The sequence below is a fragment of the Sycon ciliatum genome, chromosome 3 (genome assembly GCF_964019385.1).
Source record: "Sycon ciliatum chromosome 3, ocSycCili1.1, whole genome shotgun sequence".
Classification (NCBI taxonomy): Eukaryota; Metazoa; Porifera; class Calcarea; order Leucosolenida; family Sycettidae; genus Sycon; species Sycon ciliatum.
The window spans coordinates 23751791-23823685 of record NC_088645.1 but is presented as its reverse complement, the minus strand read 5'-3'; the positions used below and the strand labels follow the sequence as shown (position 1 = coordinate 23823685).

At 47.6% G+C, this 71895-nt stretch overlaps 4 protein-coding genes and 1 long non-coding RNA gene across 5 annotated transcripts in view; 2 read left to right on the top strand and 3 right to left on the bottom strand.

Moving 5' to 3' along the window:
• Window positions 1-8160, top strand: part of LOC135811814 (uncharacterized) — a 9020-nt gene extending 860 nt beyond the window's left edge. Inside the window, exons 3-7 of the mRNA XM_065325059.1 lie at window positions 69-360; window positions 585-985; window positions 1324-2022; window positions 2272-3510; window positions 3744-8160. Coding sequence (XP_065181131.1) covers window positions 69-360; window positions 585-985; window positions 1324-2022; window positions 2272-3510; window positions 3744-7490 — 6378 coding nt within the window. The 3' untranslated portion in view covers window positions 7491-8160. The remainder of the gene's footprint in view (window positions 1-68; window positions 361-584; window positions 986-1323; window positions 2023-2271; window positions 3511-3743) is intronic.
• A 3259-nt stretch (window positions 8161-11419) lies between these two features.
• On the top strand, window positions 11420-24624 carry LOC135811824 (ephrin type-A receptor 3-like). Its single transcript, XM_065325070.1, has 14 exons — window positions 11420-11735; window positions 12821-13064; window positions 13639-13749; window positions 14548-14721; window positions 15243-15477; window positions 16834-16870; window positions 17858-18019; window positions 19439-19506; window positions 20290-20395; window positions 20620-20667; window positions 21619-21711; window positions 22246-22359; window positions 23205-23290; window positions 23779-24624. The coding sequence occupies exons 2-14, from the start codon at window positions 12878-12880 to the stop codon at window positions 24002-24004; spliced, it is 1647 nt and encodes a 548-aa protein (XP_065181142.1). The 5' UTR covers window positions 11420-11735; window positions 12821-12877; the 3' UTR covers window positions 24005-24624.
• Window positions 24625-27838: 3214 nt separating this feature from the next.
• On the bottom strand, window positions 27839-35621 carry LOC135811825 (uncharacterized). The gene is made up of 4 exons (XM_065325072.1): window positions 35058-35621; window positions 33913-34305; window positions 30328-30477; window positions 27839-29671 (listed from the first exon to the last, which is right to left on the bottom strand). Exons 1-4 carry the CDS (start codon window positions 35361-35363, stop codon window positions 29009-29011), a joined length of 1512 nt encoding a protein of 503 aa, XP_065181144.1. The 5' UTR covers window positions 35364-35621; the 3' UTR covers window positions 27839-29008.
• Window positions 35622-45879: 10258 nt separating this feature from the next.
• Window positions 45880-65939, bottom strand: LOC135811831 (uncharacterized). The gene is made up of 4 exons (XR_010552698.1): window positions 65626-65939; window positions 57952-58092; window positions 48085-48181; window positions 45880-46547 (listed from the first exon to the last, which is right to left on the bottom strand). It is a non-coding gene; the product is annotated as an uncharacterized LOC135811831 (long non-coding RNA).
• A 2768-nt stretch (window positions 65940-68707) lies between these two features.
• Window positions 68708-71895, bottom strand: part of LOC135811826 (serum response factor-like) — a 3284-nt gene continuing 96 nt past the window's right edge. Inside the window, exons 1-3 of the mRNA XM_065325073.1 lie at window positions 71559-71895; window positions 70433-70723; window positions 68708-69689 (exon numbers count right to left, since the gene is read on the bottom strand). The exon at window positions 71559-71895 is cut by the window's right edge and continues 96 nt beyond it. Of these exons, the coding sequence (XP_065181145.1) occupies window positions 69063-69689; window positions 70433-70723; window positions 71559-71891 (1251 nt within the window). The 5' untranslated portion in view covers window positions 71892-71895 and the 3' untranslated portion in view covers window positions 68708-69062. The remainder of the gene's footprint in view (window positions 69690-70432; window positions 70724-71558) is intronic.

The following is a 71895-nucleotide window of genomic DNA, read 5'->3' as shown; positions in this document are numbered from 1 at the left end:
TTCATGATCTTCTCTTGCACAGCTCGTGTTTTAAACTTGGAATGAAATGCTTGTTTTCATGTGTACAGAAGCGAAATACTGAGGCTGATCCAAGCCGTTTCCATATCAACATTTATGTGGCACGTGATAGGCTGGCAGCTGGTTCGACAATTCACATGTCAGGACGTCACAGCAAGGTTGAGCATGACTCGAAATGCAGCACTGAGGCACACATCTCCCTGACCCACTCCAGCCACGATGAAGAAGACCTATGCTCCGAGCGCTCGGAGACCTGTGAACACCTCTGTGACCCAGCTACCGGATCATGCGCTTGCACAGAGGGTTACATCGTCGACACGAAAAATCCTTCCAAGTGTTTGGGTGAGTGAACTACTTGATCTTAAAATCCATCATGTTGTAATGCCAAAGGTACTACAAAGTCGATTTACCAGTGAATGAGTTTAGTGCAATGTTGCACCATAGCATCTGCGGTCTCGCTCTGTATGCTAATTCTCAAATCATAGGAATTATCGAAGCATATTCGTTATTCAATATGCTTCAAACTAACTTTGGACGAATTGCATGCTTTCGGTCTTCTTCTGTAGAAACCCACCTAGTTTCCATGACAATTCCAGGACTTCAAAAGTCCGCAGAGCAGTTTCACCTTCTCCCCGCTGGTCTCGAAATGTACCTGGTGTCCCGATTCAGTAACATCGCACAGAACGGAATTCACAACGTTACCGTCAATCACGATAATGTTGACGTCACAACCGTCGACAGCGGCAGCGCTTCAGCACAGGATCATGCACATCGTCTCGTCCGCGCTCTGAGTGACGCTGACGAAACATTCACCACAGGCCTTGCCCTGAGCGCTCCAGTGGACGTCCGCTCATCATCCCCAGTTGGAGTCAGTGCAGCACGTAGCAAGCGTCAAGTCCCTATCTGTACAAACCTTCAAGTAGTAGTGAATAGGGTTGTCCAAGGACTTGATCTCAATAGTTTGAAGGTAAGCTTGAGTTCTGAAAATCCAACCAGGACTGACTGCAGAATGTTGTTTTTCCAATGGGATACGATAGCAACTGAAAAAAGAATTATGCTGTGAAGACTGTATGAAGCGCAATTCCGTATTTGATATTTGAAAGCATCATGAGTGCATTTCATCAATTCTGTTAACGTTACTAGTACTTATGGAGAATTCCTGGTTGTGACAGTCAAAGTTTTTCTTCAAACGTTGCCCCTTTCCAATCTCTCAGCTTATGAATATATGGAGAATTTCTTAGAATATTGTACGTTTCCTAACTTACGCTCCTTTTTATTCCTTGTTCTCTTTCCTCTTGCTTACAGCTACCCACGGACTTCGACCTGATGGCTCTCTGCACCGATGTGACTAAAATCGTCCGTACTAAGCGGGAAATCGTAATCCCCATTCCAGTTCCCGATGCTCTGGCCAGCACCTTACTCCCTGGTAGCAGCACCCTGAAGGATACCACACTCTCACTGACTGTGTCCATAAATCCTGTTCGTGTGTTATCACTCAGTGCCCAGACTACCCTGGTGGCAGGTGCCAGCAACGTCGAGGTCAGCATATCGTTCAACGTCGAGACTGGTGTTGCTACCATGAGCGGCCAGGTCAATGGCCTTAGCGTCAGTGACATACTCTCAGTGTTCTCCCCTGGTCTGGCTAGTTCAAGCGGCTTGGAAGGTGTCTCTGCTGACGAGGTTGAGCTGAGCGTAGAATTCGGTAAGAAAACAGCAACTCGATTCTACTTCCGTCTGCTGATCTCCTCTGCCCGTAATGTGGCGAGTAGTTTGATCGGTGCAGCTGGACTGCCTGCTGACGGTCTGCAGGACGCACTGGCTGCTGCGAATCTGGATTCATTCGACATCAGAGACGTTGAGGTTCTTGCAAGCAACGAGGGTGGACGATTGTTCATGAAGGTCAATGGGCGACCACAGTTGCCCCAGTTTGATGTGCCAATCTTCGTCGAGATCAGTGCTATTGACGTGGGAACTCCTCAGCGATCCGTCTCCTATATTTTCGATGTAAGTAACCAGTTTACGCAGTGCAAATCATTTTGCAGATCCCACATACAATTGTGTAAATTCCGTGCATAGAGAGAGGCATGATGTAGAATCTGGAGGCATTCCTTGTGTTTATCATGTTTTCTCCTATATGGTTCGCTGATCTAAAACAACGTCAATGTTCACTTGGTTCAAGTGTGTGTACACCTTCTAATCTTAGCAGTACATTGCCCCTGATCCTTGTCCGTGTATTTACGCTTGCTCATGCAGGTTGCAGGAAGTATCGACTTGGCTGCAGCGCTGAAGGGTTTCATCCCAACACTGGATCTCACCAGCATTCCTGGATTCGGCGATCTCCAACTTCCAGGCTTCGGTTTGAGCATTCGCAAGCCACGCATAGGTCTTCCTGCTCTTCCCACTCTTCCAGATTTCTCAGCTAAGCTACCCAAGGTTCGATCGCCCCTACGCGGAGTCAACCTACCTCGCTTTCAGTTGCCCGGTGTCAATTTCAATGCCGTATTTTCACCTAGTATTGGAAATCCTCTCTCCATCGGTGGCGGACTCGGCGTTGGCCCATTGTGTTTGAATATGAAGGATAACGTCGATCAGTCTCCTGCCAGCCTCAACGCTATCGTTCAGTCCCTCTTCTCCTCATTGGATATCCAAAGTTTGAATCTTCCAGAGGCCTTTGAGGACTTGCTGGACATCAGCGTGAGTGAGTTGTGCTACAACAGGACCAATAAGACATTCACCGCTGACGTCAGCTGGCCTAATACCATTGAACTGATTCCCAGCAAGCCAGGATATCTATCACTGACGAATACCAACGTTAGAGTGGTCATTGATGCAAGCAGAAAGCCAGTACAGTTTGATTTCTCAGCCGAATCTACCACCACGCTCGCTACATTCCCTCTTCAAGTCGCCTTCACTCGTGAGAGATCTGGAGCCTTCATGTTCACAGCCACACCAACTCGGGACGAGATCACAACTGGAGATGTTGCAAAGTCATTCGGATCTGCTGGTGCAGAGCTTCAACAGGCGCTGGATGCAATTCAACTGTCAGACGTCACACTCTCCAATCTGAAGATCGAAATCTTCAAGACACCAGATCTCACCATGCGCATGGCAGCAACAGTCTCCTACAGAGATTTGCCATCGGTTTCATTTGAAATGGTTGTCCACAAGCCATTCCAGGCTGGTTCTTATCTTGCCTTGGGCATTCGTACCACCTCAACAACATTCGCTAAGGTCGTAGGCTCCGTCCTGCCCTCAATTGATATCAGCGACGTACCATTGGTCGGGGATCTAACGGTTCCAGCTACAGCTGTTCTGGTCCGTAGCACAGGAGCTCTGTCAGCTGTCAACATGCCATTCGACGACACTGATATCAAATCTCTGGCAAGTAAGGTCACCACCACGAAGATTTCCCTGCTCTTCCCCGTCAACTTCCCTCGTGTTGGAAAGAAGAACTTTATCGCCGCCTTCAAGGGCATCAGCTTTGACTTCAAGGTGAGGCGATGTGCAGTATTGCGTTGGTGTGCTTTACCTTTCTTAAAACTTGCATATACCGCACACTACCGAAGAAAGAGAAATGAGCAGCAAATTTCACCATGAATATTGTATTACCTGCTACATAAACGTAATACATAACAATTGACAGTGTAAATATTAAAAAAACGCCTTATGAGTTTTGAGGGCAACCCACTCAAAGCTGTTCTTGCTTTTTTTATGTTCCTCTACAGGCTCCGGATGCTGACACTAGCCTCCTGGATATGCTTCAGCTGGCGGCTCCTGCCGTACCCATGAGCGACTTGCAAGTGCCAGACGGCCTACCTGGTCTTGAAAATGTCTACATTCAGCGTCTGAGAGTGGATGTGGCTAAGAAGTCCATGTGCGTGCAGGCCCGACTGGAGGGACAGACGTTCGACATCGTGCCCAGCTATCTCTCCATGGATAGCATCGCCTTCAACCTGTGCATGATGAAGAAGCGAGGAGCAACTGATTTAAACTTCAATGTGGCTGGTTCAATCACCCTGGGTACCGTCCAAGCAGAGGCTATGATCACAAAGAAAGGCAACATGATCGAAATGGCCACTTCCATCCCTCAGCGTATGGGTGTTGCTGATGTTCTCACCGCATTCGGATCTACAATTATTCCAGATGGTGATGCGCTAACTGCTGTTCTCACCCAGAACGGATTCGACTCGTTTGGACTGACTCAAACCTCGCTCAACGTCAATACGACAACGGCCAGTAACGGAAAACGGACCAGTAACGTTGTCATGACAAGTACGGCCGATGTTGCTGGTCTCCAAGCTGGTATCGAGATCTTGATCTCGGGTTTGGGCACAACGCAGAAGCGTACCGTAGCTGTCTTCAGTATCAACAGAATCAAGTTGGCAACGCTAGTCAAGAAGGTTAGTGGACTGGATATTGATGGTCTTCCAGTTCTGGGAGACCTCGCAATTCCTGCATCCAGTATCACCATTTCCAGCAAAAACATTGCATCCCTACCGAGCGGCTTCAACTTCTACAATCCGCTGGTGACTGGTGCCAGAATAACGCAAGGCGTCTCTCTCAACTACCTGCAGAGCATTGGTGGATCATTGAAGAACTTCAAGATGAGCCTGCGCCCTGGCAGCTTTGACCTGGATCTCGCTGAACTGCCATCGCTTGAAGAGGCCCTGGCCATGCTCATTCCTGACATTGCATCCTACGACATCTACAGTGCGCTGCCGAATGTTGTTCCTGGAGTGTTCGGTCTCCGAATCAATCGCATCGCCTATGACAACAGCATTGGCAAGATGTCCGTTGAAGCGGCACTCGACTCATTCACTCTCATTCCAAACCTGCTGGAAATCTCCACGTCCACCGTCAAGGCCACACTCACTAAGACGCCACGTGGAGTCCGCACTGCCAACAACAGAGCCCAGATCACACTTGAAATCAACGGTGACGTCATCCTATTCGGCATGGACCTCCGCATCCAGATTGCGTATCAGCAGACGAAGAAGGCATTTGGCATTCGCATAACGTCGCCGTCCGGGGAGATCAAATTCGCCAAGCTTTTCGACTTGCTAGGCTCAGCCAGCAACGATTTGACAAACCCAGCCGTGGCCGCGCTACAACTGCAGTCCTCGGCTATCCGTAATCCAGTCTTCGCAGTCAACAAACAGTCCGGATCTTTGGCCTTCCGCATCAAGGGCACTCCAACCATCTCTGGATTTGGCTTATTTACTGCCGAAGCTTTGGCAAATACGGCACCGCGACAGTTCATCCTGACACTCAACGCTCGAGAATTCAGCATGGCCAAAATGATAGAGACTCTGACTGGCTTGGATTTGAGCGGCATACCCTTCCTGGGACTTCTCAACGGCCCGTCGAACATCGGTGTGACGCTCAGCGCAACCAATGTCCCGCGCATTCCCTTCCCAGTGTCTTCATATCCTCTCAATGAGACAACAAGCATTGATCGTGGTCTCGGATTTACTGTGGCCTTCCGCATGCCAGATGACTGCAGCGGTGATCCCATCTGCAACTTCTGCCAGCTCATGCTGGGGTCCCAGAGTATCATCTTCCGTGTGACGGGAATAAACGGACCCCAAGCCACAGTGTCCTACCGCCTGCCGACTCAACTTGTGCTGGGACCACTGAAGCTGTACAATGTCGACTTCGGCTTCTCTCTCAGCGCCACAAGACCACCCACAGTTGGACTGACCAACATTGAACTGGACGTACCTGTACCGTTCCCATCTGAAGGACAAGAACCACTGAAATTCAAGGGCAGCATGTTGATCGACCCGACAACCAACGTCGAGGCATCACTCGCTATGATTGGTATCTATGAGAATGCATTCGGCATCCCAGTGTTCTCGTTCGGTAACGTCGACCTTGGATTCAGGACGAACATTGCGTGTCCCGTCTGTGTCTCTCAGCTCAGGTTTGGCGGCGAAGTAGCTCTCGGCCAGCGCTGCTACAGAGGAAACGCAGCAAACTGCGTTATTGCCCAATCCATTTTCAATGTGGATGCTGTTGACGTCAAGAATAGCTATTTCTACTTCGCTGTCAACCAGCTGAGCTACCGTAAGATCTTGACGGCCGTCGGTGTCCCTGACAATCCTGCTCTGGTACTTCTTGATGCAGTGAACATGCGTAATGTGGAGGCATCGTACTCTTCCATTGATCGTAACATCCCGTCAGGAATCATCCCCGGTGGCAAGACAATCAAGGCTGGACTCACCATGAAGGGTATTTTCAATGTCCTCTTCCTGGTCAATGTCCAAGTGGACGTCACGGTGGAACTATTGTTCGGCGTTCCAAAATCAGTCAACGCCCTGGTGGCAGTCAACCCAATCACACTTGGGCCACTCAGCATGACAGCTGCCAGCGATAGTAGTAAGGGACCAAAGTTCGAGATGGTCGCCAAGGTCCTGCCGCCAACATTCTACATGAGCATGGATGGTAAGATCTCCATTCCCGCCTTGCAGTACACTGCATCAGTTCTCGCCAAGATCGATAACAATGGCTTGAATGTAGAGGCTAACGGCCCCATCTATGGATTCCCTGCATCATTCCTGCTCAAGGCTCAGTTCCGAAATCTGAGACAACCTGATTCTTTCGAGCAATTCCGTGTTGCCGGTAGCTTCAGCACGTTGGGTGCCCAGCTTGTGGATGGCGTCAAGGACCAGTTGGAAGCGGCTAGCCGTGCTACCAAAGCACAGCTAGATGCGGCCGTGGCGGAATTCGAGAAGGCTGACCGTGCTGTGGCAGCTGCAGTGGGCAACCTTGACCTGAAGAAAGTGGCCGAAGGTAACGCTAAACGAGCTTTTGACTCTGCAAATAATGCACTCCGTAGTGCTGAGGACACCATCAGAGGCCTCTGTAGCATCCGTGACTGCAATGGTTGCCAGAATGTACCCAAGCCATGCACCAAGCAACACTGTAGCTGCAGCATTCCATCAGTATGTTGCTCTGGCTGGAGTTGTAAGCCATGTTGTAAGACAGCCTGTGTACCCTATCCCACATTCTGTGGTACCCACTGTGTCCCATATGTCGACCCAGCCTGTGTGACTGCTAACGGAGTGTGTGAAGGTATTCGTAGTTCAGCCTTCGCAGCACGCGTAGCAGCCCAAACTACCCTGTCCGGTGCACAGGCAACCTTCAATGCTGCCGCTGAAGCAACTCGTGTAGCCACGCAAGCTGTGGCCAATGCTCGTCTTCTCTCCAGAACAGCGGCTGGTGTTCGTGATGGATTCCAGGCAAGCTTCAATGCCGTCAACAGCGCCATTTCTGGACTACTAAGTGCTTTCCGCATCAACCACATTGGCTTTGACGTCCTCGTGGATACGGTGAATGGTGGACGCATGCAAGTGTCACTTGATGTTGTCGCCGCCGGTCAGGCACAGACATTGTCGACCACTATCGACTTGAACAACATTGCTGCGTACGCCGCTGAGCTGGCCAAGAAGTTCTACGGAAACTTCGTGTAAACAACTGTCGATCGTTGCAGGTCTTATTTTTATATGCATCACACATCAAGCACTTTAGCTTCATTCCAATAGTTTTTTTACGATTATAACTCAAATTTCCATCCAAATTCAACGACAATTTTATACTTCACCTCCAACCCTGATTATGGGAACATAGTTTATACCCACCCTTATTTTAATTTTGAAGTAACAGAATTTTAAACATAGCAGTTATCTGTGATACATTTTGACTCATCTCAATAATCACTACTGATCTACTTCCATGTACATGTACTTAACCGTTTTAATTCAATCGAACGAGTGCTCCAGTTCTACCCACAACCCATGTGAACGTTGGCTGATCATGCTGAGCCCAGGCAGTGTACTGGTGCATGGCTGAATACGTGCCAAGATGTGGAGGTACAGGAAGTCGAGTAGGAGCATACATTGATAGTGCTAGATATTGTTATACCTCACAATGTTAAGTACCTGTTGAAAAACCCCCTTTTTTCGATGCCAGGTTGCAACGCTAACGCCGAGACCCCTGGTCGGTCGAGTTGCTCCCTGCACATCGGCACGTCGTCCCTACATCCCCTGTGTCTTGTCTTGTGTTTGTCTCCACATGTCTCTTTGTAGGGCTGTGTTCCCAATAAAAAATAAAATAAAACAATTATCGAGAGGATAAACCCCATTTACACTGAGCCTTTGCGAATGACGAACCTTGCTTTATGCTGAATTGAGATCAGAAGTGCACATTCCAACAGAGACCGTAATTAGAAGACAGACAGAGAGACGGAGAGAAATAGAGAAGGAGAGAAAGAGAGAAAGAGAGAGAGAGAGAGACAGAGACAGAGACAGAGAGAGAGAAAGAAAAAGAGAGAGGGAGAGGGAGAGGGAGAGAGGGAGAGGGAGAGAGAGAGAGAGAGAGAGAGAGAGAGAGAGAGAGAGAGAGAGAGAGAGAGAGAGAGAGAGAGAGAGAGGGAGAGAGAGAGGGAGGGAGGGAGAGAGAGAGAGAGAGAGAGAGAGAGAGAGAGAGAGAGAGAGAGACGGAGAGAGAGACCTTTGCACGCTTATCACGTTTGCTAAGATACTGCGGAAGGTTGAGCCTATAAGCTGTTATTACTCTGTACTGTATTTACACTGACAGAGAATGAGTGAATCTGCCAATCATTTTTCAGCACCACAGACACTATCATAGACCATGACACGTCAATCAAGATCATAAGTCCACGTGAGCGCTCGGCGAGTCTATGCGACACCACAAGGCTCATTACGGAGGATTAGCAAGACGAAATTCGCGTTCGCGTTCGCAAACATTTTTCAGTTAGCGAACTGGATTGCGAACTTTCGCATTTTTCGTTCGGAAAAGTAGTCGGAACACGAATCGCGGATTCGTGTAAGGACAGTCATAAATTTACTACGCTATACTGTCTGCAGACTCTGACGACGTGTCAACGTCATGCATGTGCGAAGTCTGTTTGCTAATCCTTCTCATAACGCGAATTCCGTCACTGAGTTCGACTTCCCTTGGAGAGCGAACGCGAACGCGAATTTCGTCTTGCTAATCCTCCGTATTGTCTGTGCAGTACGTCAAGAATGCGACAACGGCATAATTGTTATAATAATAATTATGTAAGTTATCTAAGCCAAATGCTTGTTGTATCTGTCTACGGTCACGTGGTGTTGTATGCGTTACAGTCACGTGCTTGACTGCTAAATAATTATCGTTGTCAACTTTCAAGAATGCCGGTGCTGAAAAGGCCTTCGGCTATCGGTAAGAGGGCCAGGGGTACGTCGCCATTGCCGAGCCACCGTGCTCACCGCGGAGACTACTCTGTGGGTGTTATTGTTGTGAAAGTGGACCACAAAGACCCTAGGCTAACGGGGAGTGGGAGAGGGGTACTGTACTTGCGCGATCAGTGCTCCTGGGTAATATTATTTTCAAAGTCCATCAAAAATGGGGAATTATTCACTACATTTTTCAATGCAGGAAATTGCCTGCCATAGGCTCTGTATTGTTCTGCAAATGTCAAGCACGGCCGCAACCCAGACAGCTCCAATCATTCAAGGAAAAATGCAACAAGTATCTGCTGCACCTGAACTGGCAAGCAGCCACCGACGCCCTATGGAACGGTTTAGACCAGTGCCTCACTAGCATCCTCCCCCCCCCCTTACCACAATGTGACGTTATCTTTCACTCTGCTTCTCTCACGACCATCTGCCCATTGTCCTTGTTTCACACTATTATTCATTTCCCCTCTTCCTCCCCTCTTCATGGTTTTACTGCATTATGGCGCGCTTTGTCTGCGTAGACGCCGAGACCTTTGAGGTCGGCAGAGCAGCCTGGCCCCGCCACCACTTCTCGCACATATTCGGGAATATAGTGGACTTTCGTATAAAATAAAATAATTTTTTTTTTTTTTTTTTTAATGCTTTTCGAGCAGAATGTGCCAATTGTTGAAGCATTATCCGCAAAGCCAAAGGGCTAAACAGTCTGCATCCTTCGCTACTTCAGTTAGTGGCTACCCGCAAGTGCATGCTACATATACAATGTATGTTGGCGTTGTTGGTGCACTGTACTCCGTCTGACCTGTCAACGACTAGACACCAACAACAATAATCACGAGACTATCCTAGGCCTTGCCATTCAGACGGGTGGCATTACCGACAATGTCATGTACTTACTCCCTGTTGGTTGTTGTGCCCTGTTCAGGCTGTTGTTTCACTTTCTGACTGTATAATGAAGTGATGCCTTTGGTGAACAGTTTATCAGAACTCGTAGCAGTCATAGCGTATCATTGGTTTGAGGAATAATGCAAACGAGAAACGTCTGAAGAAAAGTTGACCGTCATCACCAGGACTCGAACCAGGGACTTTCACTGGAGGCCAGCGATGCTCTAACCACTGAGCTGCGGTGTAGCTGTCATTATAGTTCTTACTCTTTTCTTTTTTTAAATACGTGTTGTAACTTTTGATGCATTTGATATTTTGAGACCTTGTATATAGAATATCACCCATCACGTTATCGCCCTAACCCAGCGCTGCAGTCAACTGTGTGGTGAGCACAAGTCGTTGCGAGGCTTTCCCTACCTTTGTCAGTGTCTGTAAGGACGTGCACATCAGCACAAGAACACAATGAGTTCACTTTACAAGCTTTCATGTATTTACATGTCTTGTAGATCTACACACACAGTGGGACCTCCCAAGCTAACTCGCTAAATACAGCGGAGCCTCAGTCTCCGACCACTTTCCCAAACCGACCAATTGTTCTCGGCGATCGGGACCGGTATGTATATATTTGGCTGGAGCTCTAAACCGTCACATGTTGCCAAAGTCAAGGCAGCTAGCTTACTCAAAAATCGTTTGCGCAATTACCTAGTTGGTGGCCACAGAATCAGATAAAAAGTATTTATATAGACTTCAGGAGATATCAGATGCACACGAATCGGCATTCCTTACTGAACCTGGTCCATGCCTCAAGGACGGATCGAAGAATTGCGCGCTCCATCGCCTCGCCATATCGGCGAGTAGACCGTGAAAAGGCTGAGCGCACTGCAACAGTGCCCGAACTGTCCGTGTCAGTTTGCGAGCGATATGAACTGCCAGCGCAGAGTCAAGCCTATGGCACCGCACAAGCAGGTAAGCACTCACCGGCGTGCGCGGCGTGGCCTCAGCCGTTGGCATCCTGAGTGGTATGCTCAGGTGACACAGATCCACAGCACGGAGCCAGCAAGCAGAGTGGTTGAGTCTACCATGGATATGTGGATGGACCACCTCCTATCAGTATCCAAGGACTTAGGTATCACTACATCAGTATCATTGGCGTTGGGATGCGACCATAGACTACACCGTAGACGCACAGCAGGGCGCGAATCTACGGGTTTCACAACTCCATGACCCTGAATGGGCCTAGTACATGGTGCACACCTGGCGCACTGCACGGGCATTTTGTGCCTGCCTTGGCTTCACCGAAGCCGAAGGCGTCATGAACTGCCCGCGATTCCACGGTAAAGCGTAAACTCGTTGCAAAATTCCAATCCGTCAAAAACACACACCTGGGAACGCTCACTCCTCGGTTAGTTAGTACTTAGTAAGTTAGTGGTTCAGAGCAGTGCAACTGCAAGGATTCCGAATGGGCGAGCGAGAAGAGAGAGAGACGTGGACGCTATTTGGTCATTCAAAGGTAGTCGCTAGCCAGCGCTTGTTGTGCGTGTGGTGTGGGTTAGCACGACGCATCCGGTGTGGAGTTTCGTGGAAAGGAACAAGGTTAGGCGAGTGATTCCATATGGGAATTAATTTGAGCATGCACCGCAATGTTGATTGATTGATGTCTGCGTGGGCCGAGTGAGACAGGCAATAGCGATGCCCAGTACACGGTGGGAGAATAGGGGTGCAACCTATCCACAATACAATGTGCTGTCAGGCAACATGTTATACTGTGCAATACCATGAATACGGGCTTGTGATCATCCAATGAGCCACTTGTGCCAGGCCAACCCCCTAATCTGTTTTTTTACTGCGGACGCATTGGTGATCTGAACTGTCTTTAAAATAAAGTGAGAGATTCTCGTTGTTTGTACGCAGTCAATTTGCTCTTTCACCAAAAGTGATTTGACCACCCGCTATATAACTCATCAATACAAATTGGCTGAGCCCTCCCCCCCCCCCCCCCCACACACACACACCATCACCACACAGGCAGACACACGCGCACACACACACACACACACACACACACACACACACGCGCACGCACACACACACACACACACACACCATCACCACACAGGCAGACACACACACACACACACACACACCATCACCACACAGGCAGACACACACACACACACACACACACACACACACACACACACACACACACACACACACACACAGTGACACACACATAAACACGCACTGACGAAGGCAGGGAAAGCCTCGATGATAGCGAACAGCTATGTTAGACATAGTAACTTGTGCTTGGATTAACTAAATTACTTACACCATTCAACAGCTTGCAAGGCTGATGAATTGACCACCACTAATTTTAGCCTGGTATCCACCACACAGCTGATCGAAGTAGCCTCACTGGCCGGACACACGCACACACACACACACACACACATAAACACACACGCACACACACACACACACATAAGCACACATGCACACAGACACACACACACACACACACACACACACACGCACGCACACACACACATTATAACATATCTACGTGGATCTTCAATACGCACAGTTGTGTGACGTACAGCACAACTCCTGGTATGTTAAAGTTCTGTGCAACCTAAGATACACAATCTCTGTTCCTACTTTTTATCCATCCTGGACAGGCTCCACCAGTAGGCACACGAACACCTGTGCAATCCCAGCGCCGCATTGGCATCAAGATGGTGTCCCTGGGCTTGACGGATTACATTGTGCTAGCTATCGGCGTCGTAGTGTTGCTCTTTGCCATAGCAACAGTCATCCTGATTATCTACTGTGGCTACTGCAAGGAGGTCTGCGGAGGCTGCTGCTCGAGCAACGATGAAGAAACCGCACGACCAATGACCAGGCCTCAAAGCCATCGAGCAGGTATGGGTTCTACGTTCACACGCCGTCATACTTCATGTGAAGTCAGGTTGTATGTACACAGATACTGATACGCAGACACACGCGCAGATGGGCAAACACACACACACACACACACACACACACACACACACACACACACACACACACACACACACACACACACACACACACACACACACACACACACACACACACACACACACACACACACACACACACACACACACATGGGAAACAACCCCATGCACATTTCAGCTCAATGCTGTACTCACAAAGCACATGTCGTCTGACGGAATACCTCCAACTGAATTCCTTATAATTATAGCTATGCGAACATCAACAGGAACCAGGAACAGCAGAAATATGCTTTGGGAGAGAGTCATGACATGGTATCCAAAAGAATGGACAAAAGAAAACGTTTGTAGGTTAGATTTTCATCACATGTGCTTCATAGGTGCATTGAAATCAAAACGTCAACTTTCCTGTAGTGTTCTTGCTCGAAATCATGTTTCTGGCCCTTTTAGAATGTTGTTGTTTTCACATTATATTCCGGTTCTGTGTTCTTCTGCAACAGGCATGCCGCGGGGTTACAACATGAAGGCCAGGTCGTCTCTAACACCGCTCGCTGCAAATGACGCTCTGGAGCAGTTTTCTTCAGGGCAGCTGGAGCGCCTGCGACGAGACGGTAAGCGAGGAGCTCTTCCGGTAGAACAAGTGCGGATTGCCACTGCCATCCTTGCACCACATGCCGTACAATGTTGCTACAAATCAGTGAGCCCGCAGAGTTGGATATTTTGAATTTCTGACCCGGCGTCCGGTTCAGATCATAGCCATCCAGATGTGCTGTAGGTAAAGCAGGTATGGGGTTGGAAAAGCTGTCTACATGTCACTAGCTCACTGGACGTCGTCTAAGGCCCTTGGTTCACTGCGGGTAGGAACTGTGGTACCGTTAGTAAGATCACTATCTTTAATGATCATGCTAGGGTACGCCGGAAACAGCCCTAGACCTGTGGGACTCCCCTATTCAAAATTTAATATAAAGCAAGAGTAATGGCTGTACTATAGCTTTTGTTCAATGCCGTAGTCTGTGTCCCCGACACCCTACACAAGCACTTGGGTATTGCTGCGTAGCCTACTGTATGGTGTTGCACAGTGCATTCGAGATTTTTTTTACTAAGGCCACAGCTTCCAATCATGACATGCAAAGCAGCGGTGCAGCATCGCAGGCATAAATCGTGGACGTGGTGACGGGGTCTGATGTGCTCCACCGACCTAGGGTCTCGGCTTCACTGCACAGCAAACGCGTCGAAAGATGCCAGCCTACTCACATGCATTGCCCATACATTACATATTTGGCACTAGGCAATGCACTTGTATGTGAGCGATGCAGTTCAATTTGCCAACTACTAGTACGTTTTTAAGGCTGGATTTGAATACACGCCGACATCTCACCTGCTGCTTCTCTGCTTTACCTCCCCTCCAGATATATTCCTACCGGCCGGTATTGACACCAGACCGGCACCGCCAGGTCAAGACGAGCCCGAGCCGATCGAGCCGATGGAGGACGAGTTTGAGGATAAGGCCATGGACATGGGGCTTGTGTTTGTACCCGGACAGGCGCTGAGCGATTTGCCCGACGGAGGGTACAGCTTCCCAGGTACGTTGAGACAGCAGTGATCGGTCATCTGACTTGAAGATTCTCCGCTGATGAGACCTAACAAGTTCAAAGCAGCTAGCTGTCCGGAAACTGAGTAGCTTAAAGATTATCGTATTACAATGTTGCTTTGTTTGCATCTGAAACAATCACCAAATCAACCTGATTCGCACCTGTAATTGTGCGAACCGGAACTGATAGGTTTCTCGGAGTGCAGACTCCGGGTTGTGGGGTCATTGGCTTTGATTCTGAAATCGATAGTTGATAATGGTCAGCAGCACCCAGCAGTCTGAAGCTCGGTGATTATGTCGCCTTGTAACAACCTGTCCGCCAGTGCCAACAACTTTTCCCTCTCTAATGGGACACATGCATCACCTTCCAGTATTTTGGATTTGCGGGAGCAAAGGACCCCTGAGACTCGCATTTTCAGCTGTACCATACCTTGCACTTCTCGAGAATGGATTATCGATTTTAACTTTGCTGATTCTCCTTTTGTTTTGCTCTCCTTTTCCGTGCACTCTTAGACGATGAAATCATACAGAATGACGAAGAGGCACCTCCACTGCAGCCACGGATGTCCGGCAACTGGAACATTGTGAAGCAGAGCATGCTGCCGCGCACCAAGCAGATAGTGATGGAGGAGGAGGAGGTGAGTGGCTGCGACGCGGACCACGACGAGCTCTACTACGCGTCGGCTCGCAACTGTTTCCGATACATTGCGCCGAAGCGAGTCAGCACCCTGGAAGAAATCGGCCATGGGTAAGGTGATCATCTGGGGATCTCCCCCGGAGAGGTCTGGGAATTACATAGCCAGCAATCGCATGTCATCTCGTACATTGAAAATCAACATAATTTTGCGAATCGACCTTTTTTTCAGGATCACTTTTCAACGAGGACGAAGCAAAGTCGGCCGAACGAAGCCTAGAGGAAGAAAATCACCCTCTCCACTTCACCATCACGATACTGACATAGATACGAGATGAAACAACTAAAAAATTCACAAGAAAACTGTACGACCATCATCGCGCTGACTTTGGTCTGACTTTGGTCTGAGAATTTCTATCACGATCAAAAATGTACGAGGAGCACTCAAAAATCAGCCACAGACGTACCTTTATCGCTCTCTACTCCTTTTTCAAGGCACAAAAGTCGACTCTCCACTTTCAAACCAGGAACCAGACATACCAGTGGTCCTTTTCAGCTGCTCCACGAGCGCAGGAAATGTTCACCAAGGGGCGCAGAGCAGCATCCATTCCAGAAAAATAGCTAAAATACGAGTGAGACTGCATGCCTGAGTACATGAGTACATGTATGAGTACATGCAGAAAATAGTCAATTTCAGCGTTTCTGCTCCAAACAGCAACTAGCTTCGACTAGAAACAAAGATCACACCAAAGGATCAAACAACAACCATTTTCTGCAGTTTTTTTGCAGATGGCTTCCTTGTGCTTGGCCCAGCACGCCAAAAATCACACCTCGGAGGAGTACAAAAATTACAACTCTCAGATGTCCTTGATTGCTGGCCATGGTGTAATTTTTGTTATGGTGGGTTAAGGGGGTACTAGGAAGTCTCACCGCTACTGGTGAAAGGACCACTTCCTTTTCATTATGATAGTACGACATGGTCACCAATCTCACCATGCATGATGTTGACTGAGCATTAGCCCCAACAATTCATGCACTACCAGTGTGTTGTAGCATCTAGAGAAACGACACAGGCAAAATAGTATGTGAAGCGATGTTGGTCTCACTCTCGAGGTGCACTCCCTTTCCAGGTGTCCCTGGGGCAGGGCCAGTTTGTGTAGGCTAGTGTAGTCAGTCTTGGTGGAGGGGTGGGGGGTCAGGATGGGGTCACAATCATGGATGTGAACACATTTTTCATAGAAGATCACGTAGACCCTCCAAGTCAGAAGTTGAAAAGCACATCACTTCCGATGCTAGTGTCTCGTGTATTCTCTCTAGGTGCTCCGACTCCCTGTTGCACGGTGAGTGCATATGAACTGTGCCAGCACAACATCACGCATTCATACCTGTCTATCAGAACAGCTTTGAGTTACGGGGCAGGGAAACTGATTTCAATCAAGTTCTTTGTTTGATTCCTCCCTTTGTGTTCAGTGAATTTGGATCCGTGTTCCGTGGAGTCTGGCAGTCGGTGAGTGGCCACTGCAACTACCGTGCTGTGATCCTTAACTTAGCCGTAATTACTGAGTAGGGGGGGGGGGGGGCTACAAATATTGATATGCACCATATTTCTATTAAGTAAACAGTTCAATCAAGTTTGCAGTTTGCTGCCTGGCAAACGTAAATTCGATAACTGTTCCATGGCTGTGGTAACAATGTGACGTCCACGAATAAAAATTGTAATGGAATCAAGTGCACGATTCTTTGCTGACATTGACCTGTTCTTTTGGAAGTTCATCTACGGGTTGGAAAATCTTGATTGATTGATTGATTGATTGTTCAATTTACGGATTGACCAAAGGCTGTGGGAGCCTGTCAGGGGGGTGGGGGTGGGGGGGGGGGGGGGGGAGGGAGGGCTCTCCAGTGGAACAGAAGATGAGGGAGAAAGGAAAGGGAAATGAGTGACATGTATGGCTTTTCATCAACCAGCACACCATGACTGCGCTCTCCAGCCGACTTCGACACATTGCCACAGCGCACCACCAGCAAAGCGACTGGAGATCGCAGTTATGGTGTGGTGGTCGATGAAATATCTATACAGAGCCAAATGCACGGTTTACTTAGTCAATACCGAAGAAAAAAGGACCAAGAAACTACAAGTTACGCTATAATATCCACGAACACCACCAGTTACTAAACAATCCGCTCATGCGATAACATTGCACGACACTGACCGACGGTACTGACGTTCTACAACTAACTGGCAAGTTGGAAGGCTGTTGGAGTGCGCATCCAAGATGTGCGAGAGCTGTTAGCCAGTTAGTTGTAGAACGTCAGTACCGTCGGTCAGTGTCGTGCAATGTTATCGCATGAGCTGATTGTTTAGTAACTGGTGGTGTCAGTGGACATGATAGCGTCACTTGTAGTTTCTTGGTCCTTTTCTTTTCTAAAAATTTATCCTTGGCTCTCCATTCGAGTCCATTAATCAATACCGTATTTATTTCTCCTCGCATTGCAGAGCACACATGGAGAAGTGACCGTGGCTTTAAAGACGCTGAAGGAGGACAGCTCCAACAGTGCTCTGGGTGAAAAGAAACTGCTCGCCGAAGGACTGACTCTGGGCGGCTTTCACCATCAGAACGTCTTGACACTCTACGGAGTGGTCGTCTATGATCGCAATGTATGTTACACAGCAATGCCATGTGGTTATTTCTTGTTGTGATGTGGGTAGAGGACATACTGGAACATATTGGGACATACTGGAACATACTGGAACATTCTGGAACATACTGGAACATACCGGAACATGCTGGAACATTCTGGAACATACCGGAACATACTGGAACACACTGGAACATACTGGAACATACTGGAACATACCGGAACATACTGGAACACACTGGAACATACTGGAACACACTGGAACATACTGGAACATACCGGAACATACCGGAACATACTGGAACATACGGGAACATACGGGAACATACGGGAACATACTGGAACATACCGGAACATACTGGAACATACTGGAACATACGGGAACATACTGGAACATACCGGAACATACCGGAACATACCGGAACATACTGGAACATACGGGAACATACTGGAACATACCGGAACATACTGGAACATACGGGAACGTACTGGAACTTACTGGACTGCGATCTGGCTTCTGCCTGAAGATACGGTCAACCTGGCGAGTAACAACCTTGCATAGAGGAACACTACATGTCTCTTAAGACCAAGTAACCACTTGACTGCATACTATAGTAGCAAGAGTACATAACCCCCAAGAGTGTACAACTGTCTGCACAACCTCTGTGCAGTGCTGCGACGGCAGAACTTCACATCACGTGACATGGTTCAAAAGGTTACACTGGCAAACAGTGCCAAGTGATCACAAGAGAGTTGTGCCCAAAGCTGGGTTGCGTACAACCCTGTATCAATCATGCACAGAGTGCAAATAATGTGTACGGGTTCATCACGTGATGTGAAGCTCTGCCGTCGCAGACCCCATGGCTGGAGTTGCACACTCTTGGGGGTTATGTACTCTTGCTATTACCCTTGCACAGGCCCGTCAGAACCGGTCAGATTATTTCCGGACCGACCTCTTGGCCACAAACACGTGTTTCCTACTGTGGAGGGCATGTGTACCCACCACCATATGGATACGCCAAGTATGGAAGGCCACGATACTACCGGACCAGTCGAAAACTGCTTCCGGCGGTCCTGTCGCAAACAATAACGACTCAGGAAGAACAACACTTTTCTCCTGCACGATTGATGGTCGTGATTTGCAAGGTTGACTGTACTTCAAAACTCATCATAATGTGTCAGTCAATTCATTGGCAGTGTAATGAACAGGAGGGCGAGCTCAAAGGACCTCCATCTTATTTATCTGAGTCAATAATTTGTTGTGGCTTGATTAAGTTAGGCATTATCACTGGAGACGAGGAATGTACCACTTTCTATGATATTGGTGTTACTGTGAATGCGTGTGTGTGCGCTCGTGCTCGCGCGCGCGCGCGCGCGTGTGTGTATATATGTATGTATGTTTATGTGTGTGTGTGTACTTGTTCATGTATTCCACTAGATATCACTGGTAACCGAGTTACTGAGCGGAGGATCATTACTTAACCACTTGTCCAGACTACGTCCCGTGTAAGTAGTGCACTATGCAAGCCAGGCTGAGCTAGGAGCATTACGCCATCCGCCTTGCAAGGCCAGAAGCCATCTTCTTCACAGCATACACTGTTGAAATATCAATCTCAGATGGGTGTAGCAATACTTATCCTTTCAACCCAACCTTGTTTTCCTGCATCGTGAGCACGTTGCGAGCGCATTGCTAGTGCGTTGTTAGTGCCTTACGAGCTTCTCAAGATCAAGGGCCACCACCTCCGCTTGGGTCCAGTCTGTTGTGCCCTACTCCTCTTTCCCAATAGCTTACTCTTCCTATGAAAGGTAGATGCCCAGGAAAATGCTTCCTCTGTCCAAACAGTACTTAATACCACAATGAGCAGAACTTACACTAAAACCTGTAACTGAAGACCATCGTGACTAGCCTGGTACTACCGACCACTTTGCCAAGCACGGACGGTCTCACATTCATGTATCGTTGTGAGGTGCAAACCTTTAACTACTAAAGACCACCTGCCACTAAAGGCCGCTTTCTCTGGCCCCAAGGGGTGGTCGTTAGAGACGGCTTTATTTTTTCACTGGCTCTTAGAGACTGGGGCACTATTCGATATAGGGCACTATTCAAGAGAGGGCTAGTACGGAAACTCAATTCTAACTAAACTAACTAAATTATACAGTGAAATCTTTCAAGATGATGTTGTTGAAGATCCTGGAGTATGTCGTTCTTCTCAGTATCATTGCATTATTGTTTCCAAGGAAACTGAGCAATTCTAACTCTTTCTCAAATTCCCTCTTTTTGGTCCATAGAGCCGGCGACGAGATGGATCCGAAGCTACCCGAGAAACTTCTGACTGTTGCCCAGGATGTAGCCCGCGGGATGGTGTACCTGGCCGAGAAGAACTTCGTCCATAGGGTAAGGTGGGACGTCTTGTGACAAGCCGATATGGGCGGCTTATGAAACGTTATGCAATTGGTTCGGGAACAAAGTTGCGGGACTGGTCACACACACACACACATACATACACACGGCTCTTTGTTTCACCTACTCGGCAGGCTCATCACCTGAGCTTACAGTTTTCCAAATTTCACAGCTTGTTTCATCACCGAGGTACTGTTCTGTTTTCTCCCCCTGTCCAGGACCTTGCCGCGCGGAATATTCTGCTCAGCGAGAATTCAACAGCCAAGGTAAAACATACTGCTCATGTACTGTATGGTCCATTGCCCATGTGCATTTGAAATCTGCAGATCTCGGCTAATAGACACGGTGCACGTCACCTCACCAGCACAGTTCGTGTAGCGCACACACATACATACACACACACACACACACACACACACACACGCACACACGCATGCACACACACACACTACTACTACTACTATAGCATGACTGCCCATTGGGCAATGTCACCCCCACATACGCACACGCACACACACACACACACACACACACACACACACACACACACACACACACACGCACATACACACACATACACACACACACACACACGCACGCACACACACACACACATTGCTGTACGTGTGTTTTGTTTCCGTTTTATTTCCGCTCTTTCTGTAGGTATGTACACTGTGATGGGCAAAAATACTTCTCAGTGTGGCAAACAGCTTGATGTGATTGCATGCAGATGCTGTACATGTACTGGACTGAGTGGCAAATAGTGGGAAGAAAGATGTGGGGAAGTTCCTTCCTGTCGCCTCCCGAAACACCCCCCCCCCCCCCACACACACACATACTCCTCCATCAGCCAAGATATGAACAATGACACATGTTCCCATACTGATGAAATCCTTCATTAGGATGGGTGAAGAAGCCCAACGGATGGCTTACGAAGGACACTAACACTTCCACCTCCACCCCGACCCACCCCACCTCATACCCATCCCACACCATCGCCCATAACACACATGCGTGCACAAACACGAACACACACACACACATACATACACGCACACACAAAAACACAAACATACTCACACAAATACACACACACACACACACACACACGCATAATTATGTGCACATGCACACCCGATCTGTATCATCATGGCGTCGCACTAACACCACAAACATACCAATCCCTGGAATCATGCGTTGTGCTGCCATCACTGCAGATTGGTGACTTTGGATTGAGCAAGCTGCTATCGGATGATGACTACTATGTCTCGCATGGTGGCAAGTTACCATACAAATGGTGCCCTCCAGAGGTGAGTTGGTTCAATCTTCGCAGAGTAGAGGCTGCTTTGTACAGCCAACAAACTTGCCAACACCGACCCTGGATCGGGCACAAGAAAGGGTTTTTTTCACAACTTGTCATTGTTCATGTTAAATGTGTGCCATCGAATGGTTACATAATCTGAAGATCATTACCGATGCCCGTGTGCTGTGATTAACGTTACACCGGCCCGAGGTTGCTATTTACGAGGATGACTGCACACCTGACACGGTAGGAGGTGGGCACCTTGTTAACCAGAACTGCAAATATGGCAATGAGCAGCATAAGGAGTAGGCGACAAGAGCAATCCACATTGGGCATTCAGAACTTGGTTTTTGATTTGTAAGTCGAGTCCGACCTGTTAAATCTGGCCTAATTCAACGAAACCTGGTCGAAAATCTAACTCCCCATGATTCACTCCACAGTGCAACCCGGATTTGAGAGGAAACAATTCAAGGTCATTGTCAGAGGGCCTCTACGAAGGTTGTATTCTCATTACCTTCTACATCTCCTGTGTGCGCTGCAGGTGATCAACTACCGCAAGTTCTCATTGGCTAGCGACATATGGAGCTACGGCGTTGTACTGCATGAGATCTGGAGCTTTGGCAGAAAGCCCTACTTCCCTATGGACAACGAAACTGTAAGTTTCAGTCAACACATAGCCATAGCTATCCTACGGACGGATGCGGAAAACTCCGCTTCCAGCCGAGTCTCACGCGAACCGTGAATTTTTTTAGCCATAGCACACAGTGCAATGAAGTTGAAGACACCACTGCAGCTGTATTTATGGCGTGTGTTTACCGCCATATTGCCAGGTGTGTCTTTACCACCATGCTCATCAACCGTAGCACACAGTAGACTATGGAAAGGTGTCTGACATGCAATTAACTAGAAATGTTGATTTGTGTTTTACTGGGACCTACCGGTAGCACAGGCGTGTTGCTTTCTTACAGAGCACCCTGGCCAATCTACCATACAGTACTATATTGTAGTGATGATGTTTGTGAAGTGAGGGTGTGCAACGTAAAAGAACAGTGCTCCTCAATGGAATCTGATCGCATGAGGGAAGTTTGCTCCCTGCACCCGTTCACATCCCATAGGCGGAGGCGAAGGCAGGGGCGGTAGTGAAGGCGGAGGTGGGCGCATATCATGTCGAGAAATGTGTCTAACCAAAGCTTTGCTTTTATGAGACCTGGACGCGTGTGGATGGAAGTGCATGTGTGTGTGTGTGTGTGTGTGTGTGTATTTCTGAGGGTCTGTGTGTATTCTGTGTGTCCATGTGTGTCCGTGTGTGTTTGTGTGTTGTCATCCCATTGCGTGTCTTGTGCTTCCGTACACTCAGCACAGAGATAATAATTGATATCAAACGCAAACCATGCTTGAAGCTTTGAAGTTTGCATTCTGCCTTCGTCAAAACCCCATTCATATCTGTGTTGTCTTTGAAGAAATTCACATTGATCATGTTGCTGCTGCTTTGCTGTACAGGTACTGAAGAAGGTATGTGGAGGCTACCGTATGCACCCACCACCCGGATGCAGCCGCCACCTATACACGCTGATGTCAGACTGCTGGTAAGCTCTCCAGTAATAGAACCCGTGATGACAAGGTTGGATTTCATGATGCAGCAGTGCACACTGCGTGTTTTGGTTTTCTTGTAGCTTGTGTTGACTGAAAGGCTTTGCATGCTTCGTGTGTGCTTTGAAAGTATGGCACTACTCAGCCAACTGTCAGTCAGCTGGCAGTAAGGGCAAGCTGCAACGTACAGAACAGACAACTTTTTCAATTGACAAGTTACATATGGATCTCTCCCTCGTTCAGATGCAGGCAATACAAACACGTGCACACCCATTGGATAAATTTATAGAAAAGAAATAGGATTAAGGAACTGTTACGCTTTAATGTAACTTGTAGTTCCTTGGTCCTGTTTCTTTTCCGTAAATGTATCCTTGGCCCTCCATCTGTGTCCATTCTTACACCCAATGGAGGTGAACTTTATGTGTAGACATTCCCTTACCAGCTAAACACTCTTGTTTGTGCCATTGCCTGCGATGTTCTTCAGGCATCCGGATCGCAGAAAGCGGCCGACGGCCCTGCAGGCGTACGACATGCTGATCAAGAACACTGACAGGCTGCTGCAGCTGGACAGCGCTGCACGGAGGAGACTCAATGGAGTGCCGACCGACGCATACCAGCTCGGCGCGGGTATCGAGACCAGCAAGGAACTCTACCAGGACATCACCGCCAAGTACTCGCACTTCAACCACGACATCGGCGGCATGGACTAGGCCTGTCAGTGGTGAGTAAGTCGGCAGGCAGGGCTGTGCGTCTCTCCGCGCCTGTGCAGGCTACCTGTAGTCGTTTCTGACGTACTTGAGGTACATGACATCATATCAGCATGTGATGACATCATTTTGAGGTAACATGACATCATCTTGAAGTATTACGACATCACCTTGAGGTATCATGTAATCATCTTGAGGTACATACCAGGGCACCATCGTGATGTCCACAATGCTGTCAAGGATTATAATGACAGCATTCCAGTATATCGAATGCGTGCGGAATATGTTTTACGTGCATGCGATATTCCGTTACCCTACAGTCGCTGATATCTACTGCAGCTCATCCTGCTTAGACAACTTCTTAATGAGAACAATCATTTTCGGATTATGAAATATTTTTCGTGTCCGTTCCCAAGGGAGTGGAGGTATCCGTTCCCAAGGGAACGCACGCCTGTCACTGATAAGTGGGTCATTATTCTGCTTGGTAGCAGCGGTTGAGTTCCCTTGGGAACGAATATGATTTTTACTTTTACGGCAAGTATTACCAATGATGACTGGTACGGTGAGGATGGGCATATCATTGCCTGCATCGTCCGCCCTCGAAAGTCGGGTATTGATTTCAAGATGGCCTGAGGCACCAGTTGTTCTAGTTGTGCATGTGTTGTTGCTCTGTCCGACAACAGCCTGTCCGTGCAGCGACTAAGCGAACGGTGTACGGTGAAGTAACGTTAGCTGGACCATGCATGAGATCGATCGGTAGGTGGACATTGCGTTCGTGTTGCGTTGGGTGACCAAGCGTTTTTCTGTGCAACACTGACCTGTGGTCTGCACAGCTCACATATTCAAAACACTAATGATCGAAAAGCTGCGATTAACGAATCATGTAAGGTTCCCTCAAATCAAACACTCAATCACAGTCTCTTCGCTGCAAACATCACAAAAATGGGGAACACCAAATTTTCGGACCTGGGCCGCCCATCAGCAGAGTGAAACAGTATTTTTTTTGTTGCCATGGCTGGCTATAATCGCCCTCACCTCCTCCTTGATTGGCCTTGGCCATGAGTGTGTGCGTAATAATAATAATACGAACTTAGAAGTTGCGACTTCGGCGGTAATAGTCATGAAGTTGATTGTTCCAACTAGGAACACACGCTTCTTGCCGAACTTGACACTTGACTGACTCACGACTGCCATCCGGAGCACACGAGGAGCACGTCGCACCTTCCACTCGGCAAACCTGCAAGAAAGCACCACTCCCTGCTCAATACACGGTGTTTCGGGGAATTCACCCCTCATCAGTTGAGCTTGAGTAGGCTGACGTGCGACTAGTTGTTGGAGGTGACAGCGTTGTGAATAGCTATACTGGCTCTCAACGTCTGTTTATCACAACTCCATGAGCGACTCTGACTCACGCTGCTACCTGGAGCTTCACGAGGTGTTTGTCGCGCTGGAAACAAAGCGTCTCTGTAAGTTTGTATCCCTGGTGATGGTTTGGCCTGGAGAGCAGTATATAAGTGGTGCTTTTCAGGCACAATCTTCCTCAGCCTACTCAAGCTCAACTGATGAGGGGTGAATTCCCCGAAACACCGTGTATTGAACAGGGAGTGGTGCTTTCTTGCAGGTTTGCCGAGTGGAAGGTGCGACGTGCTCCTCGTGTGCTCCGGATGGCAGTCGTGAGTCAGTCAAGTGTCAAGTTCGGCAAGAAGCGTGTGTTCCTAGTTGGAACAATCAACTTCATTAATAATAATAATAATAATAAAAGGTTTGCTCCCCACACCGGAGCTCGCGCTATTCCGCCGACTAGCGGAAATAGCGCGAGCTCCGGTGTGGGGAGCAAACCTTTTCTTACAAATCATCGCCGAAGTCGCAACCACTACTTCGTAATAATAATAATAATAATAAAATGTAAACAGTGACGAACCAGATGCCGATCGGAGTAGAATCAATGCATTCACTGTGCCTGCAAGTAAACATGTATGGTACTGTATGCTACTGTATGATACTGTATGGTTAGGTTTCATCGCCATGCCTGTAAAACGTGGATGACAACGAATGGGCTGCTGGCTTCACTGTGGCAGCGATATCTCGTGGTCATGAATGTGCCGGCAGGGGTGCATGGGTGAGAGAAGAATCCGCTCCCGTTATTAATTTTACTATTAATTATTATTCCCGTAGCTATGCAGAAGACGTTACTTCAGTAACGTCTGGGATGTTACTTCAGTAACGTCTGGCGCTAGCCAGGGTCAACACAGCTTTAATTTGGTATTTGTTTGTGTGTTTGTGTCACGCCTGGCGCTATCCGTATCTGACGGCAAAAAAGCATAGGATGTTATAATTTTTTCAATTCTCCTATTTTTTTCAGGCATATCCTGGGATTCGAACCCGCACTATCGCCCTACATGCATTCCCCCATACACTTCGCATTCATACCCATTCTTCCAAGTTGCTTCACGTTATTATCTTGCGTTTGAAAGCCCTATTTGAATATTGCGGGCAGCTGTATGTGGCCAGCTGTGTTTGATGGTACGGTACGGTACGGGAGACGGTGTCGTATTACCCTCGATCGTACGTGTCCCGTACCTATCCCCTACCATACCGTGCCATCAAAGACGGCTGGCCACAATGCATATTCAAATAGGGCTTTCAAATGCAAGATCACAATGTGAAACAACTTGGAAGAATGGGTATGAATGCGAAGTGTATGGGGGAATGCATGTAGGGCGATGGTGCGGGTTCGAATCCCAGGATATGCCTGAAAAAATAGAAGAATTGAAAAATTTATAACATCCTATGCTTTTTTTGCTGGTAGATACGGATAGTGCCAGGCGTGACACAAACAAACAAATGTATGCGAAGTGTATCGGGGGATGCATGCAGGGCGCGCGATAGTGCGGGTTCGAATCCCAGGTTATGTCTTAAAAAAAAGAGGATTTTTTAAAAGAATTTATAACATCCCTATGCTTTTTTTTGTCTAGGTCATTAAGGCAAAAAAAGCATAGCGTAGGGCCCTGAGCTTCCAAGCTCTCTTGTTATGAAAAAGACCCAAACTGCAAAGGCAACATGCCTATCGAGGGGTTCATTTGATCGGAAGAACACTTATAAAAGCAAACGTGTTGCACTCTGGCAGCCGATCCACATAAGTCTGGTGCCGTAAAAAACCTCCCACCGCTTTTGGAGCTGCATCTCGCCCCTTTCATCCTTAAAGGTGGCGGCATTCCTACGGATGGGGAAGGCTCGGTATAAGTGAGTACAACGTCAACTATGAAATTTCAGCATACATGTGCATTTACGAGTACCGTAGTGATGCGCATTTAAGCGCATGTGCCTATATCCAGGCATAAGCGCACCCTCACAAATAAGCGCATGTGCTTGTAAGTGAACCTACATTGTACGTGCAGTCCATCCCGGGCCGCAACACACGGACACCACGAAAACATAATGTTGACATAGTTCAATGTGCATTGCGGTATCGCACTATTTGCATAATAATATAAGGTACCACCGGTACACTAGCAAATCAAGCGCATGCGCCTATGTGTGAGACAAAACGACCCGCAAAAATCGCCAATAACAACTCAGTCATAAGCGCATGGGCCTTTATGTGCGCCTCGTCACAACGGTAGGTGTGTAGGTAATGATATATTTATGGGTATTTGTGGGAGGCAATTGTCGTTGTTATAACTGTGTACAGGCGTGTGCGACAAGCAGTGGCACTGGGATGACATTGCACTCAGACTCAGACTCACACATGCCCATCACACACACACACACACACACACACACACACACACACACACACACACACACGCACGCACGCATCGAGCATATTCACACAGCTACAAGTAAGAGCTGCAGATGTTAATATATCTACATGAATTCAGATGACAACGGCGGGTTAATAGGGTGAATAATACGGCTGAGGAGAGTATTGTGCAGTGTGAAAAGATCAAGAGTATTGTGATCCGATGGATAAGAATAGTTGAGTAATCGGTAATGGAAGCTTACAATATTTGCCATAATTACGAGTAACCGAATGTTTGGAGATTATAATAATATTATAGGTGCAATAGGTGTATACGTATAGAGAGAGAGAGACCTGCTCGGTTGAGGTCCCGGTCTTGGACGAGGAATTTCTCACGCAGTAAGAACTAGTTTTGATAATAATAATTTCGGGTGCAGACCTGACCGAGCATGCAAATGTATCTGTGTGGACATCGCGGCATGCCTGTGGGCATGTTTGCGAGATAAAATCGGGAAAAAAATTAAGACTAGAATAAGCAACGAAGATGCGCATACGTGCGAAGGAATCGTGGAAAACAAACATAAGAACACACGCGCACACGCTCACATACACGCGCACGCACACACACACATGCATAGAATCATGCCGACACACATCACACAGATGAGGACTTGATTATAAAGAGCAGCGCCGTTGGAGGGGATAGGGGGATGGGGCATGGGTAGGGGGGGGGGGGGGGAGGACGCTCTATAAATAAGAATACAAGATCAGAAAGTACAACGTAAGACGGAGCACGATGCTAAAAAACAGGTAGGAAATAAGAGATGGACCTAGTAGCTGTATCGGCATTGAGACGTGTGCCCTGCTATGCGGGCAGTTCGACGTGTTTTGTTTTGTTGGTGGAGTGCGCAGTGTAACTGTGACGATGGAGAGCGGCGGCGGCTACCGGGAGACGATCACTGGCGAGCAGCGACTGTAGCAACGACGACGTCCTAGTACCTAAGTGGGTGGCAGTAGGGCTGGAAGCAGCACGGTGGATAGGTGGCGGTGGCAACAGGGTAGCAACATTGCCACGACGACGACGACGACAGCAATGCTGATAATGGTGACGTCGTGGCAACTATGGACCATGCACGAGCTAGTGTGACGGCCTGTAGTTAGCCAGGGCTTCGCTGCTGCTGCTGGTGTCGTTGCTGACACGTGCTTGATAGTGGAGGGCTGGGGAAGGGAGGGGAGGGGAGCGGAGTTGTACTTAGTCTTCTTGTTTACTTCGTGGGCCTCAGGTCGCGGGCGGCCGTTGCTGCATGTTGCTGCTGCAGATGCTGCTGCTGTTGCTGCTGTTGCCACTGCTGCTGCTGCTGATGCTGCGGCGGCATGCAGATGTAGTGCACGTTTGCTGGCGGCTGATAGGTCTGGTACACTGGAATGCCGTTGGGCATGGTGGCTGCTTTCAACATGGGGGGACCAGTGGGTGTGCCTGTGGTTACGCCTGGCGGAACGGACCCACTAGCAACAAGGCTGTAACCGGGCGGGATGTAGAGTGGTAGTGCCGAAGGGCTACCGGCCGCAGTCTGGCCAACCGCCGATGGCATCTGTTGAACAATGGTACCTGTGGTTCGCAGTCCACCATACTGCGACATGTGCTGCTGCTGTTGCTGCTGCTGCTTTTGTTGCTGCTGCTGGTGTTGCTGTTGCTGCTGCTGTTGTTGTTGCTGCTGTTGCCGCTGCTGCTGCAACTGCTGCTGCTGGACAAGAGCTTGCTGCTGCTGCTGCTTTTGCGGCTGCAGTGACTTGTTGTGCTGCGGTGGCTGTTCCTGTTGCTGGTGTTGAGTTGGCTGAGCTGTCAGGTGTGTGGTCACGACCGACTGGCTAACTGATTGACCGATAGGTGGGCTGTTGCCTCTCTCGTTGGCCTTGTGCAGGATGGCCTGGTAAAAGTAACAGGAACGAAAGAACAGAAAAAGACCAATTAACTAACTGTCGTCACAGCTGGAGACGAGTACTATTGGGGCCTCCAGGACACCAGCCAACACGCTACTCATATCTGCAGTAGTGCAGGGGCCCTTTTCAAACCAAAATTCACCAGTGGTGACACTCGTATTTTTGGGGGAAAGGGAGCTGTTGCTGCGAAAAGATATTCACTACGCTTGCAGCGACTGCTTGTGTCACAGCTGCCTACTTCACTGGGGGCTACGTGTTGGTTGGAGTCGATTACCTTTGGTATTGCTTGCCGCGTACAAACAGTATTCCTTCATTCATCGATGCATTCATTCCTACTTTATTCGAAAGGTATACCAGCAGAAATAGAACATGGATATGCATGTCTTTATCACTGCTGCTAACAGGGTCTTCAGTATCAAACTGACGCAGCACTGAACACACCCAATCGCCAGATGTGTAGACTTTGAACTCTGGCAGACACAAAGTTTCACCCAAATCAGCAAATTTCGTTTTGTCTTCAAGAAAAAAATCCTTTTACAATCACCAAAGGCTTGCTTCTGTCACCTTTGTATGTGCAGGATAGCTTGAAGCAGCATTCATTCAAAGGCACACTAAACCTCTGGGTTCCGCTCGCTCTGCTTACCCGAAGTTGTATCTCACGGCTGGTAGCGTGTGGCGATGATGGTCCACTCTTGATTGGTGTGGTTGCACTGTCGCTCTCCGCTGTCAGGTAACCATGATCGACTGTCGACGATGAGTCGTCTCTATCGCAGTCCGACTCAACAAAGTAGAACTGCAAGAGGATAGGAAAGTGGAGAAGCATGCATGCACGTACGCACACGCGTGTACCAGCACACACACATACACATGCAACACACACACACACACAAACACACAGATAATTATTATATTTTTATATACACAAAGGCACACAATGAAAACCTTGGCAAATTTATTCCGTTGTGACTCCGAGTTTCATGGCTGAACCAATCATCAGACAACGATCGTTGTCTGATGATTGGTTCAGCCATGAAACTATTGCCTCTATATTTTTATATATTCACAATCATGGCCAGTCGGTGAAGCTTGAATGGAGTGCTTAATACATGCACATCAGAGGTACAAGCTGCATGGTGATCACTTTTAGAGTACTCAAAAGGTATCCACATTACAACTGGCTTTACACTATTGTGTTGAGAAACACAACCTGGGGAAGTCGCTTGTGCCAGGCCACCACCATGCCTGTGATACCAAGATGGCAGCACTGACGATTGCACAAAGAACGGAACTCGAGTAGTGATGAATCTTCTTCCACTGGATCCTGGGTGAGGGGAAAGTTTAGATGTTTGCGGACCTCTCAGCACTCGCATCGAGCACTCTGACCCGTCTTCAAAGATATCCTAAGATATGATGCCTCTAGATCCGAAAAGGGGGCTTATGTCTCTTACCTCACCTGAAAATTCACTGACTAAGGGGCCATCCGTAATTATCGATCTTTTTCACGAAACGAAAAAGTTTCGTTTATGGGTGGGTGGGTATTGACTGGTTTCGTTTTGAAAAAACATCGAAAGCGGAAAAATCAACGCGCACTGCATGCATTGATGCATGCATACATACTCAACTCATTGTGTACTTCGAAATCTCAGGCACTCTGTACTCAGTGCAGTCGTGAGTTTCTTTCGTGCTCAGATGTCTTCTCCGACGAGGCCCTAGCAGTCATTCGCTCTGGGCCCATGGGACCGACGACAGATATATTATAAATACTTCGTTCCAGCCGCCGATGCAAGAGAATTTCAAATTACGGAGCGGGGCGCACGCCAAGTAAATTCTCACGCAAATATGGGGAGCGCCAGCCGCTGAAGACGATGTCGTCGTAATGTATCTGGAAGAATCTGATCGTGCTTATGGTGGGAAAGCCATGGAGAGTGATCCCCGTGTCGACAGTCTTCCAGAGACGGAAACTTAGGCCATCGACTTTCTTCGTACCTGATTGCCGGCAGCGCAGCGCGGCGTGTGTGCGACCTTACGGAGCTTTCCGACAACGATTCTGGGGCGATGCTGCTCTCATTTGCGAGCGAGGCACGACCACTGAAGTCTGTGATAGCTATGGCGTTTGTTTCCGCTCCGAAGTCGACTTGTTTTGGCAGTATGATATCATGTCAATGTCGGAACTCTGACGATTTGCATGTGTACTATTCCCGTGTTTAGACGTAGAGGTGCCACTTATTAAGCAGCGTATGTGTGTGGTAGGTGAAAATAAATGTTTCCATGGTCAAGAAGTAGTACCAGACTTCCAAGAAAACATAACTGACTTGCACAATCATACAAAATGTGGCCTCGCTGTGAGTTATTGGCATCATTCTAAAATGTTATGGATTTCATAATTATACAAAAGTAACTATTACTTGCCGGTAAAGGGTTAATAGTGCTTGCATGCGAAGGATAATGTGTGTGTTGTAGCAGCCAATCAAGATCATTTTCTGCACAAAGTCTCAAGTCAATTAATTTTTTCGTTTCATGGGGGTGGGTGGGTGGGGGTGGGCCATAACTAAACTTTTTCGTTTCGTGAAAAAGATCGATAATTACGGATGGCCCCTAACGTTGCTCACTGATCAAAGAATAATGCAATCTTTCCTCTGCTGTCTTAAATCCTACTCTATCTTTCCCTTGTCATGTAATCACTGTCACTCACATACAAATACCATCATAAAGTTTAAAACACAACTTTTTCTCATCTTTTTCTATTTCTTGTTTTTCATTAGCTTTAGCATGTTCATTCACATTCTTCATCATTTGTGAGAACTAGACCTGGTCTAGTGAGAAGGCATTCTACTGCCTGTAATTCTGGTGAAGTAAAATAAAGTAACAACAACAACAACAACAACAACAACAACAACAACAACAACAACAACAACAACAACAACAACAACAACAACAACAACAACAACAACAACAACAACAACAACAACAACAACAACAACAACAACAACAACAACAACAACAACAACAACAACAACAACAACAACAACAACTATATCTCGTATTGGCCACTGGCTATTGTGAGAATAAATATTTGAAACTCTATTTTCTATTAATCTTTTCCTTTTTCCTTACATTTGTGTGCCTTAAGTCGATCTCATGTAATACGGCAACACTGCCTGTTTGCTATTCGACATTAAATAAACCAATCCAATCCAATGTCGTTTCGCGCAGTATTGGGGAAATGCATTTGAAAGTTGACTTTGTGAAGGATAAGTATTTTGGACTTAGGTTTTTTACAGAGTGATCTGCTGAGGCACAGCAATGCCATGGTATAGGTAGTGGAAAATGCTCAAAAATGACATAAGCCGCTTTTTGGGATCTAGAGGCTTATATAGGAGATGGATGTTGGAAAGGAAAGCATGGGGAACTATGCCATGCTCTGCTTTGAAGCGTGGTAAGCAAATAGCAATCTGACTACTAGCATACGAGTACACAGCGGTGATCACGGGTAGAACGTCCTCTGATAGGACCTGCATCTGGCTTAGGTGCACACATTGTCTGGAGCACGGATCATGCAGCATTGATCCATATCGCAGTGTGTTGGGATGCGAAGTATCCAAATAGAGTGATTATGTATACATCTGCTGTACGTGCGTGCGTGTATGGTGTCGACAGGGTGCCTTCATAACTATTGTGACCATATACAGACCAGGCACATTACAGATGACCACATAATGGAGTGCCCATGTATGGAGGTCTGTGGCCAAGTTGACATTATATAGAGCAATGATCACATATGGGGGATAACTGGGTTACTTAAGGTAGCTGGAAACTGAATCAGATTTTCACATTGGCACGAAATCTTGGGATGTTAAGTATGCAGTGTCTTCAGTGTGCCATGCGCAGAGATGAAATAGCCAAAAAAAAGTAGCTGGTCACCATCAATTTTATGGAGTAATGAGCACCCAAAATTGGATATTAAAATGCCCCCCAATGAGAGACTGGCCAGAAATATTTTGCTTATTTTTAGAAATCAACTTTACCAAGTGTCAGATACTAGCAAAACCAAGAAAAAGTGACTGTTCACCACAAAAAGTTCTTTTGATTTCCTTTCCAGCTACCTTAAGTGACACACAACATGTTCTATTCCCGGTCGTGGGTCGGTATTTGGTTAGTTGAGTGTACATATGAATTCGTCCATAGATAAACACACCCAGCCTAGTTCAAACACGGTACGCCTGCTCACCTTGTTGCTACCAGAGGATGGTCTGGTTCGACGGCAAGGCTGCTGCTGCTTCATGTCCGAGGCCTTTGTCAGCACTCCCTTGGTGGGCGACAGCGTGACATGCTTCATGATCTTGCCGGAGTTCCATGTGATGGTGTCCTTCAGCGGTGTGGCCTGCTCCAGCTTCTGCTTTCTCACCAGTCCACCGTCGGGTGTCGTCTTGTCTTGCACATCACCGACTTCCGCTGGTGTGTCGACCTCCAGCGTTCCCTTCAGAGCCTTCTGCACCAGGTCCTGGCCTTGCCTCGACACGAGGAACTTCTGCAACTTCTTCGTCGAGTAGGAGAAGATGTTGTTCTCTATCGAAGCCAGAATCATGATTTCCGCTCCAGTCAACATGCTGAGCTCGAAGCCCTGTGGTTGAAACGAACGGACAAAAAATGAATGACGCAGCAGCAGCAGCAGCAGCAGCAACAGCAGCAGATACGGGTAGGAACACAACATAACACAAAACACAAAAAGATATCATTAGACAGATGGTAACACGTACAACTGATATACTGTGCCTGGTATATCTACAGTAATTCTGCAGGTGGAGTCCAGTTTGCTTTAGGCAAGATTGAATGCACCCTACAACACAGACCATACACACGCAGACTAAACTAACGCAGCCACTCCGGCCATCGAACCGTCGAGCCACACCGCATTTACTGTCTCAAAATAGTTTCAAGCGGTACCGGACGCGATCAAAGAGACGCTGGTAATGGGTTCAAGAAGGATAATATTATCCAATATTCTACTGCGATAATTATCTTCACAGTGCAATCTCAAATCTAGTACACAAACTGAACTTCTCGTAAAAAACAAGGGATGCGATGCGATTGAGAGTGCGAGTACACCGTGAAGGGACGATGGCGAGGAGAGCGATTGATGTCTCGAGCATTCGCGAAACAACCAGACAGGGGAACTGGTACGAAATATTCAATCAAATTATCCCGTGGAACAATGTACGGAACCGTACGGATTGCGGATTCATTGATAAATGAGCAAGTACATTGCCAACAAGAACCGAAGTGCTGTCCCAAACCAAGCAAACTATACCACAAGCATAACACGAGTAAAGGCTCACGAAAGAAAATGGGAAGGAAACTGGAAAACGAACTAACCTTCTTCATCAAACCACTTTTGCGTTTGTGAAACGTCGCGTTCCGCTTTTGCCGTTGCTCGATGAGCTTCAGACCAATCTTGCCACGGCCTCGCCGCTTGTTGCTCGTGCTCACAGTAGTCTCCTCGGTATTGTCCACATCCAGCTCAACTTCATCGTCTTCCTGATCATGGCTTACATGGTTATCATCAGGCGAGGAGGAGATCGGCGAACTCGAACCAGAGCTGCAACGGCAAGCCAAGTCGCTGATGATCAATCCAGGACTGATCGGAGTGTCTCGGCCGGTCGAAAGGAAACCCGCCATCATGTAAGATTGAGTTGACAGCAGAGAGTTCGCTTGAAAACCGCCTCCGCAAAGGAAACTCTGTTCTGCCAAGAATCGCGGAAAACACCGCAGTTATTCCCGAGCTCGGGGGCCTCGACTCTTCTTCGGAATGAAAATGGCGATCGTTTTCGCACTCGGTTCGTGCTCAGGTGCCTTTCACAAACCTGGTTCATCCATAAGGGCCATACGTGGACAATACATCCATGCACTGCCTGCAGTATGGAGGAGGACCACTCCCTATCACCGCCTTTTGGAGCGACCATCGTTCGACCTTTGCCTCCGTGTTTGCTCCGCTCACAACGTCAACTGAAACTGTCGATCAGCTCCTTCTTTTTGGCACACAAAGGTTCAGTGCCGGCTGTATCGTCCTGGCTTGGTTTTCGTATTTGGACAGAGGTTCAAGTAGGTTCACGGACGTGCGCGCCGCATCGCAACTCCAGTGGGCCCGCAACGCACATATTGTGGGGCGGGTAGGAGTCCTTGCAGTGCGGGTGGGACAAATCAGTCGCGTCCAAGCCTTTCAACGAAGCGTTATGCACGAAGACAGCCATTGAGTCAGTAGATCAGGGTCGCCATAGTACTCTTTCGTTTTGCGACTGGACTTCTGAGTAACTTGGGTTGTGGGGATTATGCCGTCAGCACGCATTTGCAGCCCAAACTGATCACATCGCGATCGACATGAGTCGAAGGAGCCAATAATAGGGGCGTCCTCCCCACACCCAGCTGTAACGACAACTCCAGATAGAGAGCAGGTGTATAGTACAAGTAGGGAATGCCGGCAAAGTAGCAGTATTATCAAATTTTTAATAGGGCAGCATGAAAGTCACGAAGTCAGTTTTGTGACGTGTCTGCTGCGCTTTGATAAAACAAATGCTGAAGGATGATACCGGTACAAGTAAAACTCGTCTACCTTTTCTTCTACGGGACAAAGCAGCGATCGGACTAAAGAATGGAACAAGCTTCCAGGTCTTCACAAGTATCATTCAGAATTATTTCACTAGCAGTTTCATAACCTTCTCTTCAGGTGGATTTCAAGCAGAAGGGGATTGCCCTATCAAAAATTTGATAATAAATAATTATTAATAATGATATTGAGAAGAAGAAACTGACCGATACAGCTCTTTTAGAGCGGATATGTGATACAAACAGCAGTGGGAAGATTAGCGAGAACAAGCATCGAAAGAGAAGTTTTGGTTCTCGCGCACATAGCAATAACCTAGCAAATCCTACAGTTCTGCACTGATGCATGGTGGAATTTGTGACCTTCCTGTGTGACATTGCCTTCATCGTGGGCTTCACCACCGTGTAGCTGGCGAAGGAAAGCATTGAGTGCATTGTATACGTAATATAATCTTAATTTCAGGATTACCCAAAGGCTGACGCCTATCAGGGAGATCTCCTATTTGTACAATGAACATTGGATTTGGGAAAAGAGAAAGTGTGCCAAATGAGTTCGAACAGTCTTGGACAAGCACGTACAGTCATAAAAAAAATAAAAAAATTCACGGTTCGCGTGAGACTCGGCTGGAAGCCGGGTTTTCCGCATCCGTAGGAACGTACAGTCATGCACATGTTATAATGTTCACGCACTCGTGATAGTAGCTTGCAGTCTACAGGCGTGATACATGTAATAGTCTGAAACCTCCAGTGCAGTTGTTGTTGTTGTTGTTGTTTTTTATTTGAATTCGCAATACCAAACGGGGAATAAGCCCAATTACATGGAAGCGAATAAAAGAATGCTAAGAATGAGGCATTGGGGTGGATATTATTTCAAGTGGAAAATACTGATCCCGGGAGGTACTACAAATAGTGTGCACACTGTGTGTGCAATAACGACCACACAACGCGCTAGAGTTGCCCCAGACATTGTGTCTGTCGTGGTCTCCTCTTGTATTGTATTGTATTGTATTGTATTGTATTTATTTAAAAGGATTCTCCAAAAGCAAATGGATGCTTATCACGGAAGTCTCCCACATAAATATCGCAAGAAAAATGGGGAAATGGGGAGAGGAGAGTGGAAGATGAAGCATGGAAAGAAGGGAAACAAGTACCTAAAATTTAGTATCGAGGTATAAAAGCAGGAAAGAAAAATCTTCGCGTACCTGCCAGTTGGTTGAACACTTTTTGTGGCAAGCTTTGCAAGGCAAGGGCCCGGCAGCTACAAAGCAACTACATAATTATACTAAGAAAAACTAGTAACCAATTTGGGTTTTTTTTGCTACGAAGTCGGAGGAAAATGTTGAACAGTTTCTGCTGGGATGACGACTACACCATAGCTCAGTGGTTTCAGCATCGCTTGCCTCAAGCAAGGGTCCCTGGTACGAGTCCTGGTGGTGATAGTCACTAGTGAGGTTTTGTACTATTTTCTTCAGACTCTTCCCGTTCGCGTCTTCCCCTCAAACCAGTGAACAATAATATGCTTCGTGTAGAATTGCCCCTTACATGCAGCTAGCTAGCAGCCTAGCACTGTAAACACCTCTTTGGAGGCTCTCAAGATATCCCACTGCCTTCGCCTCTTCCACCCGATTCTGACTTGGGCCAGCACGTGGGCGGTTGAGGACGACACTACCTGAATATGGATGCATGGTGTGATTACTGGCACCATATGCAGGTGCCACAGAATTCAGAAAGACACTGTACAAATGAATCAAAGAGCCATGAATTCATGAAGTCAAAACTTGATATCAGTAGGCCAACTACCCTACGTGTGTGAGTTTCTGCAATCGACTAGTTGCCATTTAGACGGTCCTAGAGCAAAATCACCAGGGCTACAAAGGGGACGCTCGGCTTACCAATTATTACATGTATGGCGGCTTCGGCACCCAAATGTAGTGTTTTCCTTCCCAATATGTTGGAAAGGATGCGCCCGTGGCGTGTGTATTGTGACACTTGCAATTGCATGCAAGTACGGTGAAGAGGTGAACAACCCCCCCCCCCCTCCCTACAGATAGGCAGTTTAGCATTGGGGACATCCTAATTAATACAGGTGACTATCACCATCATTTTCGTGAAATGAAAATAATTATTAGAGACAGCATGAACCCAGTAGTCCCCCGTCGAAAGGCAAAAGTTTGAGGGAATGAAATTTAAATCCAAAATATAATCGTATCGAAGAACGAACCGTGTCAAGTTCCACCGAACATGCACCACTCAATGCGCTCATGCGCTGCGCATGATTCTCCCAAGTTCTACAAAATAGCATTTCGGAAGTAATGCAACTTCAAGTGCCCACATACATGTCTAAAATGCCGGTAACTCCGCAATTTGATCCGGTGTGGTAGAGAGAGCCGTAACCTGTATACATTAGCTGCTCTCGAGACGGCAATATGGGGAGCAAGGAAGCTTGTCACACTACGGGTACTTGACCAGGAGCCTTTCCGTAAACTCACGAAGCAACTGTGGATGCCTGCGCTAGCTCGAATGACCGCAGGGCATCGATAGGCATCTCGGCGGTTCGACGGATCGTCCAGGGTGCAAGACGTTGGAGCCGCGCAGATGGCCAAGGGTGACTGGATCTGGTGCACTGGTCGCAGCCATAACGACTGATAATATGATGATAATGGGGTAAATGTTGTGTCCATGAACTTAAATATACAGGTACCAGCAATGTCGTCCTGGGTTTAGGCGCGCAGGCCTTAGCATGCTTTTGGTTCATGACCTTGAGGTGACTGACGTGTGGCGGTGGTGTCTTTGTGGCAGTGGGAGCTCCTGGTGCTGAGTCCACCTTTATCACAAGCATTAAGCAGCTCCTCGCCAGGCAGTGTTACGACTCCCTGTTCCCCCATAATGCCGTTCCGACTACACTTTTTAGCACGTGAATGGCGTCAATAGGTTGCCTAGATTTCTAAATATGGACCCGTGCGTACTGACTAGCAATTCGGCTTGAGTCATTCCTCATTTCTCTCTTGTGCCTTCTTCACTCCACTGGAAGACCACTCCATAGTTCGAACAGTTTTATACATGATGTGCACAGTTGCCTGCAGTGATGATTGCGAAAGCATGAAACTATAAGTAGCAAAAAACAAGCCTTGATTGTCCTTGTTGGTCTGTACATATATGCACATTGTACTTTTTTTTAAGTATGAGTGAGAGACTGAGAGTCAATTCAGGCACATTTGTATTTGGTCATTTTGGAGGTTTGTATTTACCGTTATGGATTCTCCACATGCCTAAGCCTAAATCAAGGGATTCTACACATGCCTGCACAATCTGAATCATCGCGACATTAGATTGGCCCTGCCGCAACTCGTGGCTGATAAAGACCTGTGATAAAACCGGGGCTTCCTCGCTTGTAGGTTGTTTTAGCCAAAAATCTTCGGTCTCAAGTTAACCTTTGTTGTTCTACATGACAGCTGGGAACGACTTCGAATGCTGTTGTTGTTGTTGTTGTTGTTGTTGTTGTTGTTGTTGTTGTTGTTGTTGTTGTTGTTGTTGTTGTTGTTGCTGTTGCTGTTGCTGTTGCTGTTGCTGTTGCTGTTGCTGTTGCTGTTGCTGTTGCTGTTGCTGTTGCTGTTGCTGTTGCTGTTGCTGTTGCTGTTGCTGTTGCTGTTGCTGTTGCTGTTGCTGTTGCTGTTGCTGTTGCTGTTGCTGTTGCTGTTGCTGTTGCTGTTGCTGTTGCTGTTGCTGTTGCTGTTGCTGTTGCTGTTGCTGTTGCTGTTGCTGTTGCTGTTGCTGTTGCTGTTGCTGTTGCTGTTGCTGTTGCTGTTGCTGTTGCTGTTGCTGTTGCTGTTGCTGTTGCTGTTGCTGTTGCTGTTGCTGTTGCTGTTGCTGTTGCTGTTGCTGTTGCTGTTGCTGTTGCTGTTGCTGTTGCTGTTGCTGTTGCTGTTGCTGTTGCTGCTGCTGCTGCTGCTGCTGCTGCTGTTGTTGCTGCTGCTGCTGCTGCTGCTGCTGCTGTTGCTGTTGCTGTTGCTGCTGTTGTTGTTGTTGTTGTTGTTGTTGTTGTTGTTGTTGCTGTTGCTGTTGCTGTTGCTGTTGCTGTTGCTGCTGCTGCTGCTGCTGCTGCTGTTGCTGTTGCTGTTGCTGTTGCTGTTGCTGTTGCTGTTGCTGTTGCTGTTGCTGTTGCTGTTGCTGTTGCTGTTGCTGTTGCTGTTGCTGTTGCTGTTGCTGTTGCTGTTGCTGTTGCTGTTGCTGTTGCTGTTGCTGTTGCTGTTGCTGTTGCTGTTGCTGTTGCTGTTGCTGTTGCTGTTGCTGTTGTTGTTGTTGTTGTTGTTGTTGTTGTTGTTGTTGTTGTTTCAAATCTCTATTCTCACGATGGCCTGTGGCCAAAAAGAGATTGTTGTTGTTGTTATTATTCTATATTTCCACGATGGCCCATGGCCAATAAGGTTGTTGTTGTTGTTGTTGTTGTTGTTGTTGTTATTGCATTTTATTCATTGCCATATCGCAAACGTTACAAGCAGTTCCTGCTTTCTTTGTTACTTCAACTTACTTGAAGACGACATTAAAGAGAAGTGGGAGGAACGAAAGGTGTGGGTGGAGGGAAGAAGAAGAATGAAGTATAATGCTGGAACACTAGAAAAGAGCACAAAGTGCAGGCTCTTCAACACCAACATATAAAATGTCTAGCATTTTTGTCTGCGAGGAAACGTTCTATAATAATAGATGACTCAGATGGCGAGCCAATGGCATTCATGAATAACCTCTGCACTCATTAGAGTCAAGTCGAGCGAGCTGCAACTCCCGGTGCCGAAAGGTGGCTCACGCCCCTACATGGCTAATTCCCCTTGTCTAACCCCCAAGACGAAATGATAGTAGCCGGCTGGCGGGAAAAAATCATGAATTATATTAAGAGGAAGGAGCAAAATGTTACAAGTTTCTTGAAGTGCTTGCATGAATAACAGTCCACCAAGGTAACGAGATTATACAGCCAGATAGTGCGACAATAAGGCACAAAACTGGTGAGGGTACTTAGACATGCGACGACGTGACACCTAGCTCCTACCCATCGGGCCATCGACCAAGCACAAAATTACAGCCTTCCATCTTGGAAGGCTCAGGCGGGGAACGTTCCAATGAAGGAAGGGAAGCAAGCGATGGTCTTCATCATCGACATTCTTTTATTGCCGTGCGACATAGTTCGCGCACATTTTCTTTTCCCTTCCCAAGCTGTGGTACGGATGTTAGTGTTTATGTCGGCAGATACCGTTCAACCACTTCTCCCGGCTTCAAACTCACACTGGAAACTAACAAGCACATCTACGCGCTGTTGTGGTTTGTTCCAATACTGATACTTCAGTACATGTACAGCTAAATTTTGGTTTAGGAAACTGCGAAGAATGTGAATGCTACAGGACCCTCCAGTCATTGCCCGCAAATACCCGGCAAATGCGTGTGACGATGCATTATGATTTACAAGCATTACTTCCATTCTTAGGGTACCCTGAAGGAAGACTTTGAGTCTGTGGAGACTGCCCTAAAAAAATTGAACAAAATAATAATGATAATTTACCCCGAAATCTACTTGTAGTCTTGTACCCTAGCGAATTGCAAGCTGAATGCGAGCGACAATTTGCCTCTCCTGGAGGGAAATGTCGAGGGAGGCGGAGTGCTTTTTTCTGCTGCATGCATGCCCGTGGGTTTGTGTGTGGCTGTTATTCGTGGCAAACCTACCTACTCTTGGTGCTGTCGCTGTTGTGGTACGTCACCTTGGGGACCTTGTAAGAAGAGCTCAGGGTCTGTAGGGAATGCACATTACATTATTATTATTAAGAAAGAGTTTGCTCCCCACACCGGAGCTTGCGCTATTCCGCCGACTTTACTTGACACTTGACTGACTCACGACTGCCATCCAGAGCACACGAGAAGTCCATCTAACCTTCGACTCGGCAAACCTGCAAAAAAGCACCACTCCCTGCTCAATACACAGTGTTTCGAGGAATTCACCCCTCATCAGTTGAGCTTGAGTAGGCTGAGGAAGATTGTGCCTGAAAAGCACCACTTATGTAGTGCTCTCCAGGCACAAACATCACCAGGGATACAAACTTACAGAGACGCTCCGTTTCCAGCACGACAAACACCTTGTGAACACCAGATAGCAGCGTGAGTCATTTGTTTGTGCCTGGTAGGCCTCCACCAAATATGCTAAAAAAAAGAGCATAATTATTATGCTCGTCGCATATCAGGGAAAACGTCCATAATATGCCAAAGGTTTAGCAAGATATGGAAAAAGATATGCCAAAATATGCCAAAATATGCTCGACATAAGCAGAAAGTGTAGATCATTTCAGTAAAATTACAACCTTGGAATATTCTTTGGCTTCACGGCTATCATGCTTTAATATGGTGCAAATCAAAACACATGCGGAATTGTATGGCTGGGGTGTGTCCCCAGCAACAGTAGCGATAGTGTTCATCCATGGGGAAATGTAGCAAACGCCTCAACCATTCCAAATTCATCCATAAAAGGCATTTCTGAACGCATTTTGTCCATAATATGAATGTTTTGTCTTCATTTTCTTCAGAATATTTGAATTATATGCTGGCTATTCCAATATTCCCTTTGTCGCTCAATATGCCATATATGAACTGTCTTACAAAATATGCGGAAATATGCGCAAGCATATTTGGTCGAGGCCTAGTGCCTGGAGAGCACTATATAACTAATTAAGTGGTGCTTTTTAGGCACAATCTTCTTCAGCCTACTCAAGCTCTCAACTGATGAGGGGTGAATTCCCCGAAACACTGTGTATTGAGCAGGGAGTGGTGCTTTCTTGCAGGTTTGCCGAGTCGATGGTTCGATGGACTTCTCGTGTGCTCTGGATGGCAGTCGTGAGTCAGTCAAGTGTCAAGTAAAGTCGGCGGAATAGCGCGAGCTCCGGTGTGGGGAGCAAACCCTTTCTTACAAATCATTGCCGAAGCCGCAACCACTACTTCGTATTATTATTATTATTATTATTATTATTATTATTATTATTATTATTATTATTATTATTATTATTATTATTATTATTATTATTATTATTATTATTATTATTATTACGAAGTAGTGGTTGCGACTTCGGCGATGATTTGTAAGAAAGGGTTTGCTCCCCACACCGGAGCTCGCGCTATTCCGCCGACTTTACTTGACACTTGACTGACTCACGACTGCCATCCAGAGCACACGAGAAGTCCATCGAACCTTCGACTCGGCAAACCTGCAAGAAAGCACCACTCCCTGCTCAATACACAGTGTTTCGGGGAATTCACCCCTCATCAGTTTCTTGCAGGTTTGCCGAGTCGAAGGTTCGATGGACTTCTCGTGTGCTCTGGATGGCAGTCGTGAGTCAGTCAAGTGTCAAGTAAAGTCGGCGGAATAGCGCGAGCTCCGGTGTGGGGAGCAAACCCTTTCTTCTTCTTCTTATTATTATTACAGATAAATTGTGCACTCATAACAACAGCAAAAATGAAGAAATTCAAGTTCCATAACGTTTTCTTGTGACTGTCACACGCACCATTACATTCATTCACACAGTATCACATTCATCTGCCACTACCTTTCTCACATACACTATATTCACACATTGCAAAGGTGCAAACTTCGCTTTTTGTATTTTGTTAGCTGCTGTATTTCTACCTGAAACCATATTAGCTACATGTATATAAGTGTGTGTTTTAGTTATTACATTTTTATGTGACGGCGTTCCACTGATGACAGTCACAAGAAAACGTTATGGAACTTGACTTTCTTCATTTTTGCTGTTGTTATGAGTGCACAATTTATCTTATTTATTGCCATTTTACGACTATTGTCTCCTCGTCGATTGTTTAAATTATTATTATTATTTTTCTAAGCACTCGCAGACTCCATTGCAGCCATTCACACATTATAGGGTACCTCACTTCAAACTCTCCAACTACGGTCTCTTCGCTGCATACGTTCACTTCACTTCCAAAAAAAACAAATAATATTAGATTATTATTATTATACGCACGTCCGCGTTTACGTCAACAGTGAGTCCACGTATTCGCATGTGCCAGAAGACAGGCAGAGTGGGCAGAGAGGAAAGTAAAAAATAAATGTAAGACAGCAGGCGATAGGCACATAACTCATGTTCGATGATAGGTGCTCAATGCAAGGATCTATTCGAAAGATAAAAAAAATAAAACAAGAATAACATTAACAGACACGTAAAAATTAATAAAATTATGAAACAATACAATGCAATAGAGCAATGTCTGACCAAATCCAGTCACCAGCCACCACTTAGTGACGAGTACACGCAGGCGGGAATTTCTCAATTTCTCAAAGCCATGATTGTTGTTTTCTGTTAGAACTGATTGCATAGTTGAGCTCACTTCCCTACTTGCAGGCTCTGGTTTCTTGAGCACTCCTCCTGATTAGTGACAACGTTACCAGCCCTCGTGCAAAGCTCTCCATATGTTTCTCGCGGTTAGAGCAAACTGACTTTGGTACTTTGAGACAATTATTTCGAACCGCTTTGTTGTTGCTCTGTTCGGCCAGTATTAAACGCTGCGTACCGATGAGGAGACCGCACACGGTCGAAACAGCAACAACGAACTGCAACTGTAACTGTTACTGCTATCACCACATATACTTGAGTACATGTGTGTAGTCAATTTATTCCTGTCCATCTCACCGTTTGGTTCTTATTGATCCTGATGATGGTGCCCATGACCAAAAATCTTGGTCGATTTTTCCGTTTCATTTTCAAATGCATCACAGCGGCCATTCGACGAAGCGTTAGTTGCTGTTCTTGGGACTTCATTTTGCTTCGCGATTTCAAAACACTGGTTGACATCATCAGTGATCTGCCTGCAGTGGAGTCTGCACACGCACCCCTACAACTACGCACAACGTGTAGGTAAGTACTGAGCACATGTGATGTCAATAGGGATGTCAATTGGATATTTATCTTATCCACGGCGGGAATTAACCGATGTGCGTGACCGATCCTTTCTATGTTCCTACTTGAAGTATCTTTCCTTTTCCTCTCTCTAGCTCTTCTCTTGTACCTTCTTGCCACTATTCACTTAAAATGCAGCCCCATGATCAACCGCTCCTGAATTCGATTGACGACAGGAACCCTGGCAATCGGACTTGTATGATAATACAGGGAGATTACTCGCCGCATAAAGCGAAGTTCAGGTGACGTCAATTGAGATCTACATGCTTCTGCTGTGCCCTAACCGTAGGGACAACACACAGGTTCTAAATTCTTACTTTCGTGACAGGGTGCTGCGCCAGTAAAGGTAAAGGTTTTGCTGAACTGCTTGTGGAGCGGTTTTAAAAAGGTTTAAATAATTTGTCACGTTTTTCCCTCAAGGCTGGACAGCAAGGAAAGTGGCGCCACTCTGACTGAACCCTGAGTGCATGTAATCCTGTTGCAATGCACACGACACTCCCCTCTCCCAGCATCAGCACGTCATACAGCAACAGACGCAGACACCCCCCCCCCCCACACACACACACGGACCCGTATACGCATACTCATAATATCCATACGCACGCACACGCGCGCTTGCGCGCACACACACACTGCAAGCATAATGTGGCAGTTTTCATATTCAAAGAGTCATTTAAGGGCGCTGGCCACTGCGCAACATGAAGTGAGATTGCCAACAAGAAATTCTGCTTCAACTAGAAGCGAGCAGCCAACTCAGAATGCAGGCATGCGTAACACGCATACTGATTCCCCCACCGTCTGTTCCACGCGGATGAATACAATGCTCCAACCTCACAAGCTGCAAACACGCACAACACTCTCTGTGACACAGCCATACGTCAAACGCAGGGAGTCGTAAAGATACGAGTCCAAAAATAACGTTATGACTCCCTGCAAAACACGACTCCCTGGTCATACGCATGCCATTTTACAACCATTGCAGGAACAGGTGGACTGTTCACACATAACGAGGCCTACACATGCACAAACGCAACAGGCAATGGACAGTGTGGTTTAGGCTACGCAAGAGTCTTGTCGAATGGAATTCCTATGAGGTTATAGACAGGAGATTGCGGCGAGAGCAGCGCAACGCTGCGCCGCTTGGCGGGCCCTGCGTCTCCAGCGAGAGCGGCGAGACTGTCGGCGGTGAGGCACTGCTGGCATCACCGGTTGGCGAGCGACCGGAAACGAAGGCGGACGCAGCTCCTCAGGACATGAGCGGAAAATCCCTCCCACATCATGATCACTTTCATTACCGTGGCCCTTGGTGACGGAGCGATGACTAGGAAAAAAGAAAAAAGAAAAGAAATGAGAAAGACGGAATAAAACCAACAGGGAGTATTCCGTGTGTGGAATATCTATAGACAAACACTATCTTCCCTTCCACTTGAGGTCCAATTGACCCTCCTCAAGGGCAGCATAGCCCCCGGGGGGGGGGGGGGGGGGACCAGAGGACTCTCAGTTTGGGGTCACCAACGGACTACCTGCCAATGAAGGGGAACCTGGGTGGGGGGGGGGGGAGGGATCCGGAGGACTAGGGGCCGGGGTAACTGACGGACTGCCCACCAAGGGAGGAGAACCCTGAGCATCACCAGGGGCACGACTACAAGAGATGGGGGAGGTGTAGGGAGGGAACCAGGGGCTGAACCAACCCTGGGACCGGCGCCACAAGAAGTGGCGCAAATGGGGCCGGCAGAAATAGAGCGGGCCCACCCATGGAGGGAACCGCCGGTCTTTCAGGTGTGGGCCCGGTAGCTGCAACCCCTGGGGGAAAAACTGCCTTTCCCTGCAGCACCCTCAACCGATCCACATGAACAGTCAGGCGCCTAGAATGTCGGGGTGAAGGAGGAGGTCCCACCCGAACAATAGCACACACAACTCCCTTGACTACTTCAACCTGCCACGGGCCAGTCCAGGGGCGGAACAGCTTAGGACTGGACCCAGGGGCGGAACAGCGTGGAGCCAAACATAGTCGCCAGGTTAGACCGTGAGTAGCTTAGTTCGCCGATCATACACTGCCTTAGCCACCCTGCGTGCTACAGCAAGGCGATCGATCACGTACAAATCCAAAAGCCCGACCCAAAGACGACTGAAGATAAGACATGTATACGGACGGGTAAACGGGCTTCCACAGGGGTATTAGGTGGAGGTAAGAATAAGTCCATGGGTATACGCCAGGTTTCCCTTCCAAACAGCACAAAATGGGGAGTAAACCCGGTGGACTGGTGGACCCCGGTATTGTACGCAAATTGCACCAGGGAAAGATGTCTATCCCAGGAGGCTTGGGCACCGTCAACGTATGCACGAAGAGCGATCTGAATGGTGCGATTTGCACGCTCTACCAAGCCATCAGAGTGAGGCCGGTACGGGGTCGTGCTGGACTTACACACCCCCGACAACTTAAAAAGGCATGACAGAAGGCCACTCCCAAAATTAGGGCCTTGGTCAGAGTGCAATTGGCGAGGGACACCAAAATTCATGAATACACGATTGACGAAAAAGCCCGCAACCGTCTCTGCTCTCAAATCCTGAACAGGAATAATCTCGACCCAATTAGAAAAAAATAGTCACCAACCAGTAGAATGGGTTTATGACCACGAGCAGTTAGAGGTAGGGGTCCCTTAATATCCATGGCCATGACTTCAAATGGCAAGAAACAAGAATGCGTACAGTGCCTGCATGCACGCTGTGGCGCAACCTGCACAGTCCGCACGCACTCCGCGTGGACACAGAATAATTGCACCGAAAAAGGGGACCACATAGAGGTCGCCGTTAACACACCAATCACAGACCAGTGACCGCGTAGACATGTCACCTACCTCCCCGCATCCCGGCCACGTTCGTGGCCACAAACCGCCTCTGAGCTGACTTCACACCGCACTTGCCACCTTTCCCACTTCCAGTAAGTGCATGTACCTGTGGCAAGAAAGAGGAAGAGCACACGCGAAGGTGAAGCACAGAAGAACCACAGACGACCGAGTGCACCACAGTCGAGTGCACCACAGAAGACCGAGTGCACCACAGACGACCGAGTGCACCATAATTATCAACAAAGGCACACATTTAATGGTTTCTGCCAACATGTCACTGAAGCACCGGTATGGCTCGTTGAAACCTGTGAAGCGTTCCTAAAGGGCAACCTTGCCACCATGCCATTCATAGCAGTAAGAAAGTGATCCGCATTGGAAGTGGAAAGCTTGTGGGGCATAGCTCACCAGTGTCGAAGACTTGACCATCCACATATGCTTTAAGGAGGCTCCCACCTAAAGAAGTAAAAATAAAAGGTCCATGGACACCCTGTTTTTTATGCATAGAATGGTGGAGTGATGTCTCTTCTTCAATTTGGTATGGTTTTTAGGTAGGGTCACCAGGCATAATAAGAGGTATTCTGGTGTATTTAGTGAGTGTACAATTTCTTTATTTTCGGCAAAAAAATGGTAAAAAAAATTGGTTTTTGACCCGAAGAAGCCTCCTGGAAGGAGGATACTAAGTATTTTCTTCATCATGTGTTTAAGAACCACATTTGGAGGTATCTTGGGTACACAAGATAGACTGTGTCTTGGTTTTGCCCTTGGTGAGCCACTTTCTCAAAATTACGGGTACCGAAATTTTCATCGGGAGCTGAATTGTGAAATGGTTCAGCCTGCAGCATTTTGTCCATGGACATATTGATTTTTGTGGCTTTCTGTGATCCTTGAGCCCCAAGGAAACCGATTATAGACAGTTTTGATGGTGTCACCAGGCACTTTAGGCCCCTTCGAAACAATATAGGTGTCAAAATATGGTATTTCAAGGCCAATTCCGAAAATAGCATTTTTTAGAAAATCTGACCATTCTTGCCTTCTTGACTAAATAAAACTACCAATGACATGGTGGTATGGTAATATATTTTAGAAGAAGTTATTTTCATGCTGCAACTTCCTTTGGACATACCAGATAGTCTATGCTTGGAAAGGTACAAAGGTACATGTATAATTACATGTACATGTATGTCATGTAGCCTTCAGCCCTAGCACATTGATATACGAGTAGTGTACATGTAAGGCAGCGAGGTTTCATAACATCCTCGACCATGAAACTGGCACATGGATGTGAAAGCAGGCATTCAAAATCAGGCACACTAAACACTCACACGCGTGCGTGCACACGCACATAAACACCCACCCACTCTCGTGCATGCATCATTGTAACACTACTAGTACATAGGACTTAGTGTAAATAGAAGCATGAAAACCAGCCACTGCACTGGGCATGCATTTGCTGGTTGTCACTTGTGTTGATAGCAGAAGACTCCAGAAAAACATACGCATGAAGGGCAATATGCATCTACACACGCTGGCGTGCACACATACGATAATGGTGTACTGTCATGACCTCTTGGCAATTCTTTTTGGTGTCTCAAATGCGGTTCACAAATGCGCATTCACATGCACCTCCTAAACTGTAAAGCCACTGCCACACTGTCCTTTCGGACACCAGAGAGGAAAGCCATACAGAACCAGCACCGTGAGCCCCCCCCCCCCACACACACCTAGCTTTGCACACACGCACGTGCATACACACATACATGTACACAGACATTAGGGACCTTTCGCACCACGCGTACGGATACGAAACGAATGCTGATTCGTCACCTGGGTTCGAGGATTCGTCAGAGTCCCTGCGGAGAACTCGTTTTCACGAATGGAAGCCTCTTCATTCGTGGCGCGCTCCGAATCCGTCAGGTACACATTTATTTGGATAGGTACACATGTTTTGCAAGGTACACATTTCTCCCTTGATTCCATGATCCATGCACGTGTGCGTGTAAAAACCCGTACGCCATGGCGCCAAGCTACCGGCCGTATTCGTAGTTGGCATGCACATTTGCATGACGACTTGCGAAACCTGAAATCTGTTTTCAACGAAACGATTACGAGCCGAATCAAACTTTCGTTTCGCATTCGATTCGTAGCAAATGCGAAAGGTCCCTATTTGCATGCACATGCACCCAGTGCACTCGTGGGAACATGTGCATAACCCAGATCAACATTGCGTACGAACCCACACATGCGGGCACGAGCACGCGCGCACACACACACACACACATGCGCACACACACTCATACACCTGCTCAACGCTGAAGCGAGGATAGCGAACAAACTACGTTAGACATAGCAACTTGTGCTCGGATTACACCTTTCAACAGCTTGCACACACACGCATGCGTGCACGCGTATACACACACATGCGCGCGTACACAAACACACACCCGCGCGCGCGCGTACACACACACACGCGCACGCGCACACACACACACACACACACACACAAACGCATGTACTTGCGCATAGGAAAGGATTCAAAATATGCAGCCATAGACAATTACCCAATGCACACCTGAGTGGGCACATCTTATTTGTGACATCCCCATTTTTACAAGAGCAGGATTTAGAAGTTCGTCCCTGGTTCAGAACACAAGCTTCTGGGGAGCGTTTTCCTTACACCATCAGTACAGTACAGTGGTTGACACGAATCTCATTTCTACAGGAACAGTAGCCCATGTTCAGCAGCTCTGAGATGCGTCGTCCACTGAGCTCAGGATTCTCAAGGATCCACAGAAAGTTTCAAACGGCACTCGTGCGACTGGAGCTGCAAGTGGGTCCACTTACCAGCGAGTGGGCAGCCACTTCACGCTCCACAGGTAGTCCATACTAAAATACCAGTACTAGTATCACTACATTCGACATCGATGTCTTCACTGACTTCAGCCTGCTTTTCTCATCATTCTTCGTCAGAAATTTGTTCTTCGTGGCCACCGCGTACCGCTTCAGCAAAGTTTTCAGAAAAAAATCGAGCAGCATATGAACTGCCTTTGTTTTGCATTAGCCATGGCCAGTGATTCTTTCCAGCGTAGAAACTGCCACGGCTACAGAAACACTGCAACGAGTAGAACAAGTACATCCTGGAACAACTGCGAGCACAGAGAATCAAAAAACTTCTTTCTGAACAACAGCTTGTTTCCGCATGGAACACGATATTTTTTGAATTTCGCGGCAAAAAACAGATTCTCGAGGTGCCCTTTTTACACTGCGCTGCGCAACTGTTCGGAGCCTCCTTAAGCAAGATGTCCCTAGCCAAATGCACTCTGATCAGAGCCCTAATTTTGAAAGTCGCCTTCTGTCCTGCCTTTGTAAGTTGTGGGGGGGGGGGGGTGTAAGTCCCACCCGACCCCGTACCGGCCTCACTATGAATCCGTGCATACGAGTATGCCAGGGTGAGGGTATAAGAATGCTAGGCCAACATAGAGTTGGCTTCGCGGGCTCGGTGCTCACGAACTTTACAGTTCACCTCAGCCACATCCCCTAATCGGATATGGAAGGCGTCAGTGGCCCGCTTTGTATCCCAAGGGTGCACGGTGGGTGTCAAGTCGGGGTCCGCCTCACACTCACTGGGCACTCCTTTTGCTGGTTAGGGAGGCCCATCCCACTCTCATGTGAAGCATGGGTCAGATCGCAATCCCGTAGCATGCCGATTGCTCATTCATATATGTGGGTCCCTATAACAGGTCGGCCCCTATAACGGGTCGGCTCCCTATAGCAGGGCGGGTTTGACCAAAAAAGGAAGTCATGCAAGTGCACACATGACGTCTTGACTGGGTCCTCTGAGTGCAAGGGGTCCATGACCTTGTATAACGGAAATGGAAGAACCAGGAAATCCTCATTGACCCCATGACCCCGGGACTCAATTTCGCACTCACACGAAAACAGGCAACGGAAGGAACTATTGATCTTGTGAAAGAGATGAGGGATGGGTTATACCAAGACTACTATTACTATTAATGTATTATACTGAAGCGAAGATGGATATGGAAGAATAGGGGGAGAGCATGATGGAGGCGGAGGGCAGTGGAATTGCAGTACGGAAAACGAGCAGGGTAAAATCAAAGACAAAAGATCGAAATGCAGAAACGTTTTGGGCAGGCCTAGATGAGTGTATACTAGTTTGCAAGGCAAGAGCTCTGAACAAAGCGTGGGGAGCAGCGAGGCTAATGAAACAGCTGGTAGAAGATGGAAACTATGGAAGTCTTAATGAACAACGTATCAAGAAAATTATTGAGAGATTCTTCTACGAGGATGGCGCACTCTATTACAAGTCAAACGAGCTAAACGTTGCGCACAGGAAATGCATCTCAAGGGAGGAATTGATCAGCAAGATTGCAGAAGAACATAGTATTGATCATCGGGGACCCGAGACGATATACGAATCCTTACGGTGTTCGTATTATCCTATCATCCGAGAGACAGTCCTGCAACTGCTGCGCCAAACACTCGAATGTGAGCACTGTGCCCGACAGAATCCTTTGCCCAAGACAACGTTGGTACGAAGAACAATAAAGGCCACTTACCCGAACAGTCGCTGGCAAATGGACTTGAAAAAGCTCCCAGCGAGTCGAGGCTTCCAATACGTCTGTAATATTGTGGACTGTCACAGCCGATTCGCGATGGGTGGTGCCATCAGAGCCAAAACTGCGAAGGAAGTGTGCCGCGTGATCCTTTCTGCGATGTACTTGTACGGACCTCCAAGAATTCTCCAAACGGACAACGGGAAAGAATTCAACAATGGTGATTTGTCGGCACTCATGGACGAGATGCGGGCACAGAAGATCAACGGCCGACCGTATCACCCACAAAGTCAAGGCCGGGTAGAGCGCTTCAACCAGACACTGGCGCAATTCCTAAGACGTGACCTGCTGAAAGATATAAATTGGCCTGATCGTCTGCCGCTGTTTTACTACAGCTACAACAACCGCGTCCACAGAAGCCTACACGGGAAAACTCCGTACGAGATGTATTTCCAGAGGCCAAACTTTTCCTTGTTTCGCGAGCAGGAGCGCTGTAATCTGACCACAGACGAGAAGGACTTTCTCCAGTGTCAGGGAAACCTGAACTTGGCCGATGAAGCAAATGACGATGATGAGGTCGACGATGAGGACGTTCCTTTAGGCCAGCAGGAGCCACAGCCGACAGCACCAGAGACAGGAGCAGCATACCCGCTCGAGCTCGCATGGACGCCAGAGGAATTTCCATTTGAGCATGCTGTAGGAGACGTTGTATACTACAAGAAAGCTGTAAACCTAGGCGGAGCAGCCGGCACAGCGGCACTGATGACGCAGTGGCATAGGGGGAGCGTAGCTGCTTTGCGTCGAGAGAATTTCTTCCGCTTGTACGACATTGTCGACACCGACGAATCGCCAGTCGGCTCCTTTGCTGGTAGTCATGTCAGGAACGCACCAACCCAGGCATCCATCGAGGCACGAGACCGAGAAGGACGGTCAACTTCCACGGCTTCCAGAAACCAAACGAAGTAACTCCTTGTTTCGAAACAGTAGGTGTTTCATCTCCTTCCTAAATACACGCATGCGTGTTTACTCTGTACATGTGTAGATTCTGCACTGCACGTGGAGCGCAACGGCATTTATTGTTTAGATTACGGGAATATTCTGATATGCATTGCGTAACCATAACCTTTAGTTGATCCTCTGATCTTCAGTTCTCCTTTATTTAGTTGACCTTCTACATCTGCTTTTTTGCTTATTTGAAGCACAGAGTGTACATGACCCTGTGTACTCTTAGCTAGCTATTATTTTGTGTCTATAAGGCATACGATATGCACCTCTTGCACTGCACTCTGAGCTGTCCATATATGCGACTCAAACCGACCCGCTATAGGGAGAATACCCAAACCGACCCGTTATAGGAACAGGCCTGCTGCTGGGTTCATCATATATACCCTACGATCTCGTAGTTACATCCTCTCTTCTTGTGGTTTGGCTGTGCGCAAGTTCACTCTCTCTTAGTTCTGAGATTCCCCAACAACGCTTTCTTCAACATGGCACGTAGTCGTCGTCGCAACCAACCTCAACGTCGTCGTCAACGCATGGAAAATACGTAGAGCTCGTTGACAACCAAGAAAATGGTTGCACTTTTCTCATGAAGGACGGTATGCCATTGGCATAAACAACCCCCGGCGACACAAGGAATGCACTTGCGTGCCCCAGAGATCGATTCGTCCAAATAGTTGCTCGATCCAAGTGGAGAAAGGGATAACACGTTGCCCGTTATGCAAAACATTTGATATCACCTTAAGCAGCAAACTGTCATGATTTCGAAATGGCACCAAGCCACACTGCAACACAGCCCCATGGCAATCTGTCTTGGGAAGAGCTTGTCCATCGGTTGCGAGAGATGGCATCTACAAAGCGACAGCTGCGGCAACAAAATAGGCATTCACAACCCAAGTGGAAAGGTTGTGGGGTATAGCTCAGAAGCATAGAAGTCACAACAACTGACTTCAGGGCGATTGGCTCTATGACGGGCACCGTTGAGGTAGACTTCGATGCTACCCCATCCTACCCAAGCAGGTTCATTGACGCGATGAAGACGACCTCCATAGCACCAGGCGAACACTCCCCTACTATCAACAAGAGCTGGCCCATCCTCCTGATGGAGTGTACCATCGACGTGCCAAATTTCTTGCTGCGAGTTTTCATCTGCCAACTCCACAACAGGTCTTACTGGCGTCCGCCTTTCTATTAGTAAAGGACCCATGGTGAGAGACCACGGCCGGTCATCCAAGTCTACACCAAACGTATCGGCCATATCTATTTACTGAGAATAATGTAACAACTCCTCCACAAACGTTTCGACAACTGACGTCTTCTTCATCCTGATTTTTCCTCTTGGTGGTTTTGGACAAGAGTTGAAAAGTCCAAAAGGTCAACTGATGACCTTTGCGTTACTTGCTATGATTGGATTTTAGCGGTTGATGCCGGTATGCAGCTGGGAAGCGAATTCAACAGGAAGAAGATAAAGGTCTTGCTTTGCGGTTCACACCTTCACTTCCGTCTCATTAGCCTTTGGATAATCGGTGAAATAAAAGATTATTATTATTAATATTATTATCAGCAATGGCATTCACATGCCCGCGTCATGCATGCTTCTTCCAGCGTATGACTGCCTACGGGCAGGGTGCTGCGGAAAGCCGTTCACAAGCAAAAGAGCACTTCATAACCACATCCTTGGACACACTGGCCAGATGGGGTATAGGTGATTCCATCACCTGCTGGAAGACCAAGCAAAGGCACTCAATGCCACTGCCAATCAACGGAATAAAGAAGCTGACTAGGCCCTATCTCCTGAGCAGCAACCGGCACAACGCCGCAGAAATAATGCTGCCTACTAAACAACGCCAGCACAAGTTTCATGCAGAAACAACGTCCTCAGGCGACAGTGTACGAGTGAAAAGAAAAAGGTCGTACTCACAGAGAAGTCACCGTGAATAGGTGTGGAGATGGAGACGAAACGAACTCAGCCAACAAGTACTCCGAAATTTTGTTCCGTGGTTCCCAAGAAGCTTCGTCGACAGTGTAGCCCTGCCACAGCACACCGCACTCCGGCTTCCCCTTTGCAAACAAGAGGACCGTCTCGGCAGTCATCTCAGATACACTCTCTCCTTCTACCTCTGCACTGGCAGGCTGGCTCAAGGGGCGAGGGCTAGCCATCAAAGAAAAGATGAGTTTTGTGCTCAGCATTCGACATTCAGTAGAGATCATGAGCTTAATCCTTATGATACCAGCTGTGTTACATGGCACTATATGTCCACACTCCCCCCCCCCCCCGGCCAATTGTTTCTCTCCTAAATGGTTGCCCGTCTGTGCTGTCATCATCCATCTCGGACCAGACTCCACCTACCCCTTCCCCATTATCTAATATTAGGGAGGTTTCGCTCTACCTAGTGGTGTATGAAAATAACGTAAGAACTGCACATAGTTTTCAGATGTGAAAATCCGCTCAGTTCGCTTTTGCTCTACGTGATTTCTTCACACTCTGCATGCGCCCACCGCCTGCACCACAAACGTATACCGGCGACAACGTAACAACGTTAACAAAGTTACATTCTCCATTTACTGGTACGGTAGCTTTCCAAGTGCTGTGGACCTGTATTTCACGCAGCTTGAACTTGGCAATGGGTACATCTGGAAACATTGAAAAAATATTTCAAAAAGCCCAACGGAGGATCGAATGTAGGAAAGCACTTTCCTACACGGAAATCCGTAGAGAGATTTAGGTACGAACCCCGGCCCGTACGACGTACGGATTTTCAAACTTAAGGGGCCATCCTTAATTAATATCCATAATTTATCACGAAACGAATTTATTTCGTTTCAGCCCAAACCCTTCCTACACTCAGAACGTAAAACATGTTGATACATGCATTGACTTACAATAATAGTCGCATGTGGGTCACTCCTCCTACCTCCATGTACATCAATGTTTTCTGAAACGAAATTATTGGTCTACCCCTTCTCACCCCATTACGAAAATAATTCGTTTCCTGAAAAATCATCATCACCAAAGGACTGCAATCAAACGTCTGAGTATTTTAACACATCATGTTTTGTTTTAATCCATATCCCTTCCTTGCCGTGGTTGGCTAACACCCTCTCTCTTTGTATTGGCCGGTGTTCTCACTGTGCTATGAGATGCTGTAATAAATAAATAAATAAATAAATAAAATATCCCATTGTAATGATGGTGATGATTTGTGAAAAAGTACGACATTTATGAATGACCCCTAATTATGCAGAGCGAAACCTTCCTACTGTCCGCTCGAGTTGCCTCGTACTTCTTGGCACCTTCATTCGTTTCCTTGTTATTGAGTACCTCTGCCGTTTGGTGACTGCTAACTTTTAAAATCAAATCAAGCAAACAACAATGCATCGTTCTTTTGCAGTTGCTCACCTGTCTGTGGCGTACCTTTGGCAGTGTTTCCACTTCATACTCTCCAGAATCACACCTACTACACCTCTTACTTTCCCTGCTCACTGATTGCAGGTCAGGAGGACCAGCAAAGGGAAGAAGAATATCCAACGTCTCTGTCCTCTTTGTCATTTCCACAGTCAGCGACAAACTCGGTTTCAGTTCGAGCGCGAAACGCTTTGGGCATACGCGTGTCGACGATGTCGCGGATCGTCCGCGGCCTTGAAAACACCTTTGCCTAGGTGAAATGCCCAGGGGGTAACCAATCATAATTTTGCGAAAAGTCAAGAAATGCAGGTATCGCCTATAGGTGTCTTCAAGTCTCCTCTTAGCATTCATAATCGCACTGAACCCGCCGCTCCCACCCATGGCGTTCTGTGGGCTTCCGGGTTTGCTGTGGTCGGTTTGATCTACGTCTTGGAAAAACTAAGTGACTCGGATGGAGCATGCATGTAATTGGTTGACAGTAAATACCCAAACATTGAAAATTTTGATCGGGCACTGGGTATAATCGCTTTATGAGCACATCGTGGACTACGGCCGGGAATGACATGTTGCGCACTCGGAGTAAACCTCTTTCAATCTGTGGCCTTCCCGGCATGCACTATGCACAATATGCGTTAGGTGCATCTGTTTTCTTCTATTTTGATGGGGGAGGGGGGGGGGGGTATAATTGCCCAGCCACAACTGGGCATCGTGCATCATTCGGCAAGTAACGTTACAAGTACAGTGCTGGCAACTGAAATCCGACTCCCCGAGCGGTGCGCTCACATCGCAAAGACCCCCAACACGGGATGGTAAAACTACGAAACAGAGACCGCTAGAATGTGAACCCACCGCTCAGGGGGTCGGATTTCCGTTACCAGCACTGTACATACAGCTCACCGTTGAATACTGGCCGTCTATGCGCTGGACTGCATCAGCGTAGTCGGATAGCAAAAGCCGCTGAGTCCAACTACTGTTGCCCTCCGATATGTAGATATATGATCTTCACTGCGCAGGTCCTTCACCAGCATTCGTCCCCCGCTATAAAACATGAAACGAACAGCAGAAAGCAAAGTGTCATAGTACTAGAGCTCTATTGTTGCGGAGAGAGAGAGAGAGAGAGAGAGAGAGAGAGAGAGAGAGAGAGAGAGAGAGAGAGAGAGAGCTGTGAACACTGCACACTTCCCCCCCCCCCTCCCAAAAAATTGTATATTTCCAATTTCTATGAGGTGTGAGGATAACTCAGAAGTTGCGACGGACTCGGAGACACAGGACACAGGACTGGCGGCGGTCCTGCTCCAATGGAGGATTTCGATGTTGCCGCGCTGCTGGAAGCTTGGCATGTCCAGGGGTGTCTACACAGAGCAGATGGCCCAGCCAGGAACACTAGAGATGATGATGGTCTCACCACCACACAGTGGTGCTATCATAACAAGCTACATAAGGAGAATGGACAATGCACCAGCGGTGACAGGTGTACGCTGGACAGATAACCATCGTGCTCAAGAGTAGTACTGGCATAACCTTCGGCATCGGGAAGATGGACCTGATTTCATCTCCCAGGAGGAGGGGACAGATGGGTGGTGCCTCAACTGACCACCATCAAGACCAGGCAATATACCCCATGGAGCTGCAGAGCGCTAATGCAGCACCTAATGAGGTAGACTCATCAACAATGCGTGACGTACCCATCTGCGCGGTTTGCAAGGATGCCCTGGGCCCTCCTCATTCCAAGTTGGTGTGCGGGCATGAATTTCACTTTGATTGCATCAAGGAGTGGATCAGCTGCGCCCCAAGCCCTGCCTGTCCAGGCTGCCGCTATTCCATGTCTGCTGAGGACTTGGTTGAATTCTTGTAGCAATACATATGCACCAGTACTCATTCTTCTTGGTTGCCATTTCCCAGTGTTAACTGTTGTTCGTTTGTGTTGTTCATTGTTCGGAGTAAAGTAACATGTCAGGGTCGTTACATGGTGATCTTCGATTGTCAAGTGTTGAAGTTATGCGTCAAGCTCATGCACAACTTTTAGTAGCATTTGCCAACATGGAGTCACAGGAGGCAGGTGCGGTAGATTTTGTGTAACGTGTTTGTTTCGTCTTGGTCGCTGTGCACACGCGTCATTGGTTGGTGGTGTTGTGCGCATGCGCGAGACTGTGTGAGCTGGTCTTTGGTCTGTCGTCTTTGTCAAGATGTAGTGGTTTTCCAGGGTCCTGCTTGTTGCAATAAAAAGAGTGTAAACAGGCAGTCCAGTGGTGGTGGTTGAGCTGATGGAGAAGTAAGGTTACATTTACAACATTTGGTGCCCAACGTGGGACTCGAACCCACGACCCTGAGATTAAGAGTCTCATGCTCTACCGACGGAGCCACGACGTTGAGCAGCATGTCAATGTCATGATATCATTAGTTGTCCTTTTTTGTCTCCCCTTCTTAGAAAGAACATAAATAGTTGTTCCTGGTCCAGCAAGGAACCAACCGACACATCTTGTGCATTGTCAATAATTCTTCAATCAGTCTGAGGCTCTCCCAACTACAACTGGTTAACGTTTGCACAAGTTGCCTTTTTTGATGGTTGTGACCATGAAGAAATAGAAACGGAAGAAGCTGTCGCTTGCATAAGATGCGGTATAGTCTTGGGCTCTTTGCTTGTGTCAGAAATAACTGTAGCAGAGTACATAATGGCGGCTAGTACATGTATACCCTACACCGATGTGCCGCCATCGGAAGCAGTGGATAAAAGTAAGGGTCTTTTATCGAGATGTTAGGTTCACGATTCCAGATATGCACACACTCACACACTAATGACCTTGCAGATAAGAACCTCCTCGAGCCGACTGCTCTTGTGCCTGTGCGTGCCGAAATCGAACAGAGATGGTGGGGGTTTGCAAGGCCGTTACACCCATCATTTTGTGAAACTCGGCAACGCCTATACGCTGTGAACGACCAAATATCACCGGACCTGGCCAAATTTCCGATTTTGCTCAAAGTTGGCTCCTTTTATTCCTGTGTGGACCTTGTTCGCCCAGTATGATGGTTTGGCCCAGAGATCCTCCATTCCTTGGATCTTGGGCAAAATTAAAAAAATCGACTATATGCCCACTGAAACAAGGTACTGTACAGGCAGAACATTTCGTCGGTCAATAATTTCGTCCAACTCCAAAGAAAGGGAGTTCGTCCGGTTGTAAATTTCGTTCATGGATCATAAGAGTGTATTGAAAAGGTGGACAAATTGACATTAGTCCGGCATTTAATTTAGTCCAAAAGCTCCTTAAACGAAAAAGACGAAATTAAATTCCAGACGAATATTTCTGCATTTACAGTACAAGAACGAGGGCTCAATGCTGCTCCCAATAATGCAGCACAGCTAAACTTATTATGTTCGCACACCGATCCAAGTTGCCTACTTGTAATAATGTTTAGCCATCCAACTTTCAACTGGTGACTTGCTGAGTCCCTCAAAACGAATCGATCAATTCAGCCTGTCCAAGGCGGCCATTACGAATGCCATCTTCAAGGACCAGTACCAGCAAGGTCACGTCCTGAAATTAGGGGTAGACCACAACAACCATAGTCTGCTACGACATGTCTCCAAGCGCCAACAAGTGGTCTTGAATAAAATTATCCGCTAAAAATCACTTGGGGAAATATTCAAATTTCGAACTCACCAACGGCCATGCACTAGCCGAATCCAACCTCGTAGCAGGAAAGTACACACAGAACATCTCCACACGCCTTTTCGCTACACTACCAGCACTGAGACATCATGGGAATAACCCCTTCCCTCGCAGAAACTCGAATGAAGCCGCTATGAAGCGTCACTTGCTGAACAGCCCAACATGACAAGAAAGAAGACTGCTCCGCAACAAATCAGCAAGAACTACAACAGTAGCGCAAGATGGCTCAGAAAGTTCTCATGTACTGAACAGCCAGTGCACGCGAGAGTTTCACATGTGTGCCACGCTCCCATAAAAAAAATCACAATTTCTCTCAGGTTGCTATGAGCACACCTACTTCTGGTGCATGCGCTATTACATCATGCATTTTTCAGGTACCAGAACGACGCAGCTGTGCCCCAAGGAGAATTGCTTTTTTTTTATTCTTGATTTTCCGACAGGAATGCATACCTGAAATCCTCGAGTGCACAACTGCTGTCGTGATTTTCTACTTGTTCGACGAGACATCGATGCACATGCCATGAAACTCACATGCACTAGCTGCTCAGTACACGAGACTGGTCTGGGCCATCTTGCACTACTGTCGTAGTTCTTCCTGATGGTTGTTGTGGAGCTGTTCTTCTTTCTTGTCATGTTGGGCTGTTGTTCAGCAAGTGACGCATCGTAGCAGCTTCATTCGAGTTTTTGCGAGGGCAGGGATACTCCCATGATGTCTCAGTGCTGGTAGCGTAGCGAAGAGGCATGTGGAGGCGCTCCATGTGTGCTTTCGGCTAGGGCATGGCCGTTGGTGAGTTCGAAATTTGAATATTTCCCCAAATGCTTTTTAGTGGATACCGTAATTCCGCGCATATAAGCCCACCTCCGCTTATAAGCCCACCTCCGCATATACGCCCACCTCCGCTTATAAGCCCATGGGCTAATAAACAGACACAAATGCAACTCACGTGTCAAGTAGAATTTTTCACAATAATGGACTCTTCCTACCGTGGTACAGCAGGTCAGTGCAGTTTGCCAGTCGAGTATGGTAGACCCACTTTGAGCACGGACTTGAACTTTTTCGTGAACCTTCAAAATTCGAATATTGGCCCATGGGCTAAAAAGCGGACATGTTTTACTGGATATTTTATCCCCAAACTGCATCATTGCACATTATAAGCGTATGGGCTTATATGCGCGGAATTACGGTAACTTTCTTCAAGACCACTTTGTTGGCGCTTGGGGACATGTTGTAGCAGACTATGGTGGTCGTCCACCCCCAATTTCAGGACGTAACCTCGCTGCTACTGGCTCTTGAGGATGGCATTCGTAGTGGCCGCCATTGGATAAGTTGAATTGGTTGATTCGTTCGAGGGACTCAGCAAGTCGATAGTCGAAAGTAGGATGGCTAAACATTACTAGGCAACTTTGATCGTTGTGCGAATATAGTTGGTGGGGCTGCGCAGTGCTGTTGTGAGCAGCGGTGGCCCATCGTTCTTGTACCTTGCTTGAAGCATTATTTCACAGCGAATATTTGTCGATTTTTTGGATTTTGGGCCATATCGAAGGAACACAGCATTCCTGGACCAAAGTGCCATAGCGGGTGAGTGAGGTCCACCGAGGGATAAAAAGAGCCAATGTTGAGCGAAATCGGAAATTTGGCCTTGTCCGGTGACATCTGGTAGTTACCGGCATTAGACATGGTTAGCATTTTACCGTTCACGCTAAATCCAACGGTACTCGTATCCAACACCCAAAGTACCGTCGGTTTGGTATCTCTTCGAACTAGAAACAGGGATCGATTTATCCGGGTTCGCATTGCAGTTTGCGAATCAAAATTCACTGGCTGCGATTCGCTTTTCGTTTTTTATCGCCCAAAACTGCGATGCGCTGGCCGTGCATACCGGTACGCGGTATGTACAAAGACCATTCTGTACTGATTGTGTGCAGTTTACATGCGACTGTAGTACACGGGTTGCGGATATCCGGATCGCGCTCTGTATGATTTTGGACACTGCACTAGCACTGGTGGTACAAGACTGCAGTCGTTTGGAGTTTTGTACACGGCGGCGACTTTCCCTGAAGTTCTCCTTTCTTCTTTCACTGTCAAGCTCAATTCAGTTTGTTTCTGTGCGACAAGACACAGTTGAAGTAGATGGTTCTTAGTCTCATGTAGCCAACATGTCAGTGAATCTGATCACTGTCCAGAAGTGAGAAAGAGAACTGGAAGCGCCAGGAGCGTCGATTCATTTCAATGAAGAAAAGGAGAAAAGCGGAAACTCTGTGTGCTTTCCACGAAGTGTCACGCTCGTTTGAGCGCTTTCCTGAGCTTTCTTTGTCGAAGGAATCAGTGGAACTGCCCTGTTGAAGGACATTGTGTTGTGAAGAACTTGAAGTCGGATGGACGCTGAACATGTAACGAGCCCAAGCGAAAACCCTAACGTAAATATTCGGGTCAACCGTTCGCTTGGAAAAGCAAAATTAATAGCAACTGTTGTTGTTGTTGTTGATTTTTATTTTGCTTCGCAAGGCCAAACGGGCAATGGTGCCCAATTCTATGGAAGCGAATTTCAAAAGGGAGAGAGCTACGGGGAGAGAGAGAGAGAGAGAGAGAGAGAGAGAGAGAGAGAGAACTGCAGCTTTTGTCCTCTTCTGTGCAAAATCCTGCTATTGTACAGATATACAAGTCATGTAAACTTTTGATGAAGGAAAACTGCTAATCAATACTGGGAGTTGCTAGTCAATTATAAAGCTGTGTGTAGCAGTGATTGCTATGCAAAAGAATCAAAGTAAATCGATCCCTGTAGAAAGCTCTGTTTAGCGGGAGAACGAAACGGTAAGATTCCAACTAGGGTTGCGTCACGAGTCGATCGTTGTGTCAGGAACCAAAATGCTAACCATGTCTTGCAAACACACAAAAAACGGTAGGGTCTACGGACCGATGGTCGAAGATAGCGTGAACGGTACACTGCTAACCATGTCTATTGACTCTAATGTCTGGTTCACAGTAGGCCGATTTTCCGGCCGATACGGACTTGTACGAAAAATCCTCAAGATCGGGGCGAAAATTGCCCGTTGTGGACGGTTTTGTCGTACAGGTTTCTAACAGATCTGCGGCGATTTTCTCGTCGCACTAGTTTTCGGCCAAGTATCAACTGGTCGATATTTAGCCGAAAAGCCAGCCGGTTTTTAGTGCTTGCACGTGATGGAGCGGGCATCGGGCCAATCATTGTAGGCTTTTCACCATGACAGCGGAGAGCGTCGGTGCAGACTGTGAACTGGCTGCACTGCACTGGATCGCTACTACAGTCCATTCAGAAAAGGTTGATATCCTAGCTTTTGGCCATAAACAGGTCAAATTTTGAGTTTTCGTCTCCTTTTTTTGGCAATCCCCCATGGAATGCTCTTCCAATTGTGTTTTTGAAGCCTATTTCTCCCAAAAGCAAGCCATAACAAGAATAGGATTTCGGCCAGGTTTTGCCCCCAAAGCACTGAATTGGGTAAAAACCATGAAAATCCCGGCCGTTCACTCCACTTGCATAACAGTACATTTGCGGTTCGAATCCCAGTTGAGGTGCCTTTTTAGACCCTTTTTCAAGTTTCGAATCGCGCGGCGCTGCAGTGTACCACAAAATCGCCAAAACACAGGGGCTCTCCAGAGCCAGCGCTCAACCTTTTCTGAATGGACTGTAGACGCTAGCCTTTTCACGCATTTCGCCTTGTAGCTCGTGTAAAAACTATCTCATTTCCGCTGTCTAGCGTCTACTGCGGTCTAGCGCGGCTGTGTGCTACGTGTAAGTGTGTAACAGACAAGCATACAACTATAGTACAAGCGAAATTGGCGACCGTTGTGTGTGAACAGCTAGTCCGACTCATCCGACACAGTCGGTCGATTTCTTGTCGGAGTCGGTGTGGGAGTATCGGCCGGAAAATCGGGCAAGTTTGGACCAGGCATTAGAACACAACACAACAACTCAACCACATGATTCGCTACCCTGTTATTGAGCACTCCTGCTCGTTTGGACTCGCGAATCCAAATAAAATCAATCAATTAAAGGGGAAGTTAAGGCAAAAATTAAAATTTCACCAGTTGTAGTCTTCGGGGTGCTGAGTCGAATGGTCTTGGTCCGAGAAAGCTGAGACGCTCCGTTCCTACTTGAATCCCAATCGAACTCGCGCACTTCCACCGAAACTGGGTGACTGCGCCCTACTAGATGGGGATTTGTATGCAAAATGTCACTAAAAGCGCCATTTCGTTCTTATAAAAGCACGGATGACCGCGATTGGCCCATATGTTGTAGTCCTTTGGACGCTGAGTCGACTGGTTTTGGTCCGAAAAGGCTGCGATGCAGCGTTCCTCCTTTATTCCCAATCGAACATGGTTGAAGAAGCGGTCACGTGCTCCTGGGTGCCAAAATCACCTGGTCACCACGCCAGCAGGCGACAACTTTCACACCAAGGTTCAACTCGAGTGACAGGACTGCACCCAAAAAAGGTCAAAACAGGCCGTAAGTTGTACCCTGCAGGCACGGTGACCAGGTGACTGGTGTACGCAGGAGCACGTGACCGCTTGTTCAACCATGTTCGATTGGGAATTAGGGGCGAACGCTGCATCGCAGCCTTTTCGGACCAAAACCAGTCGACTCAGCGTCCAAAAGACTACAACATATGGGCCAATCGCGGTCATCCGTGCTTTTATAAGAACGAAATGGCGCTTTTAGTGACATTTTGCATACAAATCCCCATCTCGTAGGGCGCAGTCACCCAGTTTCGGTGGAAGTGCGCGAGTTCGATTGGGATTCAAGTAGGAAGGGAGCGTCTCTGCTTTCCCGAACCAAGACCATTCGACTCAGCACCCCGAAGACTACAACTGGTGAAATTTTAATTTTTGCCTTAACTTCCCCTTTAACACTAGGCGTAGACCTACCTTTGCCGCACCGCGAGCGCATATGTGCAGGCGTTGGCCAAAACGCTTCCTGCTTTGTCATGGCGTGACTCTCCACTTGTGACACATCGCCGTACTCCCTTCACTAGCCCATTTCGTCCGTCACGACGAATATCGCGGTGTCTAGTCACTGAATGGAAAACCGTAACTGCCAACACTCATCTCAAAGTTGAAACAGTCAGTGTCCTGCATTTGTAGTTCATAAGCCGCTGAGCGCTCGAGCACGGAACCATCTTTCAACTTTACTTCATTGGAAAAGAACAGAGAAGGTCCAAGTCCTTTCTCTTCGACCTGGCCTGATCGTTGTTCGATTTATCTTTGGACAAAAGGCCCGAAGACGAGGCACTGCATGCAGCTGGCACTGGCGCCATAGCATATGCATAGTCATTGTAGCTAGCTACGCGCTGTCGTGTCCATTTTCTGACGAGTCCATGCCCTGACCCCTGACCCCTGACCCCGGGTCATACTCATAGTTAAGTTGTACTCTTGCTTTTACGGCGAACTGCAACCATGGTAACGCCCCCCCCCGTCCCCGCCCCCTTGTAGGCCCTGCTTGCTGCCCCGTGATGTGATTGTGCTGTACATGTACATGTACATGTACTAGTAGTAGTAGTATGAATGCCGCAGACATCAGTCACATCGCCACGGCTTGGTTTTGTGTGTTTCCAATGATGTCTGCGGCATTCATACTTTTCATAGCTATTATTAAACTTTTATCTCCACGTAGATTATTAGTAGTAGTAGTAGTATTTATTATTTTGTTAGGGAAATTCCTACAGACGTTGCCATCTTTTTACAGGGAACCCTAAGTGCTCTTTGCAGAGCGAAATGAAAGCGGATGGTTGGTCAGCTTGGCGACACAACATAGGCAGAGAATTCCACCGATCAGCGCCAAGAAAAGAAACAGAGAACATGCCATACCGTATTATCTCTAATATAAGCACGGTCCTCTATTTTTTCAATGCACCTCCGCCCCGTGCTATTAATGGAGACGTTCCTTTATTGGAGACTGTTCCATTATTATTTCAACCTCATTTCAGAGGCATGTTGCCATGCCAAATTCATGTATGACACACACATTTCAGGGTTTTTCGCCGGTACAGAAAATGAATTTACACAGTGTGCTTATAATGGAGACTGAGCATTTTATTTTTTGAATGCCGCCCCAAGGTGTTCTATTATTGGAGATTGTGCTTATATTAGAGAAAATACGATATCTAGTTTTAGCAGCAGGCAAAGAAATAGAGGAGAAGGACTGTCCTTTAGTGCGCCTATCTGTACAAGTAGCAGCTGATTGTAGAGTGAACATAGAGGAAAGCAGGGGACGTGTCAGCTTGTTGACACATCGGAACAGAAAGACAAAAAGTCGCAAGTTGAGGCGAGACTCCAGTGAGCATAATTTAGCATGCTGCAAAAGGAAAGCAGTTGGGGTGCGCCTAGAAAGGCCAAAGACCTTCTTCATACACCAGTGTGACTTAGTGTAACAAGGCGAGAATACAGATGTGCAGTTAAACAGTGCACATACGAATTACTGGCATACTCAATGGTGGATTGTATTAGGGATAAGTAAAAGATGCGTCTTGTGGCATGATCTACTGAGCGGCGGCATCGTCGGAACGCTCCTATTTTCTTATAAACAGACGTGCAAACATGGTCAACCTGGTCTTCAAACGTAAGGTGCTCATCAATAATCAGACCGAGATACCGAGTAGTTGGGGAAGGTGGAATATCGACATCACCGCATGCAATGGCCAGATCTGGGGCGAGGGAAAGAGGCTTCCTCCGGAGCACCATGAATTTCGTTTTCACGGGATTCAAGATCAGGCCAATACTTTCCAGGTACATGTATGTCTGTAGCAGGTTCAAGTCGCTTGTTAGTTTGTGCTGAAGCTGCATGGTCAATTGACTTAGATGCGAGATAGAAGGCTATGTCATCAGCGTATTGCTGAGACTGTGCGTGCTCGAGCAGTCCAGGAACATGTTTCACATTCAGTGAGAATAGCAGAGGCCCCAACACTGACCCTTGCGGGACACCACGCGTGCATTCTGTGGCTTCTCCTTGCCTTCTGCCCATTCACACGGACTGACGTCTATCTTGGAGATAGCTTGCGAACCATTCCAATGCCACACCACCAATGCCAATCGACCGCAACTCATTAAGAAGGAGTTGATGGCGCACCCTATCGAACGCTTTGCTCATATCGACAAAGACCACACCAACGCACTCTTGCTTGTCGATACTTGTCATCCAGCGGTCAACCGCAAGAGCAAGAGCATCCTTACAGGAGTGCCCTCGCCGGTAAGCAAATTGCTCATCGGGGAGGATATGAAGCTCAGCATGATCTTGAATGTAACGAACCAGTTGAAGATGTACTATTTTCTCCAGCAGCTTCGAAACAACTGGAAGAAGTGACACGGGCCGATAGTTCGATGGGTCACATTTGTTTCCTGACTTGAAGACAGGGCACACCGTTGCCAATTTGTACACATCTGGGACAATTCCATTGCGCACTGTGTCTGTGTCTGTAGTCTAGACAGCCTGTTGTGTACAAGTGTGTGTGTGTGTGTGTGTGTGTGTGTGTGTGTGTGTGTGTGTGTGTGTGTGTGTGTGTGTGTGTAGTGAGTGAAATGTGAAGGAGGCTATGCCACAATATTGCAATGTTCGGCGGCTATATCACGTGACCACTTATTTAACCCTTTAAGAGCCGCCCCATACTTGAATGCGTCGTAAACGACGCATTCAAATGCAAATTAACACAACTCGGCTGCTCACGCAATCAGCAAATCACACACATGATCACTTGGCCACGTGATACTACAATGCAGCATGCTGCTAGGCACTGATGCGACCCCTCCAATTCTCCTGTGGATAAGCCAAAGATATATGCAGTGTCCATTTAGCCCTGAACAGGCTGAGGTATTGCCAGTTCTGCGCTGTATGGTGGAGCAAAAGGTGCCCACCCACCCCCCCCCCCCCCCCCCCCACACCACCACCAGACATTCTGATCCGCACATGTCATGGGCGCCAGAGAGTCCAATGGCTACTGGTGAAAATGGAGTCACAGCGCACACCTTAAATTAGCATGCACTGGATGCATGCTTGCAGTAGATGCTTGTTATCACCTAGCAAGCCAGGCATGATCATAGACTATGCACGCAAGTCACAGTCCACGAAGGACAACAATAGACGCCGTTGGCAGATTGTACATATAATTTCCAATTAAAAAGAATCCTAGCCTAATACCAGAATGCAAGTATGGAGTGGACTAGTGCATGGGCCAAGGGGTGGCAACAGGAAGATGCTAAAGTTATATTATTATAATCATGAATATGTATGGGTGGTCACACCACCACTATCGCCAAAACCGGTAACACCATGTCCGGCAACATCACCACCACTCAACAGCGGCGGCTGCTGCTTAGATGCCTGCCGCATGCATGCTGGGGTTCGTGTACATCAGCTGATTGCCAGGAGGGTTCATGAACTGTGTGCCGTTGGCTAAGAGGCCGACGGTCGAATTATGGAGCGCCGTACTGGACAAGAAACCCGGGGAAAGGGGCGGCAAGCCAACGTGCTGATTGACCTGGAAATGTTCTGGCGTCGCGGTGAGCAGTGAACCGTTCGGCAGCTGCGACAGAAGCTTGGCTGTCGGGACCAGTGTGAACCCTTCCTGGGAATGCATCGGCAAATTCACGTTCGTGCCGCCATCGCCACTGCTGAACTGACTTATCGCGTGCTTGTTGTCGTACAACTGGCCTGAGAGCAGATTGGTGGTCGGCATCATCGAAGGTATGACCACTCCACTTGGCGTCTGCAATTCCTTCTCCGACATATATGTAGTGACGCTAGAAAGGACCTGCGTAGGCATCACTTGAGGCCTCGGCATGTTTGCATTTCTGATCACAACCTCACTCTGCTTAGTGCCACGGTACTGGCACTTCAATGCTGCTGGTGCCAGTGGGTGTGGCAAGTCGCTGGACGATGGCGGCAGGGAAGAAAACTGAGATACCGGAGGCAGAGCGGTATCGTCATCTCCGTCGCAACTCTGCAACCAGGGAGAGAGACACATGGCAAGTACAGCGCACGCATGCACACACACACACACACACACACGCGCGCACGCACACACACACACCCACACACACACACACACACACACATGTACACACAGGCAACACACACGCATGCACACACACACACACACAAACACGCACACACACACATACAGAAACTTGAAAATGCACCGTTGAATAGAACCTCTGATTTCGAATCAAGACTGGTCAGACTACAGAGGGTCAACCGATGTGGATATAAACTTCAACAACAGGTGTGTCTGTATGGTCACGGTTAGCTCCGCGAACATTTCAGTTTCTATCACACAAAAAGCTGGTTCTTAAGAATTGTTAAAATGTAAAGTCTCGACTATTGAACATTGGCTGACGCACAGCACTCAGTTCCGCTTGAATGCAAGTACATTCAACAACTCGGCTCGGGGAAATTCTCGCTTAACGCAAGGACAAAAAGAATACTTGCTGGGATGCATTGAGCTGTGATAGTGTGCAACATTGTATACCCACACACACACACACACACATCTTCAAATTACCGTATTTTCAGGAGTATAGGCCGCACTTTGAACACTCAGAATTCATCCCATAAAACGGGAGTACGGCTTATACTTTGATGATCAAATCAACGGAGATAAATAGGGTAGATTTAGTGGCAAAATATGGGTTCAGCTTACCCTCCAGTACGACTTATACTCGGTAAATACATTAAAGGACTTACACAAGCGTAGCACCGTTTACGGCTTGGTGGGCTCCCCGTCAGCTCCTGCTTGATCTGATGCCGCTTCCACTGGTCGACGTCGTCGGTCGCGCTCTTGTCACCGTCGCCATCACTACCGTCGGCGTTGTCCGTGGCGCTGAGCGGTGACTGTACGCACTGACGCAGCAGCTCCTTGCCGCTGGGAATCTGCAGCAGGCAGCGCAGCTTCGGTGTGCCGTACGAGAACATCATTCCTTCGCGCACCACCACCACCAGTACCTCCGCCCCAGTCAGCTTGCCAAGCTCGTATCCCTGAAGAGCACAATGTAGGTGGCGGCAAGAAGAACAGAAACACAGTAAAATGCCAGATTATACAGCAGCATGGTTACAGCTTCACTGAACACTGGATACTGAACACAGAATTGGTCGGAAACCCGAAAACAAGTGACCTTTCCAACCAGCCGCGGATCAAGCAGTCCTTGATGTTCAAGGCGAGCGCACATCTACCATTTCCCTGAATTCACAATTTCTTCCCAGTTTTCCTCCCGGTAGTTTTGCCAGAGTGACAGTTCTTGGTTCCGTTCAGTTGTTTATCACTGAGGTTTTCATAACTTCAATTCCACTCCAGGTAGGTTGAGCCTGGTTAAAGTTTGTGCATTCTCGTCCCCTCCGAGCCAATTCAGCCTATACACTACACTAACACCCGAACATTCTATAATAGGCATGCAGGTTGGCATGGGCAATGGTGGCATATCGTAGAGCGTTTGATCATAAATTCTCCATACACCATGCAGGTACAGGCCCAAACGATCGCTTGCAGCCAGGAGTGGTGGAAATTCACCGTACAGTGCATAGACCGTCAATATTCGCATCGGAATTCAGGTCCTGGGACCTCTACCGTCGGCGCGGTGAGCACAAATCACGAGCCTTTGAGTTCATTGAGAGGATTCTACAGAGAAGGTGATGCACATATCACGAAGGATAAAAACTCGGGTATTGTGTAAGTGGAACACTTCACTAGTAGATTTACTTTATACACGGGAAACAACGCGGCCATAGCAAAAGATCAGTGATAAACGATTACCAGAAATCGCTGTGGCGGCACATGAGCTTATTATTTCGCTATCCGCAGCACGAGGTACCTTACCTTTTTCATTAGCCCCGATTTCCGTTTGCGAAAAGCGCTGGTCCTCTTTTGTCTCTGTTGGATATACTCGATGCCAACCTTCTTCCTATCGCCAGCTGTTTCCGACTGACATCCGCCAGGACGACAATGGCGATCATCTGGTAAGTCGGGCTCCGAGCAGGGCTCATCCTCGGGCGAAGAGTCGTCCTCGTCATCATCACCGACATCAACACTGGACAAGTCGCGCTGAGAGCTTGTGGGAGGAACACCAGCAGTGGTAAGGGTAGCGCGAAGGGGGATAGGGCAAAAGGTAGATTCGTCCCCCGAACCTTCTGAATCGCATTCAGATAGCATGGCT

Excerpts from the sequence above, each read along its gene's own strand:
- LOC135811824 (XM_065325070.1), top strand. The coding sequence starts at position 12,878 with ATGGTGTCCCTGGGCTTGACGGATTACATTGTGCTAGCTATCGGCGTC. Across the intron at positions 13,065-13,638 it reads GCCTCAAAGCCATCGAGCAG|GCATGCCGCGGGGTTACAAC; the intron begins GTATGGGTTCTA and ends CTTCTGCAACAG. Across the intron at positions 20,396-20,619 it reads AGAAGAACTTCGTCCATAGG|GACCTTGCCGCGCGGAATAT; the intron begins GTAAGGTGGGAC and ends CCCCCTGTCCAG.
- LOC135811825 (XM_065325072.1), bottom strand. The coding sequence starts at position 35,363 with ATGATGGCGGGTTTCCTTTCGACCGGCCGAGACACTCCGATCAGTCCT. Across the intron at positions 30,478-33,912 it reads CATCCTCTGGTAGCAACAAG|TTCTACTTTGTTGAGTCGGA; the intron begins GTGAGCAGGCGT and ends ATCCTCTTGCAG. Across the intron at positions 29,672-30,327 it reads GCCGTGAGATACAACTTCGG|GCCATCCTGCACAAGGCCAA; the intron begins GTAAGCAGAGCG and ends TACTTTTACCAG.